At 47.5% G+C, this 72,089-nt stretch overlaps 4 protein-coding genes across 9 annotated transcripts in view; 2 read left to right on the top strand and 2 right to left on the bottom strand.

Moving 5' to 3' along the window:
* The window catches only part of LOC123170168 (heat shock 70 kDa protein BIP5), a 2,178-nt gene extending 382 nt beyond the window's left edge, over positions 1 to 1,796 (top strand). Inside the window, exon 1 of the mRNA XM_044587997.1 lies at positions 1 to 1,796. This exon is cut by the window's left edge and continues 382 nt beyond it. Coding sequence (XP_044443932.1) covers positions 1 to 1,629 — 1,629 coding nt within the window. The 3' untranslated portion in view covers positions 1,630 to 1,796.
* A 3,868-nt stretch (positions 1,797 to 5,664) lies between these two features.
* Positions 5,665 to 7,980, bottom strand: LOC123171261 (G-type lectin S-receptor-like serine/threonine-protein kinase At2g19130). The gene has a single exon (XM_044588841.1). The coding sequence runs from the start codon at positions 7,978 to 7,980 to the stop codon at positions 5,665 to 5,667; it is 2,316 nt and encodes a 771-aa protein (XP_044444776.1).
* Positions 7,981 to 21,134: 13,154 nt separating this feature from the next.
* LOC123166367 (uncharacterized) lies at positions 21,135 to 26,530 on the top strand. Of its 6 annotated transcripts, none has more exons than XM_044584156.1 (3): positions 21,135 to 21,474; positions 21,569 to 21,650; positions 26,091 to 26,530. In XM_044584156.1, the coding sequence occupies exons 1-3, from the start codon at positions 21,233 to 21,235 to the stop codon at positions 26,172 to 26,174; spliced, it is 408 nt and encodes a 135-aa protein (XP_044440091.1). In that variant the 5' UTR covers positions 21,135 to 21,232; the 3' UTR covers positions 26,175 to 26,530. The 6 variants fall into 6 exon arrangements, with proteins under 6 accessions (XP_044440091.1, XP_044440095.1, XP_044440094.1 ...); XM_044584160.1 differs by having other exon boundaries at positions 21,135 to 21,469; positions 26,091 to 26,523; XM_044584159.1 differs by lacking the exon at positions 26,091 to 26,530 and adding an exon at positions 22,071 to 25,181.
* An 8,640-nt stretch (positions 26,531 to 35,170) lies between these two features.
* LOC123171263 (G-type lectin S-receptor-like serine/threonine-protein kinase At2g19130) lies at positions 35,171 to 37,729 on the bottom strand. The gene has a single exon (XM_044588842.1). The coding sequence runs from the start codon at positions 37,580 to 37,582 to the stop codon at positions 35,171 to 35,173; it is 2,412 nt and encodes an 803-aa protein (XP_044444777.1). The 5' UTR covers positions 37,583 to 37,729.
* Between the last annotated feature and the right edge of the window lie 34,360 nt (positions 37,730 to 72,089).

Here is a 72,089-nt window from a genome sequence, read left to right on the forward strand (position 1 = left end):
CGGGACATCAAGCTGCTACCCTACTCCGTCGTCGACCGCAAGGGCAAGCCGCACATCCAGGTGCAGGTCAAGGACGGCGACGTGCGCGTCTTCAGCCCCGAGGAGGTCAGCGCCATGGTGCTCACTAGGATGAAGGAGACCGCCGAGGCCTACCTCGGCGAGAAGGTCACGCACGCCGTCGTCACCGTGCCGGCCTACTTCAACGACGCGCAGCGCCAGGCCACCAAGGACGCCGGCGTCATCGCCGGGCTCAACGTCATCCGCATCGTCAACGAGCCCACCGCCGCGGCCATCGCCTACGGCATCGACGAGAAGGGCCCCGAGAAGAACGTCCTCGTCTTCGACCTCGGCGGCGGCACCTTTGACGTCAGCGTGCTCTCCATCGACAATGGCGTCTTCGAGGTCCTGGCCACCAACGGCGACACGCACCTCGGCGGTGAGGATTTCGACCAGCGCCTCATGGACTACTTCATCAAGCTCATCAAGCGCAAGCACGGCCGGGACATCGCCGGCGACCTGCGCGCGCTGGGGAAGCTGCGGCGGGAGTGCGAGCGCGCAAAGCGTGCGCTCAGCAACCAGCACCAGGTGCGCGTCGAGATCGAATCGCTCTTCGACGGCGTCGACTTCTCGGAGCCGCTCACCAGGGCACGGTTCGAGGAGCTCAACAATGACCTTTTCCGCAAGACAATGGTGCCGGTGAAGAAGGCCATGGCGGACGCTGGGCTAAGCAAGGCTGACATCGACGAGATCGTGCTCGTCGGTGGCAGCACCAGGATTCCCAAGGTGCAGCAGCTCCTCAAGGACTACTTCAACGGCAAGGAACCCAACAAGGGGGTCAACCCCGACGAGGCCGTTGCGTACGGCGCCGCCGTGCAGGCCAGCATCGTGAGCGGACACGTCGACGAGAACACCAAAACCATGATCCTGCTCGACGTCGCGCCGCTTACACTAGGCATGGAGACTGTCGGCGGGGTGATGACGAAGCTGATCCCGAGGAACACGGTGGTGCCGACAAAGAAGACGCAGGTGTTCACCACGTACCAGGACAAGCAGACCACCGTGTCCATCAAGGTCTACGAGGGCGAGCGGAGCATGACCAAGGACAACAGGCTCCTCGGCAAGTTTGACCTCTCCGGGATCCCGCCGGCTCCGAGGGGTACGCCACAGATTGAGGTGACGTTCGAGGTGGACGTCAACGGCATCCTGCACGTGAAGGCCGCCGACAAGGGCACCGGCAAGTCGGAGAAGATCACCATCACCAACGAGGACCGTCGGCATAGCCAGGAGGACATCGACCGGATGGTGCGCGAGGCAGAGGAGTTCGCCGAGGCGGATCACAAGCTCAAGGAGCGGGTCGACGCTCGGAACAAGCTAGAGACGTATGTGTACGGCGTCAAGAACACAGTCGACGGCAAGATGGCCGACGCAATGGAGAGGGATGAGAAGGAGAAGGTTCAGGATGCAGTGAGGGAGGTGAACGAGTGGCTCGACGACAACGCGGAAGCGGAGAAGGAGGACTACGATGAGAAGCTCCAGGAGCTTGAAGACGTGTGCAACCCTATCCTCACGACGGTGTACCAGAGGTCTGGAGGAGCACCAACCGAGGAAGACGAACATGATGAGCTCTAGACACGTGCAGCTTGTTAGATCTTTAGTATCACTGGTTTTAATTAATTTTTTTTCTATAAATATATGTAGATATGCACGTTGCGTTGCATCTTCCTGTAATATAAAGTTGTGACACAGTAATTAATTCTAGTTTAGAACGTAATCACTGGTTAAACATAATTTGGTTTTATGTGTGCACTTTGAATACATGCATATACAACTCTAGTGAATCTCTAGACGTGTAGCTGATCATGTTGTGTCCCACCACAAGAACCGTAACTACATTGGGGAAGAGACAAGTGGTTCGCAAATCGTAACCACTAACCAACATTGCAAGTTCTTTTCCACACATTGCAAATTCTCTTCCAAAACTTATTGTCAAAATTGTTTCTTCCCTTGTTGGGTCGTTCAAGTTCTTCCAAGAAATTTCACGGCAGTTTAGGCCAGTGAGCTTGTCCCATCCAAGCTTCGCCCCAGGGAAAGTGTTTTTGTGGGATATGATCAAAACTCTGCCACAGAACCTCTGATAAGTTTGAAGAGTCTATTAGGATGAAATTTCCACTACTCAGCAGCATGGCAGTGGTGCTATTTCTTGTGATGTTTGCTTGTGTAGACCAGATTATGGACTTGGTGGACCGGTTCAAGATGACTAGGTTGCCATCCTGGGAGATTGTGAGCTCCAGGGCGGTGGTGTTCTTGATCGGGTTATCCCTATTTGCAATCCATGCTGAAGTAAATTTGGGGACTGTATTGAACCATATGCCAAGGTATCAGTTGGTGGTGTCTTGGAAGGGTTTGCTGCTGCTTGTGTTGAAGAAGCCAAGCGTGTACTTGCCATTCTTGGAGACGGGCTTGTCGTAGATACCAAGTGCTTGACCGGCCAAGATGGTGTCCGTTGCGGCAGAACTTGCTGGGGCGCGTAGGAAGAAGAGCAAGGTGAAAACAATGGGGGAGGAGAGGCATGGTGTTCTGAAGAGGAGGGCGAGTTTGCAGCTGCAGAAGAGACCACAGATGTAATTGAGTTGGGTGCTCAGTGGCCATGGCAGTGGATAAGCACCGTGGAGTCAACAGTCAAGCGCAACAGCCAAAGTAGCTGGACGAATACTATCATGTGGTAATGAACTACTCCATTCGTTCCTAAATATTTGTCTTCTTAGAGATTTTAAATGGACTATCACATACAGATGTATATAGACATATTTTAGAGTGTAGATTCTCATTTTGCTTCGCATGTAGTCATTTATTAAAATCTCTAGAAAGACAAATATTTAGGAACGGAGGGGGTAATGAGTAGCACCACGCCGGGGCAACGCTGCAGGCTGGTCTTGTTGTGGACTGGGTTTGCGTTGTGTGGAGCAGAGGAATGAATGAGAGCATGAGCTCCAGGCATTTGGTTACCGGCTCACATCAAGGTATGACCAACAGAGGCATGTCACACTCCGGGTGCTCTATGCACCGAGCAAATCTATGCACCCAATGCACCAGCAGGTTTTGAGCCAATAGATGAAAAAGGAATGGCCCAGATTTGGTCACACATTAGACTATAGCATTTTTGCAGAGGCCACCCTTGACTTTATAAAAATCAACCCGCACTCCACATCTCTCACTCCTCTAAACATGTACGTTCAGATTTTTTTATCTCAAAAACAAAAAAAGGTGACATATTTTAAATCGCATGTTTGATTTTGGATCGGTTTTGACTGTGGTATTTGTCTTGACGAGACCTTCGAAACAATATCAATGCTGAATATATTTTGAAAATATATATTTTTTGTTGCTTTTTAAACTGTACTCAAAACTTGACGTATGGTCAAAGATATCACTAAAACAAACATGTCGGTCAAAACAGTTTCAAAATCAGACACCTTATTCAAAATATATGACCTGGTTTTATTTGGACAGAAAATAAATAAACAAACAGCTTTATTGATCAAAGACTGAGAATGTGAGATATGGAGTGCGGGTTGATTTTTAAACAATAGAAGGACTATTTTGCAAATGCACCAACCATCCATCTCTCTAGCCAGCTCATCTCCCTCTATTTTCAATCCAATGGCTCATCTAGCATCGGTGCATTGGGTGCATGAATTAGGCCGGTGCACTAGATCCGTCCTCCTCTTTTCTTAAGCTGCCTTATGTACGAGTATATAATACAGTTTATGATATCACATCAATCAAACTATGTAATTTCTTTCTCTTTTCGAAGGCTACAAATTTTTCCGGCTCACACGAGAAGACGTCGATGTAGAATTGAAATGGCATATGGTCAAGAACTCAAGATAGCAATGTAAAATATATCGTAGTAAATCATCGACAATTACTATGAATCAGAGGGAGTAGAACATTTTAACTGGCCCAGAAGTAAAATGAGGTGTCCGTGTGATCGATTTTCTCTCTTGGCATTCTGCGCAGAAAAACTGGGTTTGTCCGCTTATGGTCAGACCTTCCCCTAACCTCTCGCTCCGCCTCTCCTGGCTTGGCTTGCTGCCCTGCCGCGCCAAAGATGTTAAAATAAATCCGAGACGCTCCGTCGATCATCCGATAACCGAGCAATCACATGAGCACGACACCGAGATTTATTAACTAGATTCACCGATATGGCTACATTCCCGGGGCCTGACTACGTGCGCTCCTCCCCATGACACCGTCACAATACCGCACCCCGGCCGTCCAGGCGCCGGCACACGCCGCCGACTCCCCCGCGTGCCCCTGCAATTATGTTGGCATGAGCTACATCGTGTGTCTACCCTCTCATTATATAAGAGGCCTAGATACCACTGTCCTACTTGGACACGACTCCATATCCTATCTACACACAGTCCAAATCCAAGTCCAAATGTAACCTACGTTGTACAATAATATTCGACACAACTCTAACAAAAGAAAGCTGTGTCGCCCTACCCTCGTGCAGCACAGCGGAATGAGAGCCCGCGCCCTCCTTGTCAGCAACCTGAATTCTTCAGTCACATGCCGAACGCTTGTTCAGTTATTTCAGAGCGTGGGCTATGTATTGACTTTTACGGTTTCTCATGTAATTCCTGTTTTTACGGTTTGTTCAGTTGTCAGCTTCTTTCTCAAAATCCACCGGCCTCCTTCAGTTCTCCTCACCTTCCCGTCCCCGCGCCGCATGACCTACCCGTGCTTAACCGAGAATACAATCCTCCCACTCTCCCGCATGATCTCGCCGCCTGCAAGCGGGCTCCGGCCCAGGGCCCGCAGATGAGCACTTGTCGACTCGCCTTGTCCGTGACCGCCTCCCTTTGCAAAAGCAAAGGCCGGCTGAGCACCCCAATGAGTGTGTCTCGCTCCCCTCTTCCACTTTCCCAACTCCCCTCCACTCTCGGATGCCCAGGAGGCGAGGTCGGGAGCAAGCCCCCCGCCGCGCCGCTGTGTCACTCGTCGCCGGGTCGATTTCCCTCACTGGTGAGTCTCGCACAATTCCACTCCCCACATTCGACTCAATCTAATTTTCCCCTCATTTAATTTTCCAGGTCCCCGCATCGGAGATTGAGATCGTCGCCGTCTTCCCCACCGCCAGCAAAAACTGTGTGCTACCGCGTTTCGAGGGCTCAGGTGAGTTTCTGTGCCACCTCTTCGCTGCAGTGTAGTATCACGGACACCGAGCGAGGATGAAACTACGAAATTGGTGTTGCCGTTCTTAGCGGAGAAAAAAATACTCCCTCCATCAAGAAATATAAGAGTGTTTACATCAGTACTTTAGTGATCTATAAATGCTCTTATATTTCTTTACAAAGGAATATAAGATAATGGCGCAACATGGATCCAAACAATGAAAGTGTGGTAGCACATACAAACCATTACAACTTTATAATATGGAGTACAGCTGCATCTCCAATCATAGGCACTACATTTGTATAGTAAATATATCTATAGTTTCAAACCTATCTATATAATTCAAACATCATTCTTACAATCATAATCGAGCAAGTCCCTCATGTAGGAGGGGACAGTTTATCTGTAGTTTCAAATATAAACATCTGTATCATAACATATCCGTGCAATCCATCTAGATTCCCTTAAACAAAAGGATTAGGATCACATGGAATGCGAACTTTCAGCCATAGCTTCGAGCACACTTGGCACCGGGGGAATCCTGATCTCAACCAGCCCTTCGAGAATCTGAACTACCTGTCCCATCGTTGGTCGATCAAGCTCATGGTCTTGGATGCACCAACATGCAGCCTTGCAAGCTAGTTCAGCCTCATCCAGATTGACGTCACCACATAGCCTTTGATCGACCAAACTCCCAACGTCTCCTTCAAGAAGCTTGTGTGCGGCATGAACAGGGAAATAAACATCAAGCTCGCCACCACTAGAACATGATGCACTTGAGTTCCTTTTTCCAGATATAATTTCCAGCAACATCATCCCATAGCTATACACATCGACTTTTGGTGTAACAGCAACACCACTGATCCATTCAGGTGCAAGGTACCCTGCAGTTCCTCTCATTGTAGTCAGTACTCGGCTGAATTCCCTTCCCAAAAGCTTTGCCATCCCAAAGTCTGCAACTTTGGGAATGAAAGAATCATCAAGAAGTATGTTTTCTGGCTTAATATCGCAGTGTATGATGCAGTCCCGACATCTGTCATGCAAGTAGGCTAAACCTCGAGCAACCCCCAGGGCTATCTGATATCTAGTAGTCCACCTCAATATCATCGGATTGTTTCGAAATAAATGGACATCAAGAGAGCTATTGGACATGTATTCATAAACAAGCAACCTATTGGAACCCTCACAACAGAAACCGACAAGCTTAACTAAATTGATGTGCTGGACAGCTCCAATCGAGCTCACTTCAGCTCTGAATTGCTTCTCTCCTTGATAAGCACCGTCAAGCCTTTTCACTGGTATAGCTACCGAGTCATTTAAAACCCCCTTGAATATAGAACCAAAACTGCCTGCCCCCAATTTATCTCTGAATTTTGTTGTGGCATGCTGTAAATCAGTGTATCTAAAGGCAATGATTCTGGTACAACCTTGAACACCACCTAGTATATTGGTAGAGCTCTTACTTCTGTTTCTCCAAATCTTTACCAGGAGAACAAGTGCAAATAATCCTAGAGCAGAAACACCTGTACCAGTTGCAACTCCAATAACAATCCCCTTTCTGTTGTTTTTCATTCTGTGGAAATCTTCAGCAGAAACACGAAGGTAAAGATTTTCTCCAGTTGAACTTGTACTGCCACTACATTGCAGTGCTCTTATGTTGAGCAATTCATTATGCCAAATAGAACACCTATTGTCGCTGAAGGAATACGCAGTGCAAGAGCAATCACTCAGGCAAACTTGTGCGCACTCACTTGCGCTTGCAGCAGCTTCTACTTTTGGGGCATTACGACGCAAGTCAACACATGGCACGGAGTAGAACTTATCTGTGGTATGAGTTGTACTTTTGTTGCTAATGCAGTCTAATGGGGTATTTCTTGAGCACCCACCAGTTCGATCTTCTAGCTCCCATTCCTCGGGGGATGTTATGGTGAAGCCCTCCATGCAAGTGCAACGTGGAAGCGCATTATCATTGCAAATTGTGAAAGGTCCACAGATTGCATAGACATCACACTGAAGCTTCGGTTGGCAATAGATCATTGTCCAATCCCGAGAACCCTCTAACCAAATGAACTGTTTTGTTTGACCCGAGACGTCTATTACATTACGAGTAACCATAGTCTCGTTGACTAAGTTAAATGTCATGTACTTCTCTTGGTCATTGTTGACAAATGTTGTGGTGAAAACTGGGTTGCTGGCTGTCATTTCTGGAAGTGAGGCAAAGTATTTACCATTCCATACACCAGTCGACCAGTACGGTATGGAGGAGTTCAATGGTGTAAACAAGAACTGATCAACACCACTGGGGTCTAATATCTCACAGTACGCACCAGTATCTGGGTCCATCAAGTTTTTCCAAGAGACAATCTGGCGGTTCAGACCTGTGAGATTGTCCCATCCAAGCTTCACTCCTGGGAAAAATGTATTTGTGGGGTGATCGAAGCTCTGCCATAAAACTTCTGATAAGTTTGAAGAATCTTTTAGGATGAGATTTCCACTACTCAAGAGCATAGCAGTGGTGCTATTTCTTGTGATGTTTGCTTGTGTTGACCAGATTATGGACTTGGTGGAATGGTTCAAGATGACTAGGTTGCCATCCTGGGAGATTGTGACCTCCATGGCGGTGGTGTTCTTGATTGGGTTATTCCTATTTGCAACCCATGCTGAAGTAAATTTGGGAACTGTATTGAACCATATGCCGAGGTACCATTTGGAGGATTTGCTGGCTGTTTCGAAGAAGCCAAGCGCGTACCTGCCACTAAAACAGAAAGTGTCATCGTGCACTATACCACTAGTCGACATCTTTACTCTCTAGGCGGTGAAGCCTAGCAAGGAGAGACCAAAGCTCTGATACCAATTGAAAGGATCTAGATGACGACTAGAGGGGGGGGGTGAATAGGCGTTTTAAAACTGTTACGGATTTGGCTTTATCCTAATGCGGAATTAAACTAAACAGATACCTTTCAAGCACAAATCCTAAATATGCTAGGCTCAACTAAGTGCACCAACAACCTATGCTAAACAAGATAGGCACTTAAGGAAACTAGCAAGCACAAACTATATCACAAGATATGGAAATGTAGGAACAACTAAGCAATTCAACTAGCACAAGATATATCAATATGAGCAAGTATGAATTGCGGTAAGTAAAGGGTGTGGGTAAGAGATAACCACAAGTGAGTCGGAGACGCGGATTTATCCCGAAGTTCACACTCGTGAGAGTGCTAATCTCCGTTAGAGCGGTGCCGAAGCCAAAGCTCCGGGGCGTCACCAAGTGACTCACCGTATTCTCCTTTTCGAGTCACCCCCAACGGATGAGCCTCGATTCACTCGGGGTTGGTCTTGAAGGCGACCACCACACCTTTACAAACTTCTCCGGAGCACACCACAAACAAGGAAGCTTCCGGAGGAACTTGACCACCTAGGCCACTTCACACCCTTCCCTGGAGCACACCACAAAAGGAAGCTTCCGGGGGAACCTTGGCCACATAGGCCTCTTCACAATCTTCACAATGAATATCACCAAACCGTCTAGGAGGCGAAACCTCCAAGAGTAATAAACTCACGGACTCTCACTCGAACTAATCGATGTGGGGAGCTCAAACCAATGCAACAAATGCAATGCAATGCCAAGCAACAAATGCTCAACACACTCTCTCAATCTCACAAGATGCACTTTTGAAAGTAGGAGATTGAGGAGAGGGGATGCAATGGATATGATCAACAAATGGCTCACAAATCCATCCACAAATCCCCCTTCACATAGAGGGGAGAAAGGGCTTTGGGAGAGGTGTAGAGAGGCTCAAAATGGTGTTTTGAAAGTGTAAGAACCAACCCCCAACCGGTGGGAGGAAAGGGCCCTTAAATAGCCAAACTCAGAAACTAGCCGTTGGGGCTCCAACGGGCATTTCCTGGGCACCCCGTGTGCACGGGGGTTTAGACCCCGTGCCCACGGGGTCCCGTGCGCACGGTACAAGCCCCGTGCACATGGGGCCCCGTGCCCACGGGGGTCAAATACCCCGTGCACACGGAGTCCCCAGGACAGCCAGCAGCAGCCCACTAAAACGTTGATAACTTTGGCATACGGACTCCGAATTCGATGATCTTGGGCTCGTTTTGAAGCTATGGAAAAGCCCAAGGTCCTCAGATAGAGAACCACCCAAGATCAACAAGAAAGAATGATGCAAGTAATGCAAAGGTTTGAGCTCTCTACATGCGACGTGATCAAGCTACTTGCCCGAGAGTCCCTCTTGATAGTACGGCTATCAAACCTATAATCCGGTCTCCCACCAAGCACTATGAGACCGGCAAAACTAGGAAAACCTAGCTAAGGTATACCTTTGCCTTGCACATTCAACTTGAGCTTGATGATGACTTTAATGCTTGCCTCAAGTTGGAATCCCTTTCTTGTCCACGACCACTTGGTGAAGATACTCGAATTGCTTCCTCATGATGCAATGAGGGAAGCCTTATCTCAAGCCCATCTTCACATGCACATTATCATGATGTGGACCGCAAGCTTCAAAGCATATAACCTCCGGCTTCTCATCTTGCACCTGGACTCCCCGAACTCGATGACCATCACCACTTGATGTCATCTCATCTTGCACTTGGACTCCTCGAATCCGATGACCATCACCACTTGATGTCATCCACACATAGGCTACACGAGATCTTTCCTTTTGATGCAAGCCTATGAGAAACACCTAACCCACATAGACATAACAAACATATAGCATGGGTTAGGTAACAAAGCACAATTCACAATTACTTACCATACCACTAGATCACTTGATCTCACGTGGTACATTGTTTGTGCTTTGTGAGTTGACCACTTAGATATACTCTTCGAGCTTCATCTTGGTCAACCAACATCTTTACTTCAAGCTCCATCTTGGTTTCTTGAAAGCCACAATGAACTCTTCATTTCACTTCATTGCTTCAAGACAATATCACCAAAGACTCTTTCATGACCATATCAAGTTCCACTATGAATATCATCTTGGTCACCACTTGCCCTTCTAAAAACTCCATCCCAAACTCTTGAGAGGCATAATGAATTCGTCACTCTAGTTGCTTGCTTCAAGACTTGATCAACATGATCTTGTCTTGAGAGGCATAATGAATTCTTCACTCTAGTTGCTTGCTTCAAGGCTTGATCAACCGAAACCCAACACATGAGCTCACCATGATCTTGTCTTGAAACCATAACTCGAATTCTTCTCTTTGATTATTCTCTCAAGCCTTGATCCTCAGAAGACCAACTTGAAACCTCGCTGGATATGGAATCTCGAGAGCCAACACCTAGGCCCCGTGAGCACGGGGTATCCAGAGAGTTGACACTCGACCCCGTGCGCACGGTATAAGCCCGTGTGCATGGGGTATCCAGAGAGGGATACCATGAGGACTTCTTCGGATGCTTTGATGGCAATCTTCACATAACAACCCAAAGAACTTCAAGCATCACTATGGAACATATCTTCATATAAGATCCAATGCACTTGATGCTCCATAGGAATTGTCATTTAATACCAAAGCTTAGAGCAAATATAACTTCATCTATATGGACTTCATCCTTGATTCCATCCAATATCCTTGAGGCATTATCTTCATATATATGGACTTCATCCTTGATTCCATCCAATATCCTTGAGGCACCATCTATGGACAAAACCTTCAAATATATCTCACTGAAAACATTAGTCCATAGAGATTGTCATTCAATTACCAAAACCACACTTAGGGGCTACATGCCCTTTCAATCTCCCCCATTTTGGTAATTGATGACAATCTCAACAAGAGGGTTTATATAATGAATTTAAAACAAGTATGCAATCTATCTGAGAATAAATTGAATACTTGAGGTGGTTTTGATAGCCTCAAATATCACAAAGATAGTTGATGTTATCAAAACCGGTTGTACTAGCATCGAAATACTACACAAGAATTTGATGCTAGTAGAACCACACTATATAGAGCAAACTCCCCCACAATATATGCATGGAAGAACTTGGTGGAGTTTCCTCTATATACACATCCATGCAACAACCACAACAAATGTAGATATGCATGAACCAACCTACTTCACCTAAACCCTCTAAACTTCTCCCCCATTGGCAACAAGTGCCAAAATGGAGAAAAAATCTAGAAGACCAATATAGTATGAGTTCCTCCTTAATTTGTGCATTTCTCATATTGTGAGTGGAATCAAATGCACATATCCAGTTACGAACAAATGAAGAAATTCACACTATATTGAGGATCCATAAAATGCACCAAAAAGATATTATGATATGAGCATAGGAGTGTTCTAAAGAACATAGAGAAGCTCCCCATGATTTGTGCATTATTTAGTTTTGTACTTGGATACAACGTGCACAAAATAGGATCATCACTTGACTAAGCAAGGGTCCAAAATATATCCAACAACTCATGAGTGCAATGATATATGCAATACATACAAGCACTCACTACTCAACCTCTTACCGGATCCACCAAAGAATAAAAAGAGACAATTCCAAGGACCGGCAAGGAAACGAAAGGATATCAAAGAGGGATATGCACTTTCTCATGTGTATAAGTTTCTTACGTGGCCAATAATCATCAAGATGAGCATCCACAAAGAAACTTGCACACACAAAAAGATACAAAAGATAAGAACATGATATCCAAGAATGAATCCATTATTTATACAAACTTGATCTTAGCGTAGGGCTTTGTCACATGGCACATGGCACAAGGCACATGGCGCAAACTGATCTCATTTGCATAAAAATGAATTACTAAGCATGAGAGCAAATACCACAACCAAAAAGATTGTTTCTTGCAATTTTATCAATATTGCACATAAGAGCACTTTGAGGAATTGGTATGCAATAAATTGCTTAATTGGCATATTTGGGATAAGTGAACCATGAGCATGGTTTTATAGATCCCCATGATATGCTTCTTCTCAAAAGTCTCATAGATGCAATAAGGAGGTTTAAGCTGTTGCAAGAAACACAAACTCAACAAGTACTAAACATGCCATGATGCAACATACACAATGTTGACTCTAATTTAAACAAATGCATGAAGTAAGTACTTGTTACCGAGAGAGCATTGGTTCAAGGGGCCCTTGATCTAGCCCATGAACATGAGGGACTTGATCTTGTTCTTGGATAGGTAAATGATCTCCCATAGCATCTTGCTCTTGTGTTGGGGGTGATGACTTCCCTTGTGGTGGATCCACAAGAGGGGCTCTTACTCCTTCTTCTTCTACATGGACAAGGGGTGTTTCTTGTGGAAGAATATGACCAATCCCCATTGTACTTGTAGCTTGGGAAGGAGCCTCATCACCTACAACACTTGAAACAAATTGCTCCGCATGGAAGCTGTTATTCTCATCACACTCCACATTCACCATTTCCTCAATACATCCCGTGGATTTATTGAGAATACAGTAAGTGTGGGAGTTTGATGCATATCCAACAAAAAGACCCAAATTATGTTAACCGGGTTGAATTGATGAGAATGAAACACTTACAACCGAATCGGGTTTTCATTTATCTTCTCCCTCAAATCAAAGAATCAACCAAGCTTGGCTCTAATAATTTTCCATGGTGTCTCCACCTTCCTTGTGAATAAGCCAAGCATCCAATGCTTCTCCACAGTACCTAAAACACATTAAGGTACAATTTGGTCCCCAAACATATTGGGTCCGAAGTAGTTAGGACAACCACAATATATAGGGCAAACTCCACATTAAATATGTGCAAAAGGATATGAACTTGAAGTTCATGCACACTTTTAACCATTAATGATTTTATGGAGTTTACCCTACATAGAGGATCAAGTAGCAAGCAAGGCATGAAGAAGAATATAAATAAATATGCATGCTCATGCCTACCAAGATCCAGAGAGATACAATTTGGACAAAAGAACACTTAACCGAAGAATACTCCGATAATATCACAAAGTATTCAAGTTGTCCAAATTATATCAAAGTGACGAATCCACACAGGACCGCACACAAAGTACAACATATGAACTAAGCAAAAACCAAAGAGCATATAGGATATACAATACACACATGCTCAAAGGCTTATCTTACTCAAGTAGATAATAGATAGCACAAGCAGTGAGATAAGGCAAGTTGAAGCACAAGCCGAGAAGAAGATGATCATAAGGATCTACCACATGAGGAAATACCAATTGTAAGAGAATACAAATGGTATTTGGAATTAACACTCGGGGGTAGATTACGAAGATGCACAGGATCATCAACAACTCCAAAGCAAAGAAAGATAAATAAAGCGTACTTGGCCGGGTGGACATTTCTGCCCATAGGACCCCGTGCGCACGGGCTAGGTCAGCCCCGTGCGCACGGTGTGTCCAGAGAAAAAACACCACCCCGTGCGCACGGGGGTCTAGGACCCCGTGTGCACGGGGTGTCCAGTGATTTTCACCCACCCCGTGCGCACGGGGGTCCAGGACCCCGTGCGCACGGGGTGTCCAGTAAGTTTCGTGGTACCCGGCCGGGGGACCCGTGCACACGGGGTGTCCAGAAACTTACTGAAGAACCTCACAGGACACCGCGACGAAGCACGCAACAAAGGTAAATAACAACCAACAAGAGATAATTAGTGGATACTCTGAGAATTTGAATTTCAAATGAGCTTGACATACCACATAGTGACTAGATAAGATTGAATATCAATACTATGTGGCATTTCTCATATTCACATTTTGGGTTTGTGATGTGCACACAACAAAACACTCCCCCATAATGTGATGATCCACTAATATCTTGCAAGAGCCAATCATGATACAATACAGGCTCAAAACAGCAAACACCACTATATAATGTGCAATGCAACCTACACATGCTAGATAACACAAATCAAGCATACTAAGAAACACAACATATAGATGCACATGCTAGATACAAAACCTAAGCATGCACGGGGCGAGCAACTTTCAATGTAAGCAATATAAATACAAGTTACCGCAAAGAGGAACATTGGATAGATAATATGAAGATAATCCACATGACTTGGCTCGAACAAATAAATGGTGGATATCCTTTTCTTTATGAACTAGCCAAATCTCCAATGTCCTCCACACACCTATTGATCAAGTTTGAGCTTGATGGTACCCAACCAAGTTGGGTCCTAAGAAGTTAGTCACAATAGGCTTGGCAACCCAAATGGCCTTTTCCATTTCCAAGCCACTTTGGGCGCCAACAAACTTGGCAAACAAATTGCCAACAACATCCTTCCTAAGCGAATAATGATCATTGACTAGAGGAGGCTTAGGGATGTTACCGTTGGGACAAGATGAGGATATGTGTCCCTTCTCACGACAATTATAGCAACATGTGCTCCCCCTTCTCTTCTTCTTTATTTTCTCAACTTGGGGAGCATTATCTTGGTTCATCATTGGTAGTGGCCTTTCTTCAAGTTGAGGTTGACCTTGAGATTGAACTTGAGGCCGCTTCCCTTGTTGCTTCACATTTGAAGCCTTCTTCTTCAATGGACAATCTCTCACATGGTGTCCAACATTCTTGCACTTGAAGCATGTAATGTTGGCATCATTCTTGACTTGGTCTTGTCCCTTCTTCTTTTTCTTGGACTTCTTGTTGTTGGAGATGAAACCAAGTCCACCCTTATCATGAGGGGATTTTTGAACACTCAAGATAGTGTTGAGAGTGGAATTTCCTTCATGACACATTTCCAAGTCTTTCTTCAAATTAGTGACTTGGGCCTTGAGCTCTTTGTTTTCCTCTACAAGGTTAGTATCAACAAAAGTACTAGAGGAAGTAGAAACTTCATTGTTAGAGCAACAAGGCAAGGAGAGCAATTCATCACAAGAATTGGGAATAATATGTCTAGATGAATCACTAGGACTAGCACATGTCAATAAAGCATTTTGAGTAGAAATAGTGCTAATGTCCACATGAGGCTCACAAGATGTTACCTTAGTCACAATAGCCTCATGAGCTAACTTTAGCCTTTCATGGGAGATTAGAAGGTCATCATGAGAGCCCGAGAGCTTTTCATGACTTTCTTCTAATTTCCCATAATTGCTAGTTAGCAAAACAAGTTGAGCCCGTAGCTCAACATTCTCCTTCAAGATAGATGCTTCACAAGAAGTAGAGTTAGTAGCACAAGCATCATTGACAATATGAGAGGAGCTAGAAGAAACTAGAGACTTCACATGAGTAGCTTGAAGTTCCTCATAAGACTTAGAGAGTTTGGCGAGCTCTCCTTTGACATTCTTGTAGCCAAGGTCAAGGTGCTCAAAATCCTCTTTAAGTTTATCATGAGCAACTTCAATCTCTTCTTTGGAAGATTCTAAGTCTCTAAGAGTTTCTAGAGCATCAAGAAGGTTACAATCAAGTTTATCATTTTGTTCTTGCTCTTCGTGAAGTAAATCATTACACTTTCCAAAATGAGTAATAAGATCTTTAAATATCTCATAAGTGTTCTTATTTACTCCACGAAGAGAATTACCAATTTCATATATTTCTTGACTCATATCCCTATCACATTCATCATCACTCTCATCATTATCATTACTAAGAGTAGATGATACCTCGGTAGTACCTCTTGCCATGAGGCACATGTGAACATCGGAGGTTGATGATGATTCTTTTGGAGAGGGAGATTCTTCATCATCAAGAGTAGGATATCCATGTCCATCCTCTTGACACTCATAGCATTTCCTCTCCAACATAGTGATTTCCTTCTTTGCTCTTCTAGCAAATTCTCCATTAGTGATGTGTGCACCATTTTCTCTTATTTCCTCTACATGGTTAGTCAAACAACAACTAGAGGAAATAGAAGCATAGATATCATGGCAACAAGGAGAATCAAGCATATCATCACAACAAGTATTCAAGGAATCTCTATATGATATGTAAGGACTATCAACACAAGAATGTATGTCATTTTTGCTAGATGTGTTCAAGTCCAAAGAAGCTACAAAATTAGCATTTATGCATGAAAGATCATCAATGTTGAGCACAACATCATCATCACAAATTATATTTCCACTCACCATGTCATTACCTTGGGACATGTCATATGATGGTGAGGTGGAAGAAGTTGAAATGTCCAAGCACACGGAGGAAGAAGCAATATGGAGTTCTTCATGATATGAAGATGTGGAGAACTCCTCAAGAGACACCTCCGAAATATGATTGACCTCATCAAGATTGGACCCACCATATATTTCTTCAAGTTTTGTCCACATCTCATGAGCCGACGCACACGTCATAATTGACTCAAACACTTCGAGGGATATAGACCGGATTAAGGCATTCTTTGCACCATACCCACAAAGCATATCATCATTTTCCTTAATAGATGGAAAAAGTTCATCCTTCCATGGAGAAGCCCCTACAAGAACAATTCGCACAAAATTTGGACCCATGGCCCAGAAATGACAAAGCATGCGAATTTTCCACAAGTGATAGTTTGTGCCACTAAAACAGAAAGTGTCATCGTGCACTATACCACTAGTCGACATCTTTACTCTCTAGGCGGTGAAGCCTAGCAAGGAGAGACCAAAGCTCTGATACCAATTGAAAGGATCTAGATGACGACTAGAGGGGGGGGTGAATAGGCGTTTTAAAACTGTTACGGATTTGGCTTTATCCTAATGCGGAATTAAACTAAACGGATACCTTTCAAGCACAAATCCTAAATATGCTAGGCTCAACTAAGTGCACCAACAACCTATGCTAAACAAGATAGGCACTTAAGGAAACTAGCAAGCACAAACTATATCACAAGATATGGAAATGTAGGAACAACTAAGCAATTCAACTAGCACAAGATATATCAATATGAGCAAGTATGAATTGCGGTAAGTAAAGGGTGTGGGTAAGAGATAACCACAAGTGAGTCGGAGACGCGGATTTATCCCGAAGTTCACACTCGTGAGAGTGCTAATCTCCGTTAGAGCGGTGCCGAAGCCAAAGCTCCGGGGCGTCACCAAGTGACTCACCGTATTCTCCTTTTCGAGTCACCCCCAACGGATGAGCCTCGATTCACTCGGGGTTGGTCTTGAAGGCGACCACCACACCTTTACAAACTTCTCCGGAGCACACCACAAACAAGGAAGCTTCCGGAGGAACCTTGACCACTTAGGCCACTTCACACCCTTCCCTGGAGCACACCACAAAAGGAAGCTTCCCGGGGGAACCTTGGCCACATAGGCCTCTTCACAATCTTCACAATGAATATCACCAAACCGTCTAGGAGGCCGAAACCTCCAAGAGTAATAAACTCACGGACTCTCACTCGAACTAATCGATGTGGGGAGCTCAAACCAATGCAACAAATGCAATGCAATGCCAAGCAACAAATGCTCAACACACTCTCTCAATCTCACAAGATGCACTTTTGAAAGTAGGAGATTGAGGAGAGGGGATGCAATGGATATGATCAACAAATGGCTCACAAATCCATCCACAAATCCCCTTCACATAGAGGGGAGAAAGGGCTTTGGGAGAGGTGTAGAGAGGCTCAAAATGGTGTTTTGAAAGTGTAAGAACCAACCCCCAACCGGTGGGAGGAAAGGGCCCTTAAATAGCCAAACTCAGAAACTAGCCGTTGGGGCTCCAACGGGCATTTCCTGGGCACCCCGTGTGCACGGGGGTTTAGACCCCGTGCCCACGGGGTCCCGTGCGCACGGTACAAGCCCCGTGCACATGGGGCCCCGTGCCCACGGGGGTCAAATACCCCGTGCACACGGAGTCCCCAGGACAGCCAGCAGCAGCCCACTAAAACGTTGATAACTTTGGCATACGGACTCCAAATTCGATGATCTTGGGCTCGTTTTGAAGCTATGGAAAAGCCCAAGGTCCTCAGATAGAGAACCACCCAAGATCAACAAGAAAGAATGATGCAAGTAATGCAAAGGTTTGAGCTCTCTACATGCGACGTGATCAAGCTACTTGCCCGAGAGTCCCTCTTGATAGTACGGCTATCAAACCTATAATCCGGTCTCCCACCAAGCACTATGAGACCGGCAAAACTAGGAAAACCTAGCTAAGGTATACCTTTGCCTTGCACATTCAACTTGAGCTTGATGATGACTTTAATGCTTGCCTCAAGTCCCTTTCTTGTCCACGACCACTTGGTGAAGATACTCGAATTGCTTCCTCATGATGCAATGAGGGAAGCCTTATATCAAGCCCATCTTCACATGATGCAATGATGTGGACCACAAGCTTCAAAGCATATAACCTCCGGCTTCTCATCTTGCACCTGGACTCCCCGAACTCGATGGCCATCACCACTTGATGTCATCTCATCTTGCACTTGGACTCCTCGAATCCGATGACCATCACCACTTGATGTCATCCACACATAGGCTACACGAGATCTTTCCTTTTGATGCAAGCCTATGAGAAACACCTAACCCACATAGACATAACAAACATATAGCACGGGTTAGGTAACAAAGCACAATTCACAATTACTTACCATACCACTAGATCACTTGATCTCACGTGGTACATTGTTTGTGCTTTGTGAGTTGACCACTTAGATATACTCTTCGAGCTTCATCTTGGTCAACCAACATCTTTACTTCAAGCTCCATCTTGGTTTCTTGAAAGCCACAATGAACTCTTCATTTCACTTCATTGCTTCAAGACAATATCACCAAAGACTCTTTCATTACCATATCAAGTTCCACTATGAATATCATCTTGGTCACCACTTGCCCTTCTAAAAACTCCATCCCAAACTCTTGAGAGGCATAATGAATTCGTCACTCTAGTTGCTTGCTTCAAGACTTGATCAACATGATCTTGTCTTGAGAGGCATAATGAATTCTTCACTCTAGTTGCTTGCTTCAAGGCTTGATCAACCGAAACCCAACACATGAGCTCACCATGATCTTGTCTTGAAACCATAACTCGAATTCTTCTCTTTGATTATTCTCTCAAGCCTTGATCCTCAGAAGACCAACTTGAAACCTCGCTGGATATGGAATCTCGAGAGCCAACACCTAGGCCCCGTGAGCACGGGGTATCCAGAGAGTTGACACTCGACCCCGTGCGCACGGTATAAGCCCGTGTGCATGGGGTATCCAGAGAGGGATACCATGAGGACTTCTTCGGATGCTTTGATGGCAATCTTCACATAACAACCCAAAGAACTTCAAGCATCACTATGGAACATATCTTCATATAAGATCCAATGCACTTGATGCTCCATAGGAATTGTTATTTAATACCAAAGCTTAGAGCAAATATAACTTCATCTATATGGACTTCATCATTGATTCCATCCAATATCCTTGAGGCATTATCTTCATATATATGGACTTCATCCTTGATTCCATCCAATATCCTTGAGGCACCATCTATGGACAAAACCTTCAAATATATCTCACTGAAAACATTAGTCCATAGAGATTGTCATTCAATTACCAAAACCACACTTAGGGGCTACATGCCCTTTCACATAGTTTTAAATAGCCGGCTATAGCTCCGCTATTGCCTTTTCAGCAGGGTGCTGCTAAATGGTCGCCTTCATAAATAGCCCGCTATAACCTGCTTTAGCCCGCTATAGCTGATTTGGAGCCCTGCCGCTATTTTCCATAGCCCGCTATTTAAAACATTGTAATAAGCTCTCCTCGGTGGTACGGTAGAGTCGGTACTCAAACAAAGGCTCTAAACTAATAATCGAATTGCCTTATTCGGTTGGTGACGATCGACTGCCCAGCGTGCAACGCGAGAAATAACTCAGTGCCCCCGGTGTGACCAGCCCAAGGGCATCTCCAATGCGTACTCCCTTCGTCCGAACATTTTTGTTTTGTAGGCTCGCAGTCTACAGAATTACTTTCTTCGTAGGGATCCATTTGCACAATGCTCCTATGCTTGAGTAGTTTACATTATCGCTCTGTGCATTGACTGTAACCTTTACGGAGTATTCATATGCTTTTTATTTGAGCAATCTAATATCATCTCACTATTGTGGAATTTTTTTAAGGGATATAGAGTGACATGATACTAAAGACCTATGTTTTTCCCCTTTGCTCATAAAAACAGGAAATAGCAGACGCTGAGAAGGCTCCTTTTGTTGGCCAATGGTCAGCAGTCCATACAGGGTTTTTTTACACCAGAGGGTGAGGTTGGATAAACATAACACCAAGTATACTGACCAAAAACAATTGCTAGAAATGCTCTAATAGTGTGAAAGAAAAGGTTTCCTTTAATTGCCTTCAGCCTGATTGTGATACTGCTGTTTGACTGTTTCCCGTTGAAACAAAATGCCGTTGGAAGATGCCCCCGCCCACCTAGGGATGGCACCCGCAGGGTACGGGTACGGGTGGAGCTACCCTATACCCTTACCCGTCCGCCCTAAGTTTACCCATCACCCATGCCCATATCCGTCAAGAGTACAATTTTTTCCCATACCTGTCACCCGCCAGGGTATATGGGTACCCGCGGGTACAAATAACCGCGTTTACAACACATCAATTGAGTAGAAAATAGTTGTAAAAAGCAACATATAATCATAAATTATTAATAGCAACACATTTTAAACAGCAATGTACAACAACATATTCTCATAAAGAAAAATACTTGCCTATAAAGTGACATATAAAAATGTTAAACAACAACACATAATCATAAATAACAACACATATGCATACACTTTTAGTTCACGAAATCATGATAAATTATAGAGATAATTTGAATACACATTAGAGTTTTTACCTAGCATGATTAGAAGGGGAAATGAATACATTGGAATATTAACGGAAACCGACCTGTAAACATTTTAGATGGTACATGGGTACGCGGGCATGGGTTATACGATCCCATACCCGTACCCTCTCTACCCGATGGGTATGATATTTCCCATTTAAGTACTCATGGGTAATTTTTTTCCCATACCCCTACCCTAATAGGGTTTTTACCCACAGGGTACGCAGATAATGGGTATCCATTGCCATCCCTACGCCCACCGGGTCCTGCTCGTCAGGCCTTCCCCTGACCTCCGCCGCCCCACCGAATCAGCGCCGCCGTAACCGCCAGCGTCACCGCGCAATGAGATCCCGCGGCTTCTTATGCGTCGCGTCGCGTCGCCCAGACCAGCCGCGGCCCTACTCCGTCCAGCGCGCCCTCGAGGGCCTCCGCCCCTGCCTCGTCCGCCCTCGCCGCGCCGGCGCCCGCTCGAATCGAGCACCCGCCGACTTTCCTTGCCCGCGAACACCTCCCTCTACAAAAGCATATGCCGGGCAACCCCCAGCGAGTTTGCCCATGGACCTCTCGGATGCCCCGGAGGTGAGGTTGGGATCGGGTCCCCCGCCGCAGATTTTCCAGACCGGTCTCATAGTGCGCCACTGGACTCTTATCTAATTTTCCCCTCATTTAATTGTGCAGCTTCCCGCGCCGGAGATCAAGATCGTCGCCGTCTTCCCCACCGCCGGCAAAAGTTGCCTGCTACCGCGTCTCACGTGCTCAGGTGAGTTTCTGTGCAACCTCTCGCTGCAGTCTTGCTTGCCATCAGCGAGCAAGGGTGAAACTACCAGATTTGGTGTTACTGTTGTAAGCGGAGAAAATGTGAGACTAGCCACAATGGAGAGTAACATACACTAGTAACATACACATATCCCTAGACTATGTTATAGTTTTGAATATACACATCTGTCTTGTAACATCTGAACATGAAATCCATCTAGTTTCCCTATGGCGCTTATTTCGATATCGATCCAGACAGTTAAAGTACGACAATACTGAGTACATTCAAAAAACTACAAATTCAATATATGGAATACAACCGCATCTGCAATCACAAGCACTACATTTGTATAGTACATATATCTGTATTATATAACATCTGAATCTCTTTTAAATATGCACATCTGTATTATAACATCTCCAGGTACAACCCATCTAGTTTTCCTTATACAAAAGGATTAGGATCATGTTGAATGAGATTCAAGCTATAGCTTGGAGCAGTCTTGGTATAGGAGGCATCGTAATCTTAACTAGTCCTTCAAGAATCTGAAGCACCCGTTCCATTGTTGGCCGATCAAGCTCCTCATCTTGGATGCACCAACATGCAACCTTGCAAGCCAGTTCAACTTCATCCAAATTGACATCACCATGTAGCTTGTCATCTACCAAACTCCCGACATCTCCTTCAAGAAGCTTTTGTGCGGCATGCACAGGGAAATACACGTCAAGGTTGCCACTGCTAGTACATGGTGCCCATGAGTTTCTCTTTCCAGATATTATTTCCAGCAACATCATCCCGTAGCTATACACATCAACTTTTGGTGTGATGGCAACGCCACTAATCCATTCAGGTGCAAGGTACCCGGAAGTTCCTCTCGTTGTAGTCAGTACTCGGCTAAATTCCCTTCCCAATAGCTTTGCCATCCCAAAGTCTGCAACTTTGGGAATTAGTGAATCATCAAGAAGTATGTTTTCTGGCTTAATATCACAGTGTATGATGCAGTCTCGACAGCTCTCATGCAAGTAGGCTAAACCTCTAGCAACCCCCAGGGCTATCTGATATCTAATAGTCCAACTCAATATCATTGAATTGTTTCGAAATAGATGGACATCAAGAGAGCGATTTGACATGTGTTCATAAACAAGCAACCTCTTGGAACCCTCACAACAAAAACCGACAAGCTTAACTAAATTGACGTGTTGGACAGCTCCAATTGAGCTCACTTCAGCTCTGAATTGCTTCTCTCCTTGATAAGCACCGTCAAGCCTTTTCACTGCTATAGCTACCGAGCCATTTAAAAAACCCTTGAATACAGAACCAAAACTGCCTGCCCCCAACTTATCTGTGAATTTTGTTGTGGCTTGTTGTAAATCAGTGTATCTAAATGCAATGATTCTATTGCAACCTTGAACACCATCGAGTATATGGCTAGAGCTCTTGCTTTTGTTTCTCCAAATCATTACCAGGACAACAAGTGCAAATAAAACTAGAGCAGAAACACATGTACCAGTTGCAACTCCAATAACAATCCCCTTTCTGTTGTTTTTCACTCCGTGGAAATCTTTAGCAGAAACGCGAAGGTAAAGAGTTTCTCCAGTTGGACTTGAAGTACCACTACATTCTAGCGCTCGTATATTGAGCAATTCATTATGCCAGATAGAACATCTTCCATCATTGAAGGAATATGCGGTGCAAGAGCAATCCCTCAGACAAACTTGTGCACACTCGCTCGCACTTGCAGCAGCTTCTAGTTTTGGGGCATTCTCCGGAAACTCAACACATGACACAGAGTAGAACTTGTCTGTTGTATGAGTTGTGCTTTTGTTGCTAATGCAGTCTAACGGAGTATTTCTTGAGCACCCACCTGTTCGATCTTCTAGCTCCCAATCCATTGGGGATGTTATGGTGAAGCCCTCCATGCAGTTGCAATGTGGAAGCGCATTATCATTGCAAATTGTGAAAGATCCACAGATTGCAAAGACATCACACTGAAGTTTCGGTTGGGCATAGATCATTGTCCAATCCTGTGAGTCCTCCAGCCAAATGAACGCTTTTCTTTGACCTGAGATGTCCATTACATTACGAGTAACCATAGATTTATTGACTAAGTTAACTGTCAAATACCTCTCTTGGTCATTGATGACAAATGTTGTGTTGAAAACTGGGTTGCTGACTTTCATCTCTGGTATTGAGGGAAAATATTCGCCGTTCCATACACCTGTCGACCAATATGGTATGGAGGAGTTCAACGGTGTAAGCATGAACTGATTGAGACCACTGGGGTCTAACGCATAACAATAGACACCGGTAGCTGGATTGTTCAAGTTCTTCCAAGGAACAAGGCGGCGATTCAGGCCAGTGACCTTGTCCCATCCTAACTTCGCCCCAGGGAAAAGTGTATCTGTGGGGTGATCAAAGCTCTGCCACAGAACCTCTGATGAGTTTGAAGAGTCTGTTAGGATGAAATTTCCATTACTCAAGAGCATAGCAGTGGTGCTATTTCTTGTGATGTTTTCTTGTGTACTCCAGATTATGGACTTGGTGAACCGGTTTAAGATGACAAGGTTGCCATCGTGGGAGATTGTGAGCTCCGGTGAGGTGGTGTTCTTGATTGGTGTATCCCTATTTGCAACCCACGCAGAAGTAAATTTGGGTACTGTATTGAACCATATGCCAAGGTACCAGTTGGTAGTGTCTTGGGAGGGTTTGCTGCTGCTTTTGTTGAAGAAGCCAAGCGCATACCTGCCATTTTTGGAGACGAGCTTTGCGTTGACAGCAAGTGCTTGGCCGGCCAAGATGGTGTCCATCGAGGCAGAATTTGCTTGGGTGCACAGGAAGAGGAGCAAGGTGAAATCTATGAGGAGATGCATGATGAACTGAAGAGGATGGCAAACCTGAGGATGCCAGATACTACAGATATAAGTGCTCAAGCTTCAATTGTCTGGTCATAGCAGTAAAAGGCACGGTGGAGCCAAAAGTCAAGAGTTCATGACAACCATACAAACCGGTGGAAAACTGTGAAGCATCAATGGTCTTATTCTGGACTCCTTGCTTTGACAGCAGTGAAAAACTTGCTTTGGACTGGGTTTGCGTGGTGGAGACTCTAGAATGGAGAGGAAAGAGACATGCGTGGGCATGATCAAAGTATTGTCTATCACAACATGACAAGTATGTGGACACTTCAGGCGCTAGCTTGGTCTTAAGGTGCCATATTTTTAAGGAAAAATAAACGCCAGTTAATACAAGTCATGTTAAGTCTTTTATTGGTATTATACACTGCTGTAAAGTGTTCTTTTGATCACACTGTTGGTATTCTTTTGTGTATTAAAGAGGGCAACAACCATGACATATTTCAGTTTATTTACTAGAAATAATCTTGTACCTCTCACGAGGCTACAACTCTGTAGCTGATCTGATTGCTTTTACTTCTGTATATGCACTTCACTATGTAATCTCACGAACTTCTGTTATTTCCTTTCCTGTATTGGCACTTATCATTTGGGAAAAAGAAAGCCTTATACCTATTGTCAGTCATGTCTCTCTGTCCAAAGAAATCTATTAATTTTTTCTATATGAATGAACTTTTTTGTTTTGTTTTGCAGTCTATAGAATTATTTTCGTACGAATCCATTTGCACAGTTAGTTTGCACTATTGCTTTGTGCATTGAGTGCAACCACTTTGGAATATTCCTTTACTTTTTATTTGACTAATGAAATATCTTTTCAATACTGTTGAATTTTAAAGGGATTTAAATTAAAGTGACATAATACTAGAAATACTCCCTCCGTCCGAAAAAGCTTGTCCCAAGCTTGTTTCTCAAATGGATGCATCTAGCACTAATTTGGTGCTAGATACATCCATTTGAGAGACAAGTTTTTTCGGACGGAGGGAGTATATGTTTTTCTTTCCGTGCTTTGACTGAATGCATCCCTGTAGGCATAGAAGACTATCTTGTGGCCTCACTCAGTGTGGTGGTGCTACCGTTGTGGCCTCACTCTGAAAATCTGTTTCTTTAGACATGGTCGCGATTTTTTGTCATGTCACAGAAATTCAGATGCCATTTAAAACCCCATCTTGATATAGAAAAGAAGTTGCAAAACATAGTATGGATAGTAGTTAATTCAAACCAGGTTGTGGATAAAACTATCGCAACTGAATTTGCTGTTTTGTTTCATGAGCTGCGCTCTGAATCTGGACCTAAAACTTCACAAGATGATAAATCCTTGTGAGAACAAGAGAATAACCAGACGGGAATGCGTCACCTACTCACTTTGTGTCTTTTCACTGGAGGTGTGCCGCTCATAAATTCGGGAAAATAACAGATACAGGTCGCCGGAGTCGAGAATATATAAGACACAGAGAAAGATTGGTGTATTTGTGTAGTTTGGAGGCCTCTTGCTGCGGACATCATGAAAATCAATGTTGATGCTAGTTTTCAACAGGTTGCCTATGAGGCTACTACAGGGTGTCTGATGACGGATGGAAATGGAAGACTGAAGACTGCTGCCAATGTCTTTGCGATGTGATGTTCAGATAGAGGTTGATGTAAAAATGACCAAAGTAATGCTAGAGAGTGATGCCCATGTCCCTTTCAACTTATGGACCAATGATGGTGATGACATATCGGAAGTTGCAAAGTCCTGAAGGAAGAAGTTGAGGACCTCAGCAGCAGCAGGTTTACTAGTTTTCAGTTCAGTTTTGTTCATAGGGCAGCTACTGTAGCAGCCCATTTACATGTGGAAAAAAAATGCTTCTGCTTCCTTATTGCAACTTAAATAGAGATAGATCGTTTGTAACATCCGGAACGATGAAACTAGGGGGTCATCGTCCCAAAATATAGAAGAGTTCAAAGCAAAAAAACATGTCTATCTAAATTCTGCGCCATATAATTAGCCTCCCGGTTGCAATGCTGCAATGATATTTCGCGAGTCCTTGTATGCTACTCCTTCCAGACCGGGTCCAGATTGTTTTCAGATAGCACAAGCCCATACTCAGCGGTTCTTACAGACCGGGTCCCACTAGCCAGGCTTTTCTTTGGGCGCAGTATTAAACAAAATTAAAATGAATTCAAGTAATCCTCAAACTTTTTGTGGCAGTGCTAAATAATGTATGATATTTATATGTCAAAGCTCCACATTTTTGAAAAGTCATTTAGTGCAAGATTTAGATACTGTTCACTTGTATAGTCCATGTTGCAATGATATTTCGCCAGTCCTTGTACAGTCCCGCCGCCGCCGCCGCCAGCGTCGACTCCTTGCCCTCCTTGTTCCGTCGCCCAGATCTGCCGTGGCCCTCCTCCCTCAGGCATCGTATTGGCCTAGCTTCCGGCGCGCTCGACCCCGCTGCTAGACAAGCGTACAGGCCGGCCGAGCACCTCAAATCCCCAATGAGTTCGCCTCGGCCCTCTCTTATCACTTTGCCAACTCCCATCCGCTCTCGGATGCCCCGGGTGCGAGGCCTCGCCCATTTCCATTCCCCCGAAGGCTCAGTCGTCAAGTGAAAATCGATAAAGAAAAGGATCAAGTCTGTCTTGTGGCTGTGGGGAAGAACTGCTTTGAGATTCCAAAAGACACGTGGCGGCTTCTACATGCCTATATAGCCCATCGACATCATGGCGAATCTACAATGGTCGACTCGTTTCACAGTCCAATAATAGTGGGCAGTACATAATCTTTTTGTGATTCATGGTCTTTATTTACAAATTATGGTCTTATTCTGGATTGTGTGTGTCTTGGGCTCTTGGGCCTTCCAGCCTAGCTCCAAATTTCGTCATGTTTTTCTTCTTCTCGTTCTTGTTCCATTGTTCGTCACTTCGAAACGGAGCGGCGACAAGAGATGACCTGAATTCCCGCAAAAAGAGATGAAGAAACAGAAACAGAGATGACCTGAATCATCTGACTTTTGCTCTCGTTCTTGTTCTCTTTCCTCACTCCCTGGCTTGAGTTCTTCGTTTTGTATCACGGCTCACGAGTCACGGGCGACCCGGAGACAGGGAGCGGAGCAAATCGGCAAGTACCAACTGTATTCGCGTGTTCAAACTTCAAACTGTTGCATACCAATCAAGTTCAGTAGATATACTATGATGGTGGTATTTTTATTTTTTTTTGCCGATTTGCGGTTTTCTGCCCGCTACTTCTTCCCATCCCGTTTCTGACCTGCAATCATGTAATGTAGTAATAAGTAAAGGCTGTAGCTCCATGATTAAACTGAATCGATCAGTCCGTAACCGCTATGCAGATGCATGATAGCAGCTTTCGAGCACATTTCATAATCGCAGGAGTCGGACGAGTTTACAACTGAAATGTCGGTAACAAAACCGAAATGCGGGATGAACTGAGCAACTGGCCTTGCTGGATACTAAGATACAGCAGATCACTAGACCCCTAAGGCCCTAACTGATTGAAGCTCATGAACTGTTGTCACCAAATAATTAAATCTCTGGACTGAAGAAAAATGTACTTTCAGGCTGGAAATTAAAGCTATTATGACAGTGATGCTCGTGGAGTTCTGATGTGATGTTCGTGTGCTGTACGTGCGTAGTGCGTACGTATGCATGGCTCTTCATTATACACTGTCAGGCTGGATAAGTACGAGTATACTATAATGCACACACGTACGCTTTGGTTGCTTGCTGTCGCTGCGGCAGCCGCAGACGAGCAGGGCGATGCAGGCGGCGATGATGTACAGCTTCGCCTTCTGCCGCTGCGCCGCGCTCCGCAGCTTCTCCAGCTTCTTCTTCTCCTCTGGATTCTCCTTCTCCGGCGTCTTCCCCATGTCTGGCTAATTAGTTCCGTTTAGCTGCTGTAAGTACCACGCAGCTTCCGCGGCCATAACTTATAGGCGCGGATCTAAATCGCGTCGTCGCATCGGCTGCCGGGGGACAGCGACGGCGCCGATCATCTACAGGACATGTCCACAGTCCGCCTCCGACTGCTTATGGTTAAGCTCGCGCGCAGTGGCGTTGTTACTGATCGGCGAACACAAGTTAGGGCCCAAAACTCGTTGTCAGATGGTAAGCCACCCATTACGGCGACGTGGCGTGTCTCATGGCCGCTGGGACGTTTGCCGCGCAGGATAGAGACCGGCTGAAGCTGGACGTCCTCAAGGTTTTATGGCCCCGAAACATTAGACAATATATTAAGGGAAACACTTACCATCACCTGGCAGATCACAGCGGCCGCGGCCGTCACCTCACCTGCGTGACACGTGTCCAAGTGAGGTCCCGCATACGATCCTTTATTGAACTCGGTTCTACAACGGGAGCTATGCTTGCTTCTGAAACATGTGCGGTGTTACAATGCTCTACGACAGATATACGTTTTGCAACAAAAAATTTCTTGTTAATTTTTCTGCAACAAGACTTCAGTTGCAAAAAAAAATTACAACAAAACCTCGGTTGCAAAAAAAATTCTACAACAAGACCTGTGTTGCAGTAGTGGAGACCAACCACCTCCAGATTGCAGCATAGCGCTGCTAGCTACTCGGCCAACACCCGGTCCGTGTCAACTTAGCAGGCTGCGACCATGTTAAACAAAAAAGAGTCGGTTTATCACTGGTTTTTGTTTTTTCTAGTTTTTTTCCTCGGTTCTACTTAGTTTCTTTCTCTATTTTTATTGTTTCTATTTATTTTTATTTTGGCTTCTTTGTTTCTTCTCGTTTTCACCATCTTTTTTCTTTTCTTTCCTTTACTCTTCATTTATTTTTTTCTTGTTTTTCATTGGTTTTCTTTTGTTTTCTCTCGGGTTTTTATTGTTTTTCTATGAACATCTTTGGTATATATCTAATACACATTTCATTTTTTTTAAATATAAGATTTACATTAATGAATACATGGTCAACATTTTCTCTATATACATTGAACATTTTTCAAATGCTTGAATAACATTTTTCAAATATCAGATTAACATTTTTTTTAAACATGGTCAATAGTTATTCTATACATATTTTACATTTTTTTTCAAATGTTTCATTAACATGTTTCAAATACAAGTTTCACATTTATTTAATACATGGTTAACTTTTTTTGCTATACACATTTAACCTTTTTCTCAAATGCTTGATTAACACTTGTCAAATGCTACTAGATTAACATTTTTTCAACGCGTGGTCATCATTTTTTCTACACAAACTTACCATTTTTTTTTCAAATGCTTGATTAACATTTTTCGAATAAAAAATCATTTCTTGAATACAAGGTCAACATTTTTCATGTACACATTTAACATTTTTAAAATGCTTGACCAACATTTTTAAAATACATGATCAGCATTTTTCTATACACATTTAACATTTTTTAAATGCTTGATTAATATTTTTTTCAACTTTTTGTTTCAAATGCTTGGATTCACATTTTATAAATACATGATCAACTTTTTCACACATTAGATATTTTTTGTATACATGAGAAACATTTCTCTATGTACATTTAACAATTTTCAAATGCTTAGTTAACATTTTTCCGAATTTTCTACACATTTAAAATTTTCAAATGCTTGATTAATATTTTAAAAATAGAAGTATAACATTTTTTAATACATGGTCAACATTTTTCTATACACAATTAACATTTTTCAAATGTTTAATTAACTTTGTTTTTCAAATACTTGTTTAAAAATTTCCAAATGCTTAGATTAACATTTTATAAATACATGATCATTTTCTTCCACACACATTATATATTTTTTGTATACATTTTTCATATACATGAGAAACATTTTCTCTATGTACATTTAACATTTTCAAATGCTTAGTTAACATTTTAAGAAAAATTATGCAAAGTGTTTTTCGTAATATATTTATTTAAAATACTTGCATGTATAAACTGATTTAAAAAATGAAAGAGAAAAGTAAACACAAATGTGAGAAAACAAAACAAAAGCGAGGCAGTGGCCTCCCGTGCACTGGGTGGATCCATACGCTCACGTGTCTGCATTGCGCTTCAGCGAGTCGGAAGGTTGTCTCGCTATAAGCGAGGTATAGAGGGTGCTCGTAATCCGCTCTTCAGGTAGCCAGTCAGTTGGGCCAGCTCAACAAACACGCTAAAATCCTCCTAGCTTACCGCTTAGTTTGCTGCACAGTTCGATGTAGCATCGCTGACACGTTGCGTCTGTACTCTGTAGCATCGCTCGCCTGTATCGTTTTATTTGTTTGCAGCTCGCCTGTAGCGTTAATCCCTTTTTTCAACCAACTGGCTTGTTAGCATTTCTCAAAAAAAAAAACACTGGCTCTTTCACTTTGTGCCAAAAAAACTTGGATTTGAAAAAAAGTTCATAGATTTGCAGTAAAAAGTTCACTAGTATGGAATAAAAGTTTAAAATTTGGAGTAAAGTTCATGGAATTTTAAAAAAGTACATAGATTTTTGGAAAAAAGTTCATTGGTTTTGAAAAAAATCATCCAATTTGGAATAAAGTTCATCAATTTTAAAAAAATCATAGATTTTGAAAAAAGTTTATCAATTCTGAATAGAATTTCATCGAATTTGATTTTTTTCATCAAATCTAAAAAAAAGTTCATCGATTTGAAGGAAAAAGTTCATCGATTTTGAAAAAAGTCTATCGATTTCAAAAGAGTTCCTCAAAATGATAAAAGTTCATCAATTTGAAAAAAGTACATGAATTTAATTTTTTTTCATCGAATGAGGAAGAAGGAAAAAAAGGAAAAACTGAGAATGAAAAAGGGGAAAGATGAAAGGGAAAAAGGAAAGATATGTAACTTATCACATTGGGCTAAGTGGCTTTGTGGTTAGTGTAGCGTAACTCGATGTGGAGGTCCCTGGTTCGATTCACTCCACGGGGCGCACTTTTTGCGTTTTCAAAAACCAGATAACAAAAGGGGAGTTAGGACGGCCCTGAGGACTGTATACGTTTGTTTGCAAAGTGTATATAGACGGGCATATGAAACGTCAGAGAGGAAACACCATGCCGATATGCAGGGAGCAGATGCAGCCTTGGTAATGATCATGTTGAATTATAGATTGGCCTTGGGCCCATATAAACAATAATTCATTACATGGTGCCAAGTTTTAGTATACCATAGTGCTAGTGAGGTTGAGTTAAGATTTATTTATAATGGATTCTCTTCTATATGCTATTAGAGCATGAGAAGAGGAGTGTTCATGGACGCTCCTCCTCCGCCACCGCCGCCGCCACGCCTCACACACGTTTCGTGAACGAGCCGAGCTCAGACTATGTCATGCGTGCGCTAAATGTTTGCTTGTCACGAACGGATAATTAATTTGAGATTAATTATGAGTCGCTAGTGGACGAGTCACTAATCCGAAAATGTTGGATTGTGGGACGTTGTTGACTCAGTTGTGGGCCTGAACCCAGATCCATGAGTCCCTACCCGACGACCTATATATTGGAGGCACTGGTCATCCTATCTAACAAACTCTCTCTGCCTCCTCGCGCACAATCGTAGCAGCCACTACCGTTCCACTCACTGTTGTTGCTTTAAGCATCCCCATCCCGCCGACTGCGTGCATGGCCGTTCGGGAGAGCAGGCCTCCAGAACCCCGCCCTTTGCGATCCTGCACTGGGAGGAGGGCGGTAAGGTTTTTGGAGAGTGTCTCTACGCGACTGCTCATTGCTCGACCTCTTCTCTGTCCTCTGCTTTGATTCCCTCCTCCACACTGACGCCATGGTTGATGAAGCCGCTAGGTAGAAGGCTACAGAGGAAGCCGCAGTCGCTGCCATTGCCGTTGCCGTAGCTTTAGCATGGCCTACTATAGGGTATGATTTATTCATCCCCTATTTAGTTATTCATGTGCTATTTCTACTTATTGTTTTCATAGATGTTTTGGTATGTTCTCACATTTTTAGATTTCGGTATGAGCTTCGTACTATTATGCCATATTCATGATTTATTTATGGATTGAATCAATAGAAAAATACCCAGCAATCCAAAACCTTATTTTTTGTAGGTATTTTTTGAATCGAGGCTTTCTTGATACATTGAAACGGGCCCGTTTACAAGTACACATTTTAAGTGTTGGTAGACCAGGACTACCTTGTGGCTCACAACGATGAACGTGTTCTAAGTCGTTTGTGACACTCCCGATGGAAGGATTGCTCCTCAATAGGAGAAGGTGTCTAGGGAGGCCACAACTCTCTTTGTGGGAGCCACTATGAGTGTGATCGAAGACAAGTTTGCTGAAGCATATCTGCATATGCGGGTTGCCAAGAACTTGTGGGATGCGCTCGAAACTAAGTTCAATGCAACAAATGTCGAAAGCGAGCTGTATACTATGAAGGAGTTCCATGATGACATGATGGTTGATAGCCGTTCTATATTGGACTAGGATCATGAGATACAATGCATCACTAAGGAGCTCAAGCTCCTGAACTCTGAGTTACCGGCAAGTTTGTCACGAGGTGCATAATTGCTAAATTCCCTTCTTGAAGGAACTTTGCTACTTCTCTCAAGTACCTGATACATTAATTCTCGATTGAGTATGTGATATGTCTTCAAAGTATTTATAATTTTTTATTGTTTCATGCTATCATATTATCATTTTTGCATGCTTTTATATGTTATTTTATATTGTTTTTATGAAGTAACCTATTAACTCAGTGACCAGTGACAGTTCCTTTTTTTGCATGTTTTTATATGTTATTTTATATTGTTTTTATGAAGTAACCTATTAACTCAGTGCCTAGTGACAGTTCTTTTTTTTTTCATGTTTTTAATTTTCTAGAAAATCCTTACCTAAGTAAGTCCAAACACAACAAAACTTTTAACAAACTTTTCTAGATAATAAGAGACTCTGGAAGCTTTAGAGGAAGACCAGAAGACTCATGAGGTGGCCAAAAGGCAGAGGATGAGCCCGGAGGGGGAGGGGGGGGGGGGGTAGGGCGCGCCACCGTGGCGTGTGGACCCCTTGTGACTCTGTTTGGGAAAATTATCAACTGGTTGACGCCTAGCGTTGGTCAAAATCTTATTCAATTTGCAAAATATGTCGAGGCAGGAAGTCATTTTGCATGCAAATGTAGACTAAATTATTTTGGAAACAACAATAAAATTTGAAAATGATGTATGGTCAAAAGTCAAAATAGCAATGTACTCCCTTCGCAAAAAGCTTCTTTTTAGTTTTATTCAGACATTCGTATTTAAGACAAGTTTTTTGAAATGAAGATAATAAAACAAATCATTTTATCTACACACCGCTGCCACCGGGTCCCTCTGATCAGACCTTTCCCTAACCTCTGGCTCCGCCTCTCCGGGCCTGCATCCCTGCCGGCGCTGCCGCGCCGCTCTCGCCTGCGTCGCCGCGCGAAGAGAAACCGCGCTCTCCTCCGCCTTCCGTCGCTCAAACCCGTACCGGTCCGACTCCCGCTCGCGTCGCATCGACCTTAGCTTCCCGCGCGCTCCGGTGCCCCCGCCGCCTGCTTGACCTAGCGGCGCCACCCAAGCCTTCCTCTCACCTGCCCGCGTGATCTCGACATCTCGTTGCCTGCACGCGCGCTCCCGCCGAGTGCCCGCAGCCGAGCACCTGCCCACTCGCCTCGCCCGTGACCGCCCCCCTTCACAAAAGCAGAGGCCGAGCAACCCCCGGCGAGTTCGCCTCGCTCCCCTCGCTCACTTTCCCAACTTCCATCCGCTCCCGGATGCCCCGGAGGCGAGGCCCGATTCGACTCCCCCGACACGCCGCTGCGTCGCTCGTCCCCGATTTTCCCTGACCGATGGAAACCCTCCCCCATCTCCGTTCGCGTCACAGCGCGCCATTGGGCTCGTATCTAATTTTCCCCTCATTTAATTTTCCAGGCACCCGAGATGGAGTTCGAGATCGTCGCCGTCTTCCTCACTGCCGTGAAAAACTGCCTGCAACCGCATCTCCCGTGCTCCGGTGAGTCTGTGTACAGCGTCTTCCCTCCAGTATCATCGCCTTGACTTTATGTGCTCCCCTGTGAACCACATTGCCGTTCGGGTGCGCCCCGTTTTGCTACTACCGAGCAAGGATTGCTGCCGCCTTTGGCTTCGCCTTGCAACGACACCAGCACACCACCATTACTTGGTATGAGTGTCAAGGCAACCCACATCGTCACACATGCATGCGCTGCGGTTCCATTTCTTACACCCCCAAGCCACCAGCCGCTTGCCTCGTCGGCTGTCGCACTATCAAAGTCATGATCTCATAGGTCATAGGCCAGAGTCATTTTGGTTTGTTTCTCATGGAACCTGTCAACTCTTATCAAAAGATACATCGACACCGGGAGACAAACAATTTTTTGAAGCATATACAGAGCATAGCAGAGTCATTAGTTACATAACTAATTTTCATGCCTAACATTGTAACGCATCACACCTTTCCAAGTAACACAAATTTATCTCCAGCCATAAGCGTCACATTTCCATAGTAAATACAACTCCTGTTTAAATATAAACATATGTATCATACTCCCTCTGTAATGAAATATAAGTGTGTTTAGATCACTACTTTAGTGATCTAAACGCTCTTATATTTCTTTACGGAGGGAGTATCATTTAGGCATTCAGTTGAGCTAGTTTCCCTTGAGAAATAGGTTACACGCGCGTCGAATGCGAGCTTCCACCAATAGCTTGAAGTAGTCTTGGTATTGGGGGCATTCTGATATCAACTAGACCCTCAAGAATCTGGATCACCTCTCCCATTGTTGGTCGACCGACCTCCTCATCTTGGATGCACCAACATGCAACCTTGCAAACCAGCTCAGCCTCATCCAGATTGACATTACCATCTAACTTCTGATCTACCAAACTCTCGACGTCTCCTTCAAGAAGCTTATGTGTGGCATGCACGGGGAAATAAATATCAAGGTTGCCATCGCTGGTACATGGTCCGCACGAGTTCCTCCTTCCAGATATTATTTCCAGCAACACCATCCCGTAGCTATAAACATCAACTTTTGGTGTAATAGGAACACCAGTAATCCATTCAGGTGCAAGGTACCCTGCGGTTCCTCTGACTGTAGTCAAGACTCGGCTATGATCCCTTCCTAGAAGCTTTGCCATCCCAAAGTCTGCAATTTTTGGGAGGAATGAAGCATCAAGCAGTATGTTTTCTGGCTTAATATCACAGTGTATGATGCAGTCTCGACAGCTCTCATGCAAGTAGGCTAACCCTCTGGCAACTCCCAGGGCTATCTGATAACGAGCAGTCCAATTCAACATAGTGGAATTGTTTTGAAATAGATGGACATCAAGAGAGAGGTTCGGCATGTATTCATAAACAAGCAATCTCCTAGAACCCTCACAACAGAAACCAACAAGCTTAACTAAATTGATGTGCTGAACAGCTCCAATCGAGCTCACTTCGGCTCTGAATTGCTTCTCTCCTTGATAAGCACCATCAAGCCTCTTCACTGCTATGGAAACTGAATCATTTATAAGCCCCTTAAATACAGAACCAAAGCTGCCTCTCCCCAACTTCTCTGTGAAAATTTTCGTTGCACGGTGTAAATCGGTGTATCTAAATGCAATGATTCCATTACAACCTAGAGCATCATTCAGTATGCGGCCAGAGCTTTTCCTGTTGTTTCTCCAAATCATTACTAGGAGGATGAGTGCGAATAAGCCTAGAGCACAAATGCCTATACCAGTTGCAACTCCAATGACAATCCTTTTTCTGTTGTTTTCCAAACTTTGAATATCTTTAGCAGAAAGGCGAAGGTAAAGAGTTTCTCCATTTGAATTGGTGCTGCCATCACATTGTAGTTGTCGTATGTTGAGCAGTTCATTGTGCCAGATAGAACATCCACCATTGCTGAAGGAATACGCGGTGCAAGAGCAGTTATTCAGGCAAAATTGTGCACACTCATTCAAACTTTTAGCAACTTCTACTTTTGCAGCATTCCGGGGCAACCCGACACATGGCACAGGGTAGAAGTTGTCTGTGGTATGTGTTGTGCTTTTGTTGCTAATGCAGTCTAACAAAGTCTTTCTCGAGCACCCACCAGTTCGATCTTCTAATTCCCAATCCTTGGGGGATGTGATGGTGAAGCCCTTCATACAGTTGCAGTTTAGAGCCACATTATCATTGCAAATTGTGTAAGGTCCACAAACTGAATAGACATCACATGGACTTCTTGGCTGGGCGAAGACCTTCTGCCAGTCCTGTGAGCGCTCAGACCAAACGAACACCCTTACTTGGCCCGAGACGTCAATAACATGGCGAGTAATCCTCTTGGCTTGCACTAAGCTATATGTGTAGTACTTCTCATGGCCCATGTCGACAAATTTCGATCTCCAAATAATGTCTCGTGCCATCTCTGGAACCAAGTCAAAGTATTTGCCGTTCCATGGACCACTGTACCAATATGGTGCAGAGCTGCTCAGTGGTCCAACGAATAACTGGTTAACACCACTATGGTCTAACTCGTAACGATACCCACCAGTAGCTGGGTCGATTGAGTTCTTCCAAGAAACAATATGGCGGTTGAGACCGGTGAGCTTGTCCCATCCAAGCTTCGCGTCTGGGAAAAATGTATCCGTGGGGTGATCAAAGCTCTGCCACAAAATTTCTGTTGTGTTTGAAGAGTCTGTTAGGACGAGATTTCCACTACTCAACAGCATAGCAGTGGTACTATTTCTTTTGATGTTTGCTTGTGTACTCCAGATTATGGACTTGGTGGACCGGTTCAAGATGACAAGGTTGCCATCCTGGTATATTGTGAGCTCCAATGAGGTGATATTCTTGATTGGCTTATCCCTATTTGCAACCCATGCAGAAGTAAATTTGGGGATCGTATTGAACCATATGCCGAGGTACCAATTGTTAGTGTTTCCGGAGGATTTGCTGCTTGTTTCGAAGAAGCCCAGCGCGTACCTGCCGTTCCTGGAGACGAGCTTGTCGTTGACGGTGAGTGCTTGGCCGGCCAAGATGGTCTCCGTTGTCGCGGCAGAACATGCTGACATGTACAGGAAGAGGAGCAATGCGATATCTAAGAGGAGATGCATGATGAACTGAAGAGGAGGGGCGAGCTTGCGGGCGCAGAGGCCTCAAATACAGGATAATTGCTCAATGGTCTGGTCATGCAGTAAATAGTCGCGGTTTCAACTTTCAACAGTCAAACGAAACAGCCAAGCTAGTTGAATGGACATTTATTCCGGTGGTGATCGTCAACCACGTAGCACCCACAGAAGGGCTGAGCCGGTCTGAGTTTGCATGGTGGAGAGGAGAGGAGTGAGCGAGAAGGTGTGGACATGAGCTTTACGCATCTGGTTACCGGCTCACGTCAAAGGTATTTGCCATAACAACTGTTGCTATTAAGTTGCTATTTGTTTTCAAGCTGGCTGGTATAATTTCTCACATCACATCAGCTTCTCACCACATTCTCTTTTGCAAGGCAACGTGTTATTGCTGCGAGATGGACTCAGATGAGAAAACTGCCGTTTGGTTATACAAAAAAGTGTTAGGTTCCCCTCAGCGTAACACTTTGCTCTAACAGGTTATACGTGCTAACCTCTTTTGATACTTTGTTTTGTAAGCAAGAGGGGACAGCAGGCCATCACGTATTTTAGTATAGCTATATGTACCAAACAATCTTGTACCTGTTATCACTTTCTCAGGGTCTCGAAGTTCCAAAGGATTTTTATAATCCTCGGGACTTTTTTTCTCCTACATCACCTCTTTGAATTTGGTTTGTAGGATTGCAATATATGGAATTTTGTTTGTAAGGATTGATTCACAGTATTTTACGTTTACTTAAGTTATTAACTTCTGAGGAAGATTTGTGTATTTTCTCTTTTAGCAATCAAACAACCTTTGTATATGATTTAAGTTGGCACGAACATTAAGAAGAGACTTTCCTTCCCCTCTCACAAGGCGACTAGGGTAAAGCCTTCCTCCTCTCAATCTCCGCCAGCAAGCCCGTGGACTCACCTCTCCTCCGTTTGCCGCTCCGGTGGCTGGTGGCGGGGAAGGAAATATTTGTGCCTTGACTCCGACTAGTTGACATGCTAGGGTTTTACGCCTCGAAGGGTGGTGCTCGGACGAATGGGAACTTCTTCAAGTTAATCTTTCGGACTTCGATCTTCCTCAAGCTCGTCAGGCGCGATGGATTAGATGGAGCTCCCGCATAGATTCCCTGCCAGCTCCTCGGGGCAGGGATAACCAGGACGCATCATTGAGTAACCCCCTCGCGTCGCTCCCGCGAGCGACTGAGGGGGTGAACCTTAGCCGCCGCTCCTAGTCCGCCGCCTCTAGCTCCCTCCCTCGCCGCCGCCGATTCGGTCGGCGTAAGTGGTGGCGGGGATCCCCTTCTGCTCGCATGATGCCGGGCGGTGCGGGACAACGGCTTCAGCGACGACGTCTTGCGAATCCATGGCGCGGCGGATCTTGGCGGCAGCGCTTGGCAGCGCGGGTGGATCGGTTGGGCGTGGCGTGCCGGTCGGCTGGGCTTGGCTAGAAGATGGAGATGGGGCTGGGTGTGGCCGGTGGCGGCGACGGCGTCTAGCCCGGATCCGGTCTTGGCGGTGGCGATGGCGACGGCTGGCCCAGATTCGACCATGGTGGTGGCGGCGTCCCCTCCGCCGGGGATGAAGGGCCAGGTAGTGGGTCCTTGTGGCGGCGCCGGTGGTGGGGGATCTTGGGATCCCGTGTCCGGGCTCGTCGCAGGATGCGCGTGGCGGTCGGAGCTTCCTCCAGTGTCGCTGACGCTTGATGCGGTTGGCGTTGTATGGGCGACGACAGCGGCTGGCGCGATGGTGGGTGCTCCCTGTAGCATCCGGAATCGGGGTGGTGGCCCCTCTTCATCAACGTCGGCGGACTCCGGGGTCGTGTGGGCGACTCGGAGTCCGGATCTCGAGATGGTGACGGCCTTCTGAGGCTGGTGGCGGTATGGGACGTCCCTTCCATCAACAGACCGGGTCCGATGCGGCTCAGCGGGTGACACATGAGCCTCTCTCGGAGTTGTCGGGCGGTGCCTGTTGTCCGCAGGTGAAGCCACCGGTGGATATGCTACCGGCGGATGCTACTGAAGGAAATATGCCCTAGAGACAATAATAAAGTTGTTATTTATATTTCCTTATACCATGATAAACGTTTATTATTCATGCTAGAATTGTATTAACCGGAAACTTAGTACATGTGTGAATACATAGACAAACAGAGTGTCACTAGTATGCCTCTACTTGACTAGCTCGTTGATTTAAAGATGGTTAAGTTTTCTAGCCATAGACATGAGTTGTCATTTGATTAACGGGCTCACATCATTAGAGAATGATGTGATTGACTTGACCCATTCCGTTAGCTTAGCACTTGATCGTTTAGTATATTGTTATTGCTTTCTTCATGACTTATACATGTTCCTATGACTATGAGATTATGCAACTTCCGAATACCGGAGGAACACTTTGTGTGCTACCAAACGTCACAACATAACAGGGTGATTATAAAGGTGCTCTACAGGTGTCTCTGATGGTACTTGTTGAGTTGGCATAGATCAAGATTAGGATTTGTCACTTCGATTGTCGGAGAGGTATCTCTGGGCCCTCCCGGTAATGCCCATCACTATAAGCCTTGCAAGCAATGTCACTAATGAGTTAGTTGCGGGATGATGCATTACAGAACGAGTAAAGAGACTTGCCGGTAACGAGATTGAACTAGGTATTGAGATACCGATGATGGAATCTCGGGCAAGTAACATACCGATGACAAAGGGAAGAACGTATGTTGTTATGCGGTTTGACCGATAAAGATCTTCGTAGAATATGTAGGAGCCAATATGAGCATCCAGGTTCCGCTATTGGTTATTGACTGGAGACGTGTCTCGGTCATGTCTACATAGTTCTCGAACCCGTAGGGTCCGCACGCTTAACGTTCCGTGATGATCGTATTATGAGTTTATGTGTTTTGATGTACCAAAGGTAGTTCGGAGTCCCGGATATGATCACGGACATGACGAGGAGTCTCGAAATGGTCGAGACATAAAGATCGATATATTGGACGACTATATTTGGACATCGGAATGGTTCCGGGTGAGATCGGGCATTTACCGGTGTACCGGGAGGTTACCGAAACCCCCCGGGAGGTATATGTGCCTTATTGGGCCATAGTGGGAGAGAGGAGAAGGGAGCAAAGGAGCCCCCCCCAAGCCCAATCCGAATTGGGAGGGGGGTCGCCCCCCCCTTTCCTTCCTCCTTCCTTCCCCTTCCTTCTCTCCTAATCCAACTAGGGAAGGGGGGGATCCTACTCCCGGTGGGAGTAGGACTCCCCTTGGGGCGCGCCTAGGAGGCCGGCCCCCTCCCCCTCCTCCACTCCTTTATATACGGGGGAGGGGGCTGTCGGATCATGGGTTCCGGCAAAACCCTTAAGGTCCGAACTCTGGGGTGCGCGCGAAGTTCTTTCCCTCCTACCGATCCACGCCCTAACCAGCTAAGATCTCGCGGACGAACTCGACGAACTCACAACACAAAAGACACAAGATTCATACTGGTTCGGGCCACCTTTGTGGTGTAATACCCTACTCCAGTGTGGTGGTGGTGGATTGCCTCTTGGGCTGATGATGAACAGTACAAGGGGAAGAACAGCCTCCTGAGGTTGAGGTGTTCTTGTGCTTGGTGTGTGGCTAAGGATCAGGCAAGATGCCACTGGATCAGATGCCTCCTATCAGTTCGGATCTAGGTCAGGTGTCCCCTCTACGGTGGTGGCTAGTTCTACTTATATAGGCCCTGGTCCTCTCCCCAAATATTGAGCGGGAAGGGAGCCAACAACGGCCAATTTGAAAGGGGACAGCTAGTACAGCTTATCCTGACAAAAGCGGTCTTCGCCTGCAAAAGGCTCTAGTGGTGACGCTGCCTTGGGCTCCATGGTGACCTCCGTCTTGCCGTCCTGCTGGTCTTGGTCTTGTTGCACTGATATGGAAACCTTTCCTTGATGCCTCGGTACTCCGCGACTGCGCTTGCTTCCTTAGCACCAAAAAGGAAACAAGGACACTGCGCGCGCTGGCGCCCGCCTGGTCTCGATCGTCACGGCTCACGTCACGAGAACCTCGCGAGGTTTGCCCTGCCTTGATCTCTCCGCTCCTCGCGAGCCAACCTGGTGAGGCCGCTCCTGAGGAGGTCTTGTGTCGTCCCCCTCGCGAGGCTTGGCCCCTCGCGAGGGTCTCGAATGCCTTGTTGATGAAGATGGGCCGTACGGGCCTGCTAGCACAGCCACGCTGTGGGCCGCAGGCAGGCAAGTCTAGGGACCCCCGTTCCCAGAACGCCGACAGGGGCACCCCATAGACACACAAGTTGATCATTGATCTTTTAGCCATGTGTGATGCCCCCCTCCACCATAATCCACCTCGGTCATATCGTCGTAGTGCTTAGGCGAAGCCCTGCGCCGGTAGCTTCATCATTACCGTCATCACGTCGTCGTGCTGACGAAGCTCTTCCCCGACACTCTACTGGATCGTGAGTTCGTGGGACGTCACCGAGCCGAACGTGTGCAGATCGCGGAGGTGTCGTACCTTCGGTGCTAGGATCGGTCGATCGTGAAGACGTACGACTACATCAACCGTGTTGTCATAACGCTTCCGCTTACGGTCTACGAGGGTACGTGGACAATACTCTCCCCTCTTGTTGCTATGCATCACCTTGATCTTGCGTGTGCGTAGGTTTTTTTTTTTGAAATTACGTTCCCCAACAGTGGTATCAGAGCCAGGTTTATGCGTAGATGTTATATGCTGATGTCTACTACACAACCTTCTTCCTGTAGACATTGTTGGGCCTCCAAGTGCAGAGGTTTGTAGGACAGTAGCAAATTTCCCTCAAGTGGATGACCTAAGGTTTATCAATCCGTGGGAGGCGTAGGATGAAGATGGTCTCTCTCAAACAACCCTGCAACCGAATAAGAAAGAGTCTCTTGTGTCCCCAACACACCCAATACAATGGTAAATTGTATAGGTGCACTAGTTCGGCGAAGAGATGGTGATACAAGTGCAATATGGATGGTAGATATAGGTTTTTGTAATCTAAAAATATAAAAACAGCAAGGTAACAAGTAATAAAAGTGAGCACAAACGGTATTGCAATGCGTTGAAACAAGGCCTAAGGTTCATACTTTCACTAGTGCAAGTTCTCTCAACAATAATAACATAATTGGATCATATAAATATCCCTCAACATGCAACAAAGAGTCACTCCAAAGTCACTAATAGCGGAGAACAAACGAAGAGATTATTGTAGGGTACGAAACCACCTCAAAGTTATCCTTTCTGATCGATCTATTGAAGAGTCCGTAGTAAAATAACACGAAGCTATTCTTTCCGTTCAATCTATCATAGAGTTCGTACTAGAATAACACCTTAAGACACAAATCAACCAAAACCCTAATGTCACCTAGATACTCCAATGTCACCTCAAGTATCCGTGGGTATGATTATACGATATGCATCACACAATCTCAGATTCATCTATTCAACCAACACAAAGTACTTCAAAGAGTGCCCCAAAGTTTCTACCGGAGAGTCAAGACGAAAACATGTGCCAACCCCTATGCATAGGTTCATGGGCGGAACCCGCAAGTTGATCACCAAAACATACATCAAGTGGATCATGTGATATCCCATTGTCACCATAGATAAGCACGGCAAGACATACATCAAGTGTTCTCAAATCCTTAAAGACTCAATCCGATAAGATGATTTCAAAGGGAAAACTCAATCCATTACAAGAGAGTAGAGGGGGAGAAACATCATAAGATCCAACTATAATAGCAAAGCTCGCGATACATCAAGATCGTATCACCTCAAGAACACGAGAGAGAGAGAGATCAAACACATAGCTACTGGTACACACACTACAAAAAAAGACACATCCGTGACATTTTGGGCCGAACAAAAATCTTTTCTGTCATACTTATGACACTTCTATGACGATAATTGTGACAAAACCCGGTATCATCATAGATGTGGTGGGATCCTACTTCTATGAAAAAAAATCATGACACAAAATGGTCTTTTCGTCCTGGGCGGGCCGGAGACACAGCTGCATGACATTCTTTGGGCCGTCCATGACGGAAAAAACCGTGGTAGAAGTGAGGGCGAGGAAAATATCGGGGTGTTCCCGGTTACGGTGGGTGGTCAGGGCCGAGCGATGCGCGTTTCTCTTGTACATGCACACGCGTGGGTGCGAGGCGTTGGGCTGTAACTGAACCCGAGCGATTGCACTGCAGGCTACGCGTTACTGAACCTGAGCGATCGATCGATGGCTGTTAACTGAACCCGATCGAGCGATTCCTTCGCTACTGCTGCTAACTGAAGCCGATCGATGCTGCCTCTGGATGAACAGTGAGCATTGCTGGGGGGTTTGGATGAACAGTTCCCGGTGGGGGTGGATGAACAGGATCCCGTGGTGTTGCCTCTGGATGAACAGGACCTTGATCAATCAAGCCGGTTGGGGTTGGATGAACAGGACCCCGTGGAGGGCAGGATGAACAGGACCACCCCGTGGAGGGCAGGATGAACAGTAGACGATGGAGGGCTGGATGAACAGTAACCCGTGGAGGGGTGGTTGAACAGGAGGCCGTGGAGAGGGCTGGTTGAACAGTAGCCGGTGGAGTAGCGCGCGGTGGAGGCTGGATGAATAGGAGCCTGTGGATGAACAGTCGCAGGTGGAGGCTGGAGGAGGTCGACGGTGGATGAACAGTAGCCCGTGGAGGCTGGAGGGGGTCGACGGTGGAGAAGAACAGTATCCCGTGGAGTCCCGTTTTGTGGTACGCCACACCCCTCCCGATGAACAGGACCCCCGTTTCGACCGTAGCGCTCCAACACAAGTCTGTTTTCTCTGTTTTGCGGTACGCCACACCCCTCCAGATCAATAGGACCCCCGTTTCGACCGTAGGAGGTCCGTTTCCTCCGTTTTGCGGTACGCCAGACCCCTCGCGAGGGTCTCGAATGCCTTGTTGATGAATATGGGTCGTACGGGACTGCTAGCACAGCCACGCCGTGGGCCTCAGGCGGGCAATTTTGGGGACCCCCGTTCCCAGAACGCCGACAGAGTCCCCCGGGCCCAAGGCGCGCTCGGGCTTGGCTTCAAGGCGAAGCCAAGGGTCAAGTACGGATCGCCGCGGGCCCCAAAAGCCCGCGTCCTTGGTTGACGCGTGGCTGTTGATTGGACGTGGGCGTCTCCGCTTCCCCACGCTGCCTCGGCAACTGCCCGACTTGACAAGTCCCCGCGGCATGCAAGGGAAAACCATCATTACCTGTGATCATGGGGGGCGCTGGTTGGCCTTCTCCTGCTATAGATGGGGAGGGGGGCAGAGCCCTCCGCGCCCATCTCTTCCCAGTCCGCTTGCTTCTTCCTCCTTGCTCCTCAGCTAGCAACAATGGCACCGATCCGAAGGTTCTCCGCCGAGGAGAAAGGAAAGGCCCCCCGCGATGAGCCGGGGCCGCTTCCGCCGAAGAAGAGGTCGGTTCACCGCTGCGACGCAGCGGCGATGCAGGTGATGACGAGGCCTTGGTGCGAGTGGCCTCCTCCTGGGTATCCGCTACCCCTGTACGCCCAGGCCGGGGGCTCAGGAGGAAGGAGCGACGAGCGGCGCCGCCCGCGGCGCGACTGCGGCCGCCGTGCGATGGCTATACGCGCCGTCGCTCCTGGAACCCATGCCGCGGACTCCTCCCGCGAGCTCGTGCTGTGGGCGGCGATGCCCCCAAGCACATGGATCCGATTCCCGCGGTTCTTTTCCGACGTGATGCCGCCGAGGGGACCCCTCGAGCTCTGGTTGCAGCATGCTGACTGCGACACCCCGGCGACCGGAGCAGAGGTTGAAGTGGTCTCCTCCGGCAAGATCTTCATGACCCGCGGCTGGGGTGAGGTTGCGCGAGTTTGCCGTGCTGAGGGCACCCTCGCGATCCACTTTGACTATGACGACGCTTCCACGCTGTTCTTCAAGGTCTTCGATGCTGAGGGCCGCCGCCTGGAGTGCTGCCTTGGAGGGTGCACCAGGACGACGCGCGCCCGGCCTGTGGCACCTGCAGCAGCAGCGACTCTTGGGTGTCCAGCGTTCTCCTGAGCTCTACGAGACTCCGGAGACTAGCGGCGACAGCTACGTGCCCCCGAGCTCTGGCCGCGCCTGGAACAGGGCTACGGCGTCCAGCCGCCGCCGCTGATCTGGATGGGGTTGGCGCCGGCCTCGCGCGGCCCACTGTTGATGATGGCGTCGGCCGCGGGAGGGTGTAGATAGGATTCTCCTAGGTTCTCGTCTCATGTTCCCTGCAAGGAATCAAGAAGTACCACGCGGGGGTGTGTAAAGGGCCTGTAATGTCTTTTGTTGATACTATCCTTGCTACGAAAATTTGTGAATGCCTGCTCTGTTTAGGCTCGGTCTCCCCTTTCCAACCTCGCGACGACTTGTTGCTCTACGCTGACAGGTCCTGGTCCCCAGGCAAGCTGCAGCCGTTGCTGGTATGCCAGGTCGCGTGCCGTGGTCAAGGCCAGGAGGTGAGCGGCCCGAGGTCCAGTAAGAGCCCCTGAGGCGCGATGCTCAGGAGGTCCCCTTTAGCACTCAAGCAGCCGTGGTAAGGTAAGAAAGGGAGGCGACATTGCCGCAATAGGGCTGCAGCGTGCGTGACCCTTGAGCTCCAACGATTAGCCAATCTGAGCGCGAGACTTATCTTGGTGGTTTGGGGTCGATTCCTTGCGATGCGCCACGTTAATGCGTAGCTAGGCCAGGCCCGTGCGAGCCTCCCCCTCTTCTCCACGCTCTCCTTTATGCTCTACGTCCTCAGGTCCCAGCCCTCGAGTGAGCTCAGCCGCCGCTGGTATGCTAGGTCGCGTGCCGTGGTCAAGGCCAGGGGGTGAGGGCTGGAGAGCCAGTAGGAGCTCCTGAGTCGCGATGCTCAGGAGCCCCCCTTTTAACACGCAAGCAGATTGCATGGGAGAAGAGGGATCTCGCGGTGCCACCTGCTGTCATTCTCATGAGGTTCCTGCGAGCCAGCACAAGGAGAAACACAGTTTGCCATTATGGTTGCCAGTCCGCCGCCAGCTGCTCCGCGAGGAGACGAAGGTGCTGAGGGCCTGGTGAGGTGACGTGCGCGGGGCGTGCCGCGAGCCAGAGCTCGACCGCTCAGGTTTGTCGACGTGGCAGGGACGGACCCATGCACCAGCGCCGTGACGGCGTGAGTAGCCCCCGTGGGAGGTGACGATCGGAGAAGTAGTAGTCATAGGCAGATTAAGCATGGAAAGCAAACTGGCTTAGGTAAATGCAGGGAAGATACATGCCACCAGGCCAGGCCCGAGCGGCTTGGGGATGATGCAGCCCGAGGGGCGCCCCCAACCAGGTAAGCTAAAGACATAAAAAGGGATACATGCCACGGGGACGGACCCACGCGACCTGGGAATGATGCAGCCCGAGGGGCGCTCCCAGCTAAATGAACTTGGAAAATGTCACCTGGTTCTGTTGACGAAGGAGAGTTGGGGCAGCTGAGGGTACGCGGCGAAGGAACTGCTCCTCACGAGCCACCGGGGCCCTGAGCCTTGGGAGGCTCTGGGGGTCCAGGTGGTTCCCTGAGGACTGTCTCCATCTCCGTCAGGACGGCGTGATGCCTGGCCTCTTGAGCTGCCAGGACACGCCGCAAGTTGCGCTGATAGGCGGACGACATGCTCGGCAGGCCAAAAGGCATGCGAACGTAGCTTTGCGCTGGACCCTCGCAGCGGCCCACGCGCGAAGGCCAGAAGAGCTCCTGAGATGCGGCCCTGTTGAGCCCTGGGACGTCGATGCAGACGCGCAGCCCGGCATCCTCGCCTGGATGGGGAGCTGCGCCTGGTGAGTGGCGGCCGCCGCACATGGCCTTCGCGTCTTGTAGTTCCTGAGTGGTCCTGGTGAGGAACTCCTGAGCGGTGGGCGCTCCTCGCCCTGTGTTCTCCTGAGGGAAACGTGTTGCGAAGCACGCCTCTAAGTGGTGCCCGACCGCCTCCTTCGTGATGTTGGCAAGGTCGGAGGCCCTCCAGAAGAGAGCCCCCGAGCCATGCCCGAGGAGGGCGCCGGGCGCGCCTTCCTATGCGATGGAGGGAGGCGCCCCTGGCGCGGGCACTGATCCTGACGAGGTTCCAGCTGCGCTGCCACCCTCCTGAGGTCCGGCACGGCGCAGCTGCTTCTTCTTCTTGGGGGTGGCCTCAGGAAGGCACTCGCCCTTGGTGTCGGGGTCATCGATTGCTGCAGCTTGAAAGGCACGTTCAAGGGAGCACACCGCATCTCTTTCTTCGCATGGGACCGTGATGATTCCGCCGCTTCCCAGCATCTTGAGGACATTGTAGCCGTGATGGGTCACCGCCATGAACTTGGCCAGGGCTGGATATCCAAGGATGGCATTTGTACGGCAGGTGGATGTGCGCGACGTCGAAGTCGATGAGCTCGGTGCGGTAGTTCTTGCGTCCTCCGAAGGTGACAGGGAGGCGGACCTGCCCTATCGGTGTGGTGGAGCCATCGGTTACTCCTGAGAAAGGCTTGGTAGGCTGAAGCTGGTCATATGGCACTTGGAGGTTGTTGAACGTGTCGACGGACAGGATGTTGAGCCCTGCGCCGCCGTCGATGAGGGTCTTGGTGACTTGCACGTTGCTGATGACTGGGGAGCAGAGCATCGGGAGGGCGCTAGCGGTAGCTGCGCACTTGAGCTGATCCGCCGAACTGAAGGTGATGGCGCACTTGGACCACCCGAGCGGGCGTGTGGCCTCGAGCTTGGGGAGGACTGCATTCACTTCACGAGCAAACTGTTTGAAGATACGCTGCGAGGCTGGGGCCTGAGCTCCGCCCAAGATGCAGGCGATAGCACGCGGCTCCTGGAAGCCCCCAGCCCCCTCGTTTTGATGGTGGTCGTCATTCCTTCTCGGCGGTGGCGGTAGTGGGGGAAGACCGGCGTTGCCCTGAGGACGATCCTCACGAGGCTGGTCCCTCCAGGCGCCCTCGCGAGGCTGATCCTGCCAGCGGTCCTTACGAGGCCTGTCGCGCCACTCCTGGCGCGGGCCACGGTCGTCCCAGCGTCCGCCACCACGTCCTCCTCCTCGGCCGTAGCCCCGGTCGTTGCGCTCGGGGCGTCGACCGAAGCGTCCTTCTCGAATGGCTCTGAGCTATTGACAGTCGCTAGTGTTGTGGGTATGCAGGTTATGGAAGGCGCAGAACGGTCGGCTGCTCTTGGATGACTCGGGCTGGTCTCTGCCGCGCTTGGTGTCTGGTTCCGCTACGAGCACGGCTGCTCCCTTGTGCTTCACGTCCTTGGCCTTGGCTTTCTTCTCGTCCGGGTCCGCAGCCGGGAGCTCGAGGAGGGAGAGGCGCCCTTCCTCAGCTCTTGCGCACTTGGTCGCCAGGTTGAACAGCTCCAGGGATGTGCACAGCTCCTCGTGGATAGTGAGCTCCTCCTTCATCTTGACATCATGGAGGCCATCAGAGAAAGCGGAGATGATGGCCTCGTCTGTCACCTTGGGGATCTTGAGGCGAACGTTGTTGAAGCGCTGGATGTACTTCTAGAGGGTCTCTCCTGGTTTTACTTGACGCGGCGCAGGTTACCCGCGGTCGGCGGGCGGTCGCGAGTGCCCTGGAAGTTGGCGACGAAGTGGTTGCGCATCTCGTCCCAGGAGGAGATTGAGCCCGGAGGCAGGTTCAGGAGCCAGGAGCGGGTGCCATCTTTGAGAGCCATGGGGAACCAGTTCGCCATGACTTTCTCGTCGCCGTTGGCCGCCTCGATGCTCAGCTCGTAGAGCTGCAGGAACTCCGCGGGGTCGGGGGTGCCGTCGTAGCGAGAAGGCAGATCTCGCTTGAACTTGCCCGGCCAGGCGACGCTACGCGGCTCCGGGGTGAAGGCGCGACAACCGGCTATGGTCACCGGGGCCCGTCTTGGAGGAGGAGCCTGGTCATGATGCCCGCGCGCCGCTACGGCAAGCGGCGCAGGGCCTTGCCGCGGCAAACGATCTTGGCGCGGTGGTGCGAGGAGTGGCGGAGCGTTCTCTTGCGGTCGAGGGACTTCTTGACAGCTTCTTTCTTCACGCGCGGGCGCCGGAAGCAGTGGGTCGCGCCGCGGAGCCACACGCCTTGGCTCCAGGGCGCCGTCTTGGGGGAGAGGTGGCGGAGGCGCTCCGTGAGCTACGTCGCCTGTAGCTGGCGGAGGGCGAGGCGGAGAGAGGGACGACGCAGGGGAGCCCCCTTTGGCGCGGACAAGCTCGGCGATGCGGTCGAGCCAGTCCTCGTAGAGGTCGTCGACCGGGCGGTAGCGCAGGAGCTCGTGCGCCATGAGGAGCGCGGCCCGTGCGTCCATGGGAGCGTGACGAGCGTGGGACGACAAACCAGCGGGAGTCGGCGATGGAGTGGCGGTGCGTCCATCCCCACCGGGCCGGCGGCAGGCGACGGAGAACGATGAGGTGGCCCACTGATGGGAGCCGTCTGAGCGGCGCTGGTGGCGAGGGCAGCCCGGCGCTCAGCACGAGCACGGCGAGCGTCCGCCATGGAGACGACGGAGCGAGGCGACGCGGAGCGACGAAAGGGAAGCTCCGGCGCACCCCTACCTGGCGCGCCAAATGTCGGATCACGGGTTTCGACAAAACCCTTAAGGTTCCAACTCTGGGGTGCGTGCGAAGTTCTTTCCCTCCTACCGATCCGCGCCCTAACCAGCTAAGATTTCGCGGACGAACTCGACGAACTCACAACACAAAAGACACAAGATTTATACTGGTTCGGGCCACCTTTGTGGTGTAATACCCTACTCCAGTGTGGTGGTGGATTGCCTCTTGGGCTGATGATGAACAGTACAAGGGGAAGAACAGCCTCCTGAGGTTGAGGTGTTCTTGTGCTTGGTGTGTGGCTAAGGATTAGGCGAGATGCCACTGGATCAGCTGCCTCCTATTAGTTCGGATCTAGGTCAGGTGTCCCCTCTACGGTGGTGGCTAGTTCTACTTATATAGGCCCTGGTCCTCTCCCCAAATATTGAGCGGGAAGGGAGCCAACAACGGCCAATTTGAAAGGGGACAGCTAGTACAGCTTATCCTGACAAAAGCAGTCTTCGCCTGCGAAAGGCTCTGGTGGTGACGCTGCCTTGGGCTCCATGGTGACCTCCGTCTTGCCGTCATGCTGGTCTTGGTCTCGTTGCACTGATATGGAAACCTTTCCTTGATGCCTCGGTACTCCGCGACTGCGCTTGCTTCCTTAGCACCAAAAAGGAAACAAGGACACTGCGCGCGCTGGCGCCCGCCTGGTCACGATCATCACGGCTCACGTCACGAGAACCTCGCGAGGTTTGCCCTGCCTTGATCTCTCCGCTCCTCGCGAGCCAACCTGGTGAGGCCGCTCCTGAGGAGGTCTTGTGTCACCCCCCTCGCGAGGCTTGGCCCCTCGCGAGGGTATCAAATGCCTTGTTGATGAAGATGGGCCGTACGGGCCTGCTAGCACAGCCACGCAGTGGGCCGCAGGCAGGCAAGTCTAGGGACCCCCGTTCCCAGAACGCCGACAGGGGCACCCCATAGACACACAAGTTGATCATTGATCTTTTAGCCATGTGTGATGCTCCCCTCCACCATAATCCACCTCGGTCATATCGTCGTAGTGCTTAGGTGAAGCCCTGCGCCGGTAGCTTCATCATTACCGTCATCACGTCGTCGTGCTGATGAAGCTCTTCCCCAACACTCTACTGGATCGTGAGTTCATGGGACGTCACCGAGCCGAACGTGTGCAGATCACGGAGGTGTCGTACCTTCGGTGCTAGGATCGGTCGATCGTGAAGACGTACGACTACATCAACCGTGTTGTCATAACGCTTCCGCTTACGGTCTACGAGGGTATGTGGACAATACTCTCCCCTCTCGTTGCTATGCATCACCTTTATCTTGCGTGTGCGTAGGAATTTTTTTTGAAATTACTACGTTCCCCAACAGTGGTATCAGAGCCAGGTTTATGCGTAGATGTTATATGCTGATGTCTACTACACAACCTTCTTCTTGTAGACGTTGTTGGGCCTCCAAGTGCAGAGGTTTGTAGGACAGTAGCAAATTTCCCTCAAGTGGACGACCTAAGGTTTATCAATCCGTGGGAGGCGTAGGATGAAGATGGTCTCTCTCAAACAACCCTGCAACCAAATAAGAAAGAGTCTCTTGTGTCCCCAACACACCCAATACAATGGTAAATTGTATAGGTGCACTAGTTTGGCGAAGAGATGGTGATACAAGTGCAATATGGATGGTAGATATAGGTTTTTGTAATCTAAAAATATAAAAACAGCAAGGTAACAAGTAATAAACGTGAGCACAAACGGTATTGCAATGCGTTGAAACAAGGCCTAAGGTTCATACTTTCACTAGTGCAAGTTCTCTCAACAATAATAAACTTAATTGGATCATATAAATATCCCTCAACATGCAACAAAGAGTCACTCCAAAGTCACTAATAGCGGAGAACAAACGAAGAGATTATTGTAGGGTACGAAACCACCTCAAAGTTATCCTTTCTCATCGATCTATTCAAGAGTCCGTAGTAAAATAACGCGAAGCTATTCTTTCCGTTCAATCTATCATAGAGTTCGTACTAGAATAACACCTTAAGACACAAATCAACCAAAACCCTAATGTCACCTAGATACTCCAATGTCACCTCAAGTATCCGTGAGTATGATTATACGATATGCATCACACAATCTCAGATTCATCTATTCAACCAACACAAAGTACTTCAAAGAGTGCCCCAAAGTTTCTACCGGAGAGTCAAGATGAAAACGTCTGCCAACCCCTATGCATAGGTTCATGGGCGGAACCCGCAAGTTGATCACCAAAACATACATCAAGTGGATCACGTGATATCCCATTGTCACCACAGATAAGCACGGCAAGACATACATCAAGTGTTCTCAAATTCTTAAAGACTCAATCCGATAAGATAACTTCAAAGGGAAAACTCAATCCATTACAAGAGAGTAGAGGGGGAGAAACATCATAAGATCCAACTATAATAGCAAAGCTCGCGATACGTCAAGATCGTACCACCTCAAGAACACGAGAGAGAGAGATCAAACACATAGCTACTGGTACATACACTACAAAAAAAGACACATCCATGACATTTTGGGCCGAACGAAAATCTTTTCTGTCATACTTATGACACTTCTATGACGATAATTGTGACAAAAACCGGTATCATCATAGATGTGGTGGGGTCCTACTTCTATGACAAAAAATCATGACACAAAATGGGCTTTTCGTCCTGGGCGGGCCGGAGATGCAGCTGCATGACATTCTTTGGGCCGTCCATGACGGAAAAAACTGTGGTAGAAGCAAGGGCGAGGAAAATATCGGGGTGTTCCCGGTTACGGTGGGTGGTCGGTGCCGAGCGATGCACGTTTCTCTCGTACACGCACGCGCGTGGGTGCGAGGCGTTGGGCTCTAACTGAACCCGAGCGATTGCACTGCAGGCTACGCGTTACTGAACCCGAGCGGTCGATCGATGGCTGTTAACTGAACCCGATCGAGCGATTCCTTCGCTACTGCTGCTAACTGAAGCCGATTGATGCTGCCTCTGGATGAACAGTGAGCGTTGCTGGGGGGGTTGGATGAACAGTTCCCGGTGGGGGTGGATGAACAGGACCCCGTGGTGTTGCCTCTGGATGAACAGGACCCCGATCGATCGAGCCGGTTGGGGTTGGATGAACAGGACCACCCCGTGGAGGCAAGATGAACAGTAGATGGTGGAGGGCTGGATGAACAGTAGCCCATCGAGGGGTGGTTGAACAGGAGCCCGTGGAGAGGGCTGGTTGAACAGTAGCCGGTGGAGTAGCGCGCGGTGGAGGCTGGATGAACAGGAGCCCGTGGATGAACAGTCGCAGGTGGAGGCTGGAGGAGGTCGACGGTGGATGAACAGTAGCCCGTGGAGGCTGGAGGGGGTCGACGGTGGAGAAGAACAGTATCCCGTGGAGTCCCGTTTTGCGGTACGCCACACCCCTCCCGATGAACAGGACCCCCGTTTCGACCGTAGCGCTCCAACCCAAGTCCGTTTCCTCCGTTTTGCGGTACGCCACACCCTCCCGATCAATAGGACCCCTGTTTCGACCGTAGGAGGTCCGTTTCCTCCGTTTTGCGGTACGCCAGACCCCTCCCGATGAACAGGATCCCGTTTTGAACGTGGCCGGTCAAACACAAGGCCGTTTCCTCCGTTCTGCGATTCGCCGGGCCTCATTTCCATCGGCTATTCCGTCCAAGCCCTCCCGATGAACACGACGACGCATTCCGTTCCGACCCAGCCGGTTGGCTCCCCATGAACACGACGACGACGTTGTTTCTCCGTTCCGACCCATCCATGTATACGAGCCCCGGCCGTACGTATGCGCGAGTAGGCGTTCGAGACCCTGCCCGTATGTACGTACGTGGCCGTATTTTCTTTCTTGCACATTGGCCGCTATACGTACGTGTACATGCTACGTGCACGCCTCTACTACGACACGTGCACACCTCTACATCGACCAGTATGTACGTGCACGTTCGCGACCAGAATGTCAACGCTATGTACGCTTCGACCAGGTGGGTCCGGACTGTCAGGAACTTCCTTGCCTGCGAAGATGTAGCTGGTGGGTCCCAGCAGTCAGGGGGGCGAATCGTTTTTTTTGCCCGGACGCACTTCCTTGCGTGCGAAGATGTAGCTGGTAGGTCCCAGCAGTCAGGGGGAAACGTTTTTTTCGCGAAATACGGTGGTCCGTCCGGTGGGTCCCCGCTGTCAGGTGGAGGAATATTTATTTTGCACGTAATAAGGAGGCACTTCCTTGCTGTGGCCGTGGACCCAGCTGTCAGCCTCTCCACGTACAGTACTCTTCCGATGGAAGTCGGCCGTTGACCACATTGACCACGCCGCGCCGAGAGCACCAAGGCGGTGGACGACGGCGAGGCCTAGGAAGGGGACGACACGGAGCCAGGGAGGACGCGGCTGTGGAAGCCCGCGCGGAGAGGAGTACGAGGGTTCACTGGTTCGGCTACGGTGTGAGGCTGCCGTTGCTGCAGGGCCTGGCCAACGGTGGGAATAGTAGGGGGCGGTGAGGCCTCCGCGGCAACACAACCGGCCACGGGAGGTAGGAGCATGCGACACCACCGGCGCTGCTTTGGGCGCTGGAGCAAGAAGACCAGAGGTTGAAGAAGCACAACGGCCGTTGGATGGACATCGTACGGTCACTGGAGCTAGAATCGTTCATATTGACTAAGTTGACAAAGCACTCCTCCCTGTCAACTTAGTAGGCCCACAAGTCAGCCACCCACCAAGGTGGGTCCCAACTAGCAGGGGGAGTATTCATTTTTTTGTGCGTAATAAGGCGACACTTCCGGTGGGTCCGAGCTGACAGCGGGGGGAACGTTTTTTTTGCGAAATACGGTGGCCCGTCCGGTGGGTCCCAGCAGTCAGGGGGAAACATTTTTTCGCCAAATACGGTGGTCCGTCCGGTGGGTCCCTGCTGTCAGGTGGAGGAATAATTATTTTCCGCGTAATAAGGAGGCACTTCCTTGCGGCTGCCGTGGACCCAGCTGTCAGCCTCTCCACGTACAGTACTCTTCCGATAGAAGTCGTTCCTTGACCACGTTGACCACGCCGCGCCGAGAGCACCAGGGCGGTGGACGACGGCGAGGCCTAGGAAGGGGACGACGCGGAGCCGGGGAAGATGCGGCAGTGGATGCCCACGCGTAGAGGAGTATGAGGGTTCACTGGTTCACTGTGGTGTGAGGCTGCCGTCGCCATAGAATAACAGGGGGCGTGGGTGAGTACAGGGATGGCCTGGCCAGCGGTGGGAGTAGTAGGGGGCGGTGAGGCCTCCGCCGCATCGCAGCCGGCCACGGGAGGCAGGAGCACGAGGCACGACCGGCGCTGGATTGGGCGGCTGGAGCAAGAAGACCAGAGGTTGAAGAAGCACTACGACCGTTGGATGGACATCGTACGGTCACTGGAGCTAGAATCGTGCATATTGACTAAGTTGACAAAGCCCTCCGTCCCCGTCAACTTAGTAGGCCCACAAGTCAGCCTTGCACTATACTAGGTCCCAGCTAGCAGGGGGTATCCATTTTTTTATGTGTAATAAGGACGCACTTCCTTGCGTGCGAAGATATAGCTGGTGGGCCCGAGCTGTTAGCGGCGGTAACGTTTTTTTTGCAAAATACAGAGGCCCTTTCGGTGGGTCCCAGATGTCAGGTGGAGTAATATTATTTTGCGCGTAATAAGGAGGCATTTCCTTGCGTGCGGCCGTGGACCCAGCTGTCAGCATCCATGTACAGTCCACTTCAGATGCATGTCGGTCGTTGACCACGTTGACCAGGCCGCGTCGAGAGCACCAGGGCGGTGGACGACGGCGAGGCCTAGGAAGGGAACGACACGGAGGCAGGGAAGACTCGGCAGTTGTTTCCCACACGGAGGGGAGTACGACTGTACGAGGGTTTACTGGTTCGTCTACCGTTGCCGGAGAATAACAGCAGGTGTGGGTGAGTAGAGGGATGGCTAGGCCAGCGATGGGAGTACGGTGTGGCGGTGAGGCCTGCGCGGCAGCACAGCCGGCCGCGGGGAGGAGGGAGCAGGCAGTCCCGCCGGCGCTTGTTTGAGTGGTTGGAGCAGGAAGAGCAGAGATTGAAGAAGCACGATGGCCGTTGGATGGACATCCAACAGTCACTGCTTGTGCGTCAACCTTTTTTTAGGAAAGCCTCAAATCTGTGGAAAACAACATACAACCCATCTGCCATTATTTCTAATAATTTACAACCCATTTGCTAATTCTTAAGGTTTTTTTGGAGCCCATATTCTTTTTGTTAGCATTACAGCCCATATTGTGGCCACGGTTAAAAAATTATAGGAAATGTTGCATATTTCGGTGCGGTCTGAACTGTTTTTAATCCCGAAATTTCGAGTCATATTCAAACTGATTTTAAAAATAAATGTATATCAATATAAAATCCAACAAATTGTCCATGCATAAAAATTAATGCAATTTAAAATCTTGAAATGAAAGAAAGAAATTTGAAAGTAATTGCCGGTTTGATGTGTGTTAAAAATGTACAACCCATTTCTCATTACTGATAGGCCATTTTCTCGTCCAGCCAAATGAAGATCTCCTCGTCTTGAAAGATTTGCAGCCCAACAGGCCTGACAAAGTGACTTACTTGGCAAATCACAAAAAACTGAGGTAGCCATTTTCAGAAAGAAAAAAAACTACTGGGCTAGTCTGTGGTAAACATAAAAGAGAAGGCTGTCTAGACACGCCAGAGTGCCCCGCACAGCCCAGTTGACACCCTGCTTCCGTCTCAAAAACAAATTAGATAAATGCCACAACAAATATGGCAATTCATAAAAATGCCACTGCAATTTCCAAACTTTGAAAAATGCCACTGCAATTTTTGCAAACTTTGGAAAACGCCACTGCAATTTGCAAAGTTTGAAAAATGCCACTCCAGACTTCAAAAAATGCCACTGCAAATGGCATTTTTCAAAGTTTGGAAATTGCAGTGGCATTTCTCAGAAACACCAGATTTGGAGTGGAATTTATCAAATTAACCCAAAACAAAAATAACTGGGCGAGTTGCTGGGTCCCTGGTGTCAGCCGCTCGTTGTGCAACTCTCTCGTTTATTGACTATGTTGACAATGGCATGGGACCCAGATGTCAGAAATCCATTAGGAGGATCCATTTTTTTATTGGATTGAAATAAGGAGGCACTTGCTTGCGTACTGCCATGACCTTGGCGGGTCCCTGCTGTCATCCTCTCCACGTACAATCATCTCCTGATTGTGTACGCGTCAACTTGGTAGGCCCACAAGTCAGCCTCTAAACCCGTGGAGGACAAATACAACCCATTTAAAAACATAACAACCCATTCCATACGTTCAAACGGAAAGTTCAACATTTAGAGCAAAGTAACAGGTCTGATCCACATATAGAGTACTGAACTTCCACGTTGACAACCATCATAGCCAAGTTAACTATCTACTCCCACCAATACTCTAGTAGCATACAAGCACTAATTTACTCTTAGCTAACTAGACGATGCCCGCCGCCATCTGCGGTACACGCTAAACGCCGGCACCGGCGTCCTCCGCCTCGCCTCAGACTTGCCAGAGGTGTGATAGGGCGCGTTGCTCGCGCGCGTTGGCCCTTTCCATGCCGGCGTGGTCCACCGAAGCTTCGGCTTCTAAGCGGGAAACCCACTTGACGAGCTGGTAGTAAAAATCGGCGTCGCGAACACGTGCGTGCCCGACAGCCTCCAGGGCTATTTGCCGGGCGCCGGCCTCCACGTAGTCGGCCCAGGTGCGGGCGCTCTGCTCGCGACTCAGAGCGTCGGTGCGCTACTGCTCCATGTCCCACTGGCGGTGCAAATCGGCGATACGGTGCTCCTCCGCCAAGCGGTCGCGCTCCAACAAGTCCTCGATCTCCGCATTGCCATCTAAAGACCGATATAATGCCTCCTCCCTCCATCTGCTTTCCGGTGAAAAACCGAACACTAGTTCCGGCGGTGACCGCCTCCGGCCTCGCCTATCGCGGACGGGCGGGGGCATGGCGGACGTGGCGAGAGCGAGGATAAGTGGCGAGCGACGTCGGGATGGTGGGGGCTTATGAGGATAGGGCGAGTTGGGTCACGGTGCCACCATAGAAGGCCGGGAAACAGTACTTATAGGCGGAAGGTAGCGCGACGGTCATCGGAATTCAATGCATAATTAAGCAAGCATGGCTTAGCGCGCCAGCTTGCCGTGGAAAACTAGAGAAACTGAAATTCTGACTGTGCCATCCCGTCCCGTCCGTGCTGGGTCGCACGCCAGCATGACGGTCAAACGAGTGCACTCGAATCATCTCCCTCCTTGTCAATAATGATTCCACGGATTTAAAAGGCCCGCAACAATTAAAGCGCATCTTTTTTCACATCAGTTAGCTGCCTTAATTACGGCCGGTTGCATGCAGGCACTCAAAATCGCTCGCAACCAGTACGCGAAGCAGCATGCAACGAGTCGCAGTCGAGGGCATTAGTTGATGAACTTTAGCTGGGAGATAAGGCATTTGCGAACGTTTTTGCTGGCAGTTTCTTCAGATTCGCATGGCATTTTCTTCAGAGTAGCTTGTCAGTTTCTTCAGAGGTAGGCATTTTTATTCAAAAAACTGCCACTTCAGATCTTGCGTCGCAACTAAAACAGCCAGGAGCGCATTAGTAGGCTAGCTAGTGATCGATCAGTAACTTGTAAACACAGAGCGAACAGATATAAGGAACTGTTAATGCATCTCAATGATTCACAGATCATATACAAATATGTAGCTCCAAAAGCAAAGATCAGCCATAACTAAAACCAACTAGTACGATTCCCATACATAAGATCAACATGTTAATGCATCTCAATGATTCACAGATCATATACAAATATGTAGCTCCAAAAGCAAAGATCTAGAAAAAACATATGTTCTTCCTATTAACATGGATGCTTCTCTTGGCCAACATTCAGTATAGACTGAAAGACAAATTTGTTTGTGAAGTCTACAATTCCTCTTGCAAACGTAAGTGGTTTCACCAACAGCTGGAACCATGAGAATGAACCACACATGATGGAGGAACATCCACTGCAATATGATTTGGTCTTCTCTTGATCACGTGGCGAGACTATTTCCGGAATACAAACATTAACTTAGGCAAAATGATGCCCATTATATAATCAGACCAAAGCAATGAAGCACCTAGTGTTGGCCAATAAATAGTACAATACTACTTTTCTACAGTCCATGAAGTGACTATCCAATCTTTCTGTGTCTATTTTCAAATGGCGCTGCATGCAGTGACTATACTATTCTCTTGTGCAGTTCAACCAAAATTGCGGTCAATTTGTGTGTTTGCCAAATAGCAACGGGTAGACATCTCTGTCTGCACAAATATCAAGAAGCTAGTAAACATATACCCCACCTTGTATTTTCGGTTTAAACATGTATCTTCCGCTTAGCATCTGTCATGTTTTGCACTGGACAATTTGATACAATCATGTTTTGCCCTGGACAATTTCATACTGAATTGATTTTCTTGTTCAGAGCAGAAATATAGCGCCTATTCTTCATCAGACCAAGGATATCCATGTTCGCAGTGATGGAAGAGGTGAAATCGATACAACCGAAATTGAGCATCCAATCATTGAATCATGTCCTGCACCTCCAATGTAGGTCCACCCTGCCAATAAATTCACATGCAAACCACTAGTATTACTATCTAATGACAGTACGAAAAGAGTAGCAAGATAGTAGCAAACCATGTACCTTCTTAATGAACAACTCATAGTGCCACCAATTGGATATAAAGGTTTGGAAGAAAACATGCTCCTCATGTTGAACCAGCTGGACTTTTTTTGCAGTTCCACTAAAATCGAGCATCCCTGTTTGCATAGATATTGAAAGTGTGATTACTATAAAAGTGGCACTAGTTGAAGCATAGACTCACAAATATAAGCATTCCAATTTCTTAATGGGAAAAGGTAGCAAGACTGTTTCTAACAACCTTTTTGAAGGAATAAATAAGGCAACAGAGGCTGATGTCAGAAAGGCATATATAGTTCTTTCTGAAAGAATGATCGATTCCTGACCTTTCCTCTTCTTTTAAGCATATTTTGTGCAGTTCAACTAAAATAAAATGCCATCACCGCCTTGACAATTCAGTGACACTGTACAAAAGGAAATGACTTAACATTACATCATGATGTCAGGTATGTAGTCGACAGGCATTAGAGACAAACTTACAGACCTCCTCCGATAACATAATGAACATTAATTTTAACAAAGGTGTGACTAGCTTTACCGGGATAATTTGAGTGAACTCTACACCCTCTGTTCCTTAATATAAGACGTTTTCGCGGTTCAGTTTAAAGTACCCAAACGTCTACTAGTATTAAGAAAAACAGGTAGTAGTTTTCTTGAGCACATATCTGGGAAAGCTTGCCACACTTTATGTATGTCCATACGCTAATGCAACACCATTCGAAATTTCGAATACTACAAATATACACTAATCCAGTGGCTAGTGCAACAGTAGAGTAGTTATTTTATTACAGGGTACAGTGCAATGGTTTTACTAAACATATTTCAATAAACTCTGGCACTGGAAGATTTCTATAAGAATTAACAATACAAAATGTAAAGGTAACACGTTTCAGCATTGGTATACTAGCTATGCATGAGCATTAAACCAAATACAAAAGTTTGAAGGTTGTTGGGGAACGTAGTAATTTCAAAAAAAAATCTACGCACACGCAAGATCATGGTGATGCATAGCAACGAGAGGGGAGAGTGTTGTCCACGTACCCTCGTAGACCGAAAGCGGAAGTGTTAACACAACGCGGTTGATGTAGTCGTACGTCTTCACGATCCGACCGATCAAGTACCGAACGCACGACACCTCCGAGTTCAGCACACGTTCAGCTCGATGACGTCCCTCGAACTCCGATCCAGCCGAGTGTTGAGGGAGAGTTTCGCCAGCACGACGGCGTGGTGACAATGTTGATGTTCTACCGACGCAGGGCTTCGCCTAAGCACCGCTACGATATTATTGAGGTGTAATATGGTGGAGGGGGGCACCACACACGGCTAAGAGATCAATGATCAATTGTGTGTCTAGAGGTGCCCCCTACCCCCGTATATAAAGGAGCAAGGGGGGGTTCGGCCGGCCAAGGGGAGAGGCGCGCCAGGAGGAGTCCTACTCCTACCGGGAGTAGGACTCCCCCCTTTTCCATGTTGGACTAGGAGAGAGAGGGGGAAGAGGTGGAGGGGAGGAAGGAAAGGGGGGCGTCGCCCCCCTCTCCTTGTCCTATTCGGATTGGGGGGGGGAGGGGCGTGCGGCCCTGCCCTGGCCTCCTCTCCTCTCTTCCACCTAGGCCCACTAAGGCCCATTAAGTTACCGGGGGGTTCCGGTAACCTCCCGATACTCCGGAAAAATCCCGATTTCACCCGGAACACTTCCGATGTCCAAACATAGGTTTCCAATATATCAATCTTTATGTCTCGACCATTTCGAGACTCCTCGTCATGTCCGTGATCACATCCGGGACTCCGAACAACCTTCGGTACATCAAAACATATAAACTCATAATATAACTGTCATCGTAACGTTAAGCGTGCGGACCCTACGGGTTCGAGAACTATGTAGACATGACCGAGACACCTCTCCGGTCAATAACCAATAACGGAACCTGGATGCTCATATTGGTTCCCACATATTCTACGAAGATCTTTATCGGTCAGACCGCATAACAACATACGTTGTTCCCTTTGTCATTGGTATGTTACTTGCCCGAGATTCGATCGTCGGTATCTCGATACCTAGTTCAATCTTGTTACCGGCAAGTCTCTTTACTCGTTCCGTAATACATCATCCCGCAACTAACTCATTAGTCACAATGCTTGCAAGGCTTATAGTGATGGGTATTACTGAGTGGGCCCAGAGATACCTCTTCGACAATCGGAGTGACAAATCCTAATCTCGAAATACGCCAACCCAACAAGTACCTTTGGAGACACCTGTAGAGCACCTTTATAATCACCCAGTTACATTGTGACGTTTGGTAGCACACAAAGTGTTCCTCCGGTAAACGGGAGTTGCATAATCTCATAGTCATAGGAACATGTATAAGTCATGAAGAAAGCAATAGCAACATACTAAACGATCGAGTGCTAAGCTAACGGAATGGGTCAAGTCAATCACATCATTCTCCTAATGATGTGATCCCGTTAATCAAATGACAACTCATGTCTATGGCTAGGAAACATAACCATCTTTGATCAACGAGCTAGTCAAGTAGAGGCATACTAGTGACACTCTGTTTGTCTATGTATTCACACATGTATTATGTTTCCGGTTAATACAATTCTAGCATGAATAATAAACATTTATCATGATATAAGGAAATAAATAATAACTTTATTATTGCCTCTAGGGCATATTTCCTTCAAAGGTAACTAGCATTATTAACTAATGACAGTATAAAAAATTGCAAACCATGTACCTCCAAGGTAAATATCATTTCGAACTCGGGGGACCTTAAAAATTGATATCCCAATCTTGATAATCGAATAAAAACTTGATCGAACGAATCAAGAGAACAGCCGGAGGAGGAGGTGCCCACTCTTGACCTTTCCTCTTGTCTTCATAATTTTTTGTGCAGTTTAACCAAAATAAAATGACGTCAGCGCCTTGACATTTTGGTGACACTATACAAAAAAATTACCTTATCTCATGAAAGTGAGGTATGTAAGCTATAAGCATTAACAGTGCAAAAATCTGAAGGTAGTAACACGTTTCAAGTTGGTATACTGGCTGTGCAACAGCATTAGAATGCCTTAGCTGAAAAATCTTTAATACATCCACAATCAATAGCTAACCCTGAAATAATCCAGTGACATTAAATGGCATTGCTTAAATTTATTGGTGGCACTAGACTGAGTGCGGCATTAGTTAAATGTGGCATCACTTTAGCAGTAGCATTGCTTGACTTGACTGCTGGCATTATACTAACAGCAAAAAAGTGACACTAAGAGCATAAGAGGCCCATTCGGACAGTGGGCGCACCAGTACGATGTACCTCCACGGACGCATGAGTGGTGAGGGAGGTATGGTTGCCCCGAGCAACAAATATCCAGGCAGCATATGTGGATTACATCCCATTTTTTTTATGTTTAGCCGCCTTTTTCCTATGTGAGGACAACAAACCGATCGACCTGGTCATTCTCTATTGTGTTGTCATGCCTTTCTACCCTTCTTCAACCAAGAGACACGAGACTCGTTCCTTAGCTACTGATTTTCCCCTTTTCAACCTAGATGCGGGTTCGATGCCTACTCTCTTGGACAATACAGTCTCCCTTCCTTTCCTTATTCAACCCAGACATGGATTAGTCTGCATGAAGTAGGGTTTCCTTTAATAGTGCAAATTAAGGTTTTCGTCTGCGTGACCAGCAGAGCAGAGGATAGCAAATTGGGAAGATGGTGGAGTGGAAAAAGATCCACATGCAGCGACATGGCAGATGGGGCAATAGAACAAGGGTATGGTTCGAAAAGAGGTAGCATACCTGAGGGTCGGCGGGAAGTGGCTTCGCTCGTGGTCGTCGTCCTCCGCACGCACTACGGCAGCGAGCTTGGGGACGGAGGCCATCCCGCGCGGGCGCTAGGTCTGAGAGGACGGCCTTGTCGTCAGTGCGTGACCTCGCTCGCCGACGACGAGTGCGTCAACGCTGCATCGTCCTTTTCTTCCCCGGCGGATCTGTGACCACCGGTGAGGAGGGAGAGAGAGGCCGTCTTTTTTAGATCTGGAGAGAGGGTGATAGTGTGAGAAGCAAGTGGGCAGCCCTTAGCAAGAAAGCTCTGAAGCTCCAGCCTATATATCTTTTTTATACTACTAGTACTAGAGGTGGAGTAGTGGTAGAGTAGTTTATATTTTCTCTGCAAATAGTACCAGTTAGTCGTGCTTCAAAACTGAACGTCACGCCATTAAAAAGCATAAAGTTGAGAAATAATGCGGCACCTCGGGCCAACGCGGCTAGATCGCATTTTGCACGAGAAATTACACACCATGTTTTGTTGACATGTGGTCCCGTTCCAACATGTCAGTGAGACTACGGCGAGTCCTTTTGTACAATTTCCGAAAGGACGTGTAGGCCGGGGCGCCTCTTCGTGTACCGTGGCAAACTGGCAACCGTCCACCGACTCTTCGCCTTTCCCTCTCGATTTGGAACTGCCGTCGCACGCTCTTCCTCCCTCCTCCATTTGCCTTCACCCTTCCTTCTACCATTGTTCGATCGTCTTCTCGATGGAGGGAACAAGCCAGAAACGACCCCATTATTCTTGCCCCGATCTAAAAGATGACGTGGTGGGGGAACTCATTGATCGGTGCAACGTCATCACCTCGGCTAGCATGGCAGGTTCGTTCAAGCCCATTCTCGACTCAACTAATAACATCATTACAAGGAACCCAAGGGTCCATGAGCGGTTTGATCTCCCTTATCTTCTTCGCTATAAGCCTGTTCGCATGGGCGCGGACGACGGAGGCCTCGCCTTGTGCAAGTTGATGCCGCTTGATAATGATACGTGTGATGCCAAGATGCCATCGCTTAAGGGTAAGTCCTGGGCTGGCGCAAATGGAGATTGGGTTGTTTATATTGGGTACAATTGCGAGTGGGAACTTGTGAATGTGTACACTGTTCAGCGGATTCCACTTCCAAAAAATCTCAGAGTGCCCTGAGGTTGAGCACACAGATGATCTACGTACGTTCAAATACGATCATGGTGACTGTCGACTACTGAAGATAGCAATTTGTCGAGTTCCCAACCGCTCTTGGAATTAGAAGAACTATCAAGTTGTTGCTATCTTCGACAAGCTTGTTGCCGTCCTTCGTGGTTCGACTGGATGGATATTGCTCAAAAATCAGTTTCTATACACGGATGTGTACTGTGATGCAATTGAATACGAGGATCTTGTGTTTGCTGCCACCACTCATGGCGCTGTTTTTTGCATCGGATCCTCATAGTTTCGGTACGTTTGTCTTCCACCGTAATTATAATTGTCTCATCCACATGCATGCGGGTTAGCAAGTTTCCCTTTACTAATTAACCTTCTTCTTGTGTTTCCAAGGTCCTGTGAACATTCCACCACCTATACTTGAAAAATTTTATAAGCAATGGGGAGATGATGATGGTGATGATCACAAGCATGAGGACGAGCAGAACTTATATACTCAGTGGCGCCTGGCAACTAATTCCGATGGATCACCTCTTCTTGTCTGTATACGGTGCACTCAGACTGTTACTACTGAGGAAGAAGGTGTTGTCTCCCATGGTCGCCCTCTCCTGACCTATTCCAACACCCGTTGCATGGTATTCAGGATGGATACTAGTGTGCTAGCGCCAACACCTTCTCCCTGGTTCAGTATTGATATTCTTGGAGCAAACTCGCTCTTCCTTGGACCAAACTATCCAATGATGGTGAAAGGCGATCCAGCTGCTGTTGACACAGCGTTACTACCATTTATGAGAAGCAACGGTATCTATACCTCGGACATTTCGGTGGTTCCCTACCCTGGTCCTGATATATGCCGCTTCAGCCTGGATGATCAGTCCTGCGTTGCTCTCGATATTGACAATAGCTGGCCCTTCCCAGAGCACCTATGGTTCAAAGCAAGCGTTTCCAACGCCGAGGATTGGTTGAGTTGAAGTTCATTTCATTGCTTGTTATTTGTTGTGTGATGAAAACTTTAGTATTTGCTAGAATGTTTTGTTGGAAATAATCTATAATCCAACATGTATCCTCGTTGTCGTTGTGTGTTGATGACTTGTTGTATTTAATGAATGGTACATTTCAGTTGCAAATGCATGTCATAGACTCAATTTATGAATGGTTTTCGAGTCACTTCTTGGAGTGTGAGTACCTAAGTAGTATAGCCAGCATCCGGTTAGTATATGAAGTTGCCACATCACATAGAGCCAACCTAATATTGTAGTATGCTAGCCCTCCACCGGCGCGCCGCTTCAAATGGCGGAGGAAGTGAGAGGTCGTGTCACCTTGTGTCCAGATCTGATATGCCACGTGTACCAGATGAATGACTCCAAGTTCGACCACCGTGATGCTAGGTGCGAGCCAAGGAACACTGTTGGAGAGACCCCCCCTCATAATTTTCCTACATTGGTCGTTTGATTCATAGGATAGAATGCTATAGGATTTTTTCCTATGTAATCATGTTTTAATTGGCAATCTAGCATCCACTCCAACTTTTCTTTCACTTCCTTTGTTCCTACGAAGAGAGTACTTGATCTAAATGATGTGCCGCTGCAACAGCCGCCTATATTAATTAACGATGCTCTAAAAAGGTGGACCAACTTTGGCTATTGTAGTACTGTACTAGGTTAGTAGGTGACCTTGCGCTTGGCTCTTCTCCTCTTCCGGAAGTCAAACAATAATGATGGTACTACAGTAGTACTTCTGGCCATCTGACACCAAATGAACTGCTGCACGTCCACCGCTTGTAAGCAAAAGTTTCTCCTCATGCTGCGAGCCACCGCGCACGCGTTGGCGAGGGAGAAGGCGTAGTAAGCAAGCTTCTCGTCGTTCTGCGAGTTGACGGGACACATCAAAGTTATTTATTAGACTCTCTTCAAAAAGGGCCGACCGTGTCCATGGCTACCATCCCGTGCTCTGTCATTGAGTACGTGCACTATTCACGTCCCATCGAGGAGAAAAAATATTGCATAGTACTAGGTGCCATCGAAGTGCACGACTCACTTACGCACTGCATATCTCCATTTTCTTGCATGACATGCCACCTTGATGCTAGATGTCCCGCGTGTCATGGAGGCATATAGTATGATTTTGTAAAATGGAGGCATATATATATGTCCCGTGTGTCGGCAACAGGATGAACAAAGCTCATGTCTTAAACGAAAGAGTGGAAGAACATAGATTCCCATTGATCGAGAAGGAGCTACAAACCTCGGGGTGGAGCGTCTGCACTCATAATATTTTATATTATTCAGCTATATAAAATCAACCAAATCTCTCCACGTTCCTATACCATTCTATAGTATGAGAATAACTTTGAACGTAAACCATTGATTCACTCTATCCAATGGTCATAGTTGGAAAATCCAAACAAAACCAAGCATTGGATCAACTCTTTTTTCGATATCAACTCTTTTAGCACTTAGATTGTTGCCACCTGCCCACCTAGCCCACCTATATATCCGCTCACGTGTGATGACCACAGGAGCTATCCACTCATATTGTATGTTAAAAAATAAAGGTCGATAACTAATGCGGCACCTCGGGCCAACGCGGCCAGATCACATTTTGCACGAGAAATTACACACCATGTTTCGTTGAAATGTGGTCCCGTTCCAACATGTCAGTGAGAAGACGGCGAGTCCTTTTGTACAATTTCCGAAAGGATGTGTAGGCCGGGGCGCCTCTTCGTGTACCGTGGTAAACTGGCAACCATCCACCGACTCTTCGCCTTTCCCTCTCGATTTGGAACTACTGTCGCACGCTCTTCCTCCCTCCTCCATTTGCCTTCACCCTTCCTTCTGCCTTGTTCGATCGTCTTCTCCATGGAGGGAACAAGCCGGAAATGACCCCGTTATTCTTGCCCCAATCTGAAAGATGACGTGGTGGGGGAACTCATTGATCAGTGCGACGTCATCACCTCGACTAGCATGGCAGGTTCGTTCAAGAACATTCTCGACTCAACTAATAACATCATTACAAGGAACCCAAGGGTCCAGGAGCGGTTTGATCTCTCCTATCTTCTTCGCCGTGACCAAGATTGGAAAAAGCGGTAGGCGTAAGCGAGACGGTTGGCCTTCACCTAGTGCCTAGGCGCAGCCTAGGCGGTAATATAGATTCTACTATCAGGGTGTATTTGTGGTTATTATATGTGTACTGATGTTAATTTAGGGCAGATAAATAAGTTAACTACCAGCTACTACCATTTCAATATGTGATGTTTGGCATTTCAGTGCAATATGGCATGATTTCTCGCTTGGGTAAAAAATTTGTTGCATGCACTGCCTAGACTATCATTTATGCCCTAGGCGAGGCATTTGACCATTGCCTAGCGCCTAGGCGTGCCTAAGCGCCTCCTAGGCATTGCCTTTTGCAACAGAGGCCGTGACCCTGCTGACTGGCGCGGGGACAAGGGAAGCCTCGCCTTGTGCAAGTTGATGCCGCTTGATAATGATACGTATGATGTTAAGATGCCATCGCTTGAGGGCAAGGCTTGGGCAGGCGCAAATGGAGATTGGGTTGTTTATATTGGTTACAATTGCGAGTGGGAACTTGTGAATGTGTACACTCATCAGCAGATTCCACTTCCAAAAATCTCCGAGTGCCCTGAGGTTGAGCACACAGATGATCTACATATGTTCAAATATGATCATGGTGACTGTCGTCTACGAAAGATAGCAATTTCTCGAGTTCCCAACCGCTCTTGGAATTACAAGAACTGTCAAGTTGTTGCTATCTTCGACAAGCTTGTTGCCGTCCTTCGTGGTTCGACTGGATGGATATTGCTCAAAAATCAGTTTCTATACACGGATGTGTACTGTGATGCAATTGAATACGAGGGTCTTGTGTTTGCTGCCACCACTCGTGGCACTGTTTTTGCATGGGATCCTCGTAGTTTCGGTACGTTTGTCTTCCACCGTAATTATAATTGTTTCATCCACATGCATGCGAGTTAGCAAGTTTCCCTTCTCCACTAATTAACCTTCTTCTTGTGTTTCCAAGGTCCTATGAACATTCCACCGCCTATACTTGAAAAATTTTATAACCAAGGGGGAGATGAAGATGGTGATGATCACGAGCATGAGGACGGGGAGGGCCCATATACTCAGTGGCGCCTGGCAACTTTCGATGGATCACCCCTTCTCGTCTGTATACAGCCCACTGCTGATGTTACTACTGAGGTAGCAGGTGTTGTCTCCCATGATCGCACTCTCCGGACCTATTCCAACACTTGTTGCATGGTATTCGGGATGGATACTAGTGTGCTCGCGCCAACACCTTCTCCCTGGTACAGTATTGATAGTCTTGGAGCAAACTCGCTCTTCCTTGGACAAAACTATCCAATGATGGTGAAAGGCGATCCAACTGCCGTTGACACAACGTTACTACCATTTATGAGAAGCAACTGTATCTATACGTCGAACATTGTGGTGGTTCCCTACCCTGGTCGTGATATAGTAGGCCGCTTCAGCCTGGATGATCAGTCCTGCGTTGGTCTCGAGATTGACAGTAGCTGGCTCTTCCGAGAGAATCGCTTGTGGTTCAAAGCAAGCGTTTCCAACGCCGAGGATTGGTTGAGTTGAAGTTCATTTCATTGCTTGTTATTTGTTGTGTGATGAAAACTTTAGTATTTATAATGTATCCTCGTTGTCGTTGTGGGTTGATGACCTGTTGTATGTAATAAAATGATATGCTTGTGATAAACTTACTAAATTTATGAATGGCTATCGAGTCGCTTCTCTGAGTGGGTGCTACGATGAGGCAAAAATATATTTTCCGAATACATAATTGTACGTGCATTGCAACAGGTTATTGGATGAGGCCAATCAACAATAGTACACTATTTGTACTAGCTTCACATGCTGCACTATCTCTACGTCTACGTACGTAATACAACAAGTTTTAAACTTGAGACCAGCCACCCATCCTCACAAAGAACACTTTTTAACCTAGCACAGACTCTAGGAAATTTGACCACAGTGTGAGGTGGGCCATATGTTAATGTGTTCGCTGTACGTAACCAGCACCTCGAATCCTCGATAGTAGTAGTAGGAGTAGTAGTAGGAGTAGTAGGGTAGCATGGGCCAGAACAAGCATTCACGTCCAGGAGTACGACACACGCCACCAGCACGACTTCCATCTGACACCATATTTCTTGGAGTCCATACTACATCAATCTCTTCAACCTCGTCGTGTCTCTAACTCAGCCATCGGGCGGCGGGCGAGGTGGGGGTTTGCCGATAGTCGCCTCAACTGCGGTCCCACTTGTAAGGCCAACTCCAACGCATGACCCCAAACGGACCTCCGTTTTGCTCAGATTATGTCCATTTGGGTAGGGCAATGGGGTCGTGTCCAGGCCATTTCTCGGATGCGGTGGCCATGCGCCGAAGGCGCGGACGCATCCCGGCCGCGTACATTTTTCTTTGCGAACACATATCTTTTTTTCATCATTGATTTTTTGGTACATGGAAATACATCACCAAAATTTTGACTAGAAAAAGAAGAACCACAAGAATACATTTTAGAAGATATCCAACTTCCATAACTGCTCCTGTAAGTTGGATTAGTGCCTTCTCGATGCATTCATTGTTGATCTGCGGAGGCTCGATCCTGCGTGCTTCTTTCTTCTTCGAGTGTAAAGAAGTAGACGTGTCTAGCCTCTATTCTATCAACAAGTGCACTAGTCTCATCTCTAGCCTCTATGCTAGCTAAAAGTGCTAGAATATCTACTAAATTGTGCTCTATCAATATATCGTTGTACTCTTCTTCCCAATACCAAAACTTGCATCCATTCTACACAAGAAAATTTTAAGTTAGCACAACTAGTCTAATCCGAGAGCACAACCGAAGATTTGGTCGAGTTCTTCCTCCTTTTGCCGACACGTGGGACATCCAGCATCCAGGTCGTGTCATGCAAGAAAATAGAGTGGTAGTTGAAGCCACGTGATGTGCATCTTGGGTTAAACAGTAAATAGAATCTTACTACTCTTGAGTAACTCCAAAAGCGGCCACCGAAGATCTTTATTGGATTTGTTTTTCATCACCAGCACATCGAGGTGAAAGATGTGCAGGTTCAGTGGGTCCTCTTGCATTTTCACTGACATGTGGGACCGCATATGAGCAAACAGACGATGGGCTCCGCACGTCTGCTGGCTGGTGAGAAGAGAGATAGAGGAGGGCTGAGCACGGACTCCAGGAAATTTGTTCTACGTAACCAGCACCTCGATATAGTGGGGTGGCATGGGCCATAACTAGCATTCATGTCTAGCAGTACGTCACACGCCACCCACACGAGTCCCATCCGACACCAATTTTCTTGGAGTCCGTGCTACAGCCATCTCTTCTCCCTCCTGTTATCTCAGCCATCGCACGGTGGGCGGGGTGGGGGTTTGCCGATAGTCGGTTTGCTCAACTGCGGTCCCACTTGTAAGTGAAAATGCAACACAGCACGCATTCCCCCTTGAGCGGCGTGCCGGACCAACCGTGTGGGGGTGCGACGTGAACACGACAGGCTTTTCCTTTTGAACTTGTAACTTGTAAAATTTGGTTCTGCTCCATGGCACGACTGATAGATAGAAATAACGATTTTCCCTAGAGTAAGAAGTTTGGTTCTGGCGCGGTTCATGCATGGAGTACGTAGGAAAATTATGAAGTTGATGCGAAAGGTAAGATAATTACTAGTAGTACCATATACTACTACATGGATTTGACGGAAAGATAAAGATACATACGGATCCATCAACGACATCCTCATGCCCTAGTGCACCAGGTCACCAACCGACGTGCGAGGAGCAGCGGCGTTGGCGGCAAGCTCAACGTGCTTTTGAACAATGCCGTCCAAGGTTGCCTTGCGGTCCAAGAAGGTCAGCGTCCTATCGTCCTCCTCTTGCATGTAGTAGTCCTTGTGGACGATTTGCGCGTAGACGTGGGTGATTATGTCGATGGTGTCTTGCTGCGCCAGGCGCTGCGCGGCGAGCGCGACCTTGAGGTGGACATTCTCCGGCACGACGGCGGGCAGTCGCAGGGCTACCAGTGCGTCGAAGAGGTTGTCACCATAGAGGCCGTTGAGGGTGGAAGGCATCACAGAGCCTGGGCGCGTGGGCTGGAGGCGTACGTCAAGGTCGTCCGCGAGCTTCTTGACGACGGTGAACTTGTCGAGGAAGCAGACGAGGACCTCGTCGAACAAGGAGACGAAGCTGTCGTCCAAGCGGCCCCTCGCCCTGGCAGCCTCAAGCACTACCTGGAGACGTTCCTCGGTGCCGTGCCGCAGGCCGGCGTCG

Source organism: Triticum aestivum, chromosome 7D (assembly GCF_018294505.1).
Source record: "Triticum aestivum cultivar Chinese Spring chromosome 7D, IWGSC CS RefSeq v2.1, whole genome shotgun sequence".
NCBI classification, from domain to species: Eukaryota; Viridiplantae; Streptophyta; class Magnoliopsida; order Poales; family Poaceae; genus Triticum; species Triticum aestivum.

Coding starts and splice junctions, on each gene's coding strand:
- LOC123171261 (XM_044588841.1), bottom strand. CDS start 7,980: ATGTCGACTAGTGGTATAGTGCACGATGACACTTTCTGTTTTAGTGGC.
- LOC123166367 (XM_044584155.1), top strand. CDS start 21,233: ATGAGATCCCGCGGCTTCTTATGCGTCGCGTCGCGTCGCCCAGACCAG. Junction 21,475..21,568: donor TCGGATGCCCCGGAGGTGAG/GTTGGGATCGGG, acceptor TTAATTGTGCAG/CTTCCCGCGCCGGAGATCAA. Junction 21,651..24,176: donor ACCGCGTCTCACGTGCTCAG/GTGAGTTTCTGT, acceptor TGTGTACTCCAG/ATTATGGACTTGGTGAACCG.
- LOC123171263 (XM_044588842.1), bottom strand. CDS start 37,582: ATGCATCTCCTCTTAGATATCGCATTGCTCCTCTTCCTGTACATGTCA.